Source organism: Heterodontus francisci, chromosome 29 (assembly GCF_036365525.1).
Source record: "Heterodontus francisci isolate sHetFra1 chromosome 29, sHetFra1.hap1, whole genome shotgun sequence".
Taxonomy (NCBI): Eukaryota; Metazoa; Chordata; class Chondrichthyes; order Heterodontiformes; family Heterodontidae; genus Heterodontus; species Heterodontus francisci.
Genome location: NC_090399.1, coordinates 22,071,769 through 22,139,588, shown reverse-complemented (window position 1 = coordinate 22,139,588; position 67,820 = coordinate 22,071,769). Strand labels below are relative to the sequence as shown.

The 67,820-nt window shown below is 44.4% G+C and overlaps 1 protein-coding gene across 4 annotated transcripts; it reads right to left on the bottom strand.

The window, feature by feature from the left end:
* Nucleotides 1-28,718: 28,718 nt before the first annotated feature.
* On the bottom strand, nucleotides 28,719-55,636 carry LOC137345978 (CD48 antigen-like). 4 transcript variants are annotated; one of them, XM_068009246.1, is made up of 10 exons: nucleotides 55,236-55,636; nucleotides 51,730-52,035; nucleotides 46,915-47,184; nucleotides 46,296-46,409; nucleotides 45,626-45,709; nucleotides 44,172-44,288; nucleotides 43,005-43,103; nucleotides 35,902-35,994; nucleotides 30,612-30,691; nucleotides 28,719-29,555 (listed from the first exon to the last, which is right to left on the bottom strand). In XM_068009246.1, the coding sequence occupies exons 1-10, from the start codon at nucleotides 55,291-55,293 to the stop codon at nucleotides 29,484-29,486; spliced, it is 1,293 nt and encodes a 430-aa protein (XP_067865347.1). In that variant the 5' UTR covers nucleotides 55,294-55,636; the 3' UTR covers nucleotides 28,719-29,483. The 4 variants fall into 4 exon arrangements, with proteins under 4 accessions (XP_067865347.1, XP_067865348.1, XP_067865349.1 ...); XM_068009247.1 differs by lacking the exon at nucleotides 45,626-45,709; XM_068009248.1 differs by lacking the exon at nucleotides 46,296-46,409.
* Between the last annotated feature and the right edge of the window lie 12,184 nt (nucleotides 55,637-67,820).

Genomic DNA, 67,820 nt, shown 5'->3' with positions numbered 1-67,820 from the left:
CAGCACCCTCACATCATTCATGTTTTCCCTGAGAGCAGCATTGAACCATCACGAGAAAGGGGCAGTTACATCATCCTGACTCCTACAGCTGAGGTGGGTACTAAGTGATTCATTGGCGGTGTTATCAGTACATGCCTATGCTGCAGAATATAAAGCATGCTCAACAGTAATTTCATTGGAGGGAGGGAAGCTCTGACACTGATGTTCTTTCCTTATTTCTTTTCATGTAAAACATGCCGTCGAGAAAACAATCCTTGAGACTTAAGGTCAGCATTCAAGCAATGACGGCAACTGGATCATGCTGCGGAGCTTGTCACGAAGTGGAAAGGAACATTGCATTTATGGATGAATTGGGAATGCACATTGGGATGCGCTTGGGGAACATTCACCAAGAATAGACTGAGCTCAGACTCTTGTGACTTTCCCTTCTTCACATGGACAATACAGTAGTGGAATAGAGAGCCACGCGGTCATTCACCACAAAGCTCTCCAGGAACAATCTCTTTAGCTGTGCATAGCAGAGACTCGGCCTGTCTGTCTCACGGGAATGCTGGACACAACACTCATGTATCCACGCACAGTAGTTCCTCGGATACTTAATGAACTTAATAAAACTTTTCAATAATTAAACCCAGAATTGTTGAGGTTTTGTTTCGGATGCTATTTCCCCGACTTTGCAACTGCTCTTCAGACATTCAACTGTGGTGGAGGTAGGGGGGTGGAGGTAGGGGGTAGAGGGAGGGGTGGAGGTAGGGGGGTAGAACGGGGGAGAGGGAGGGGTGGAGGTAGGGGGTTAGAGGTGGGGTAGAGGGAGGAGTGGAGGTCGGGGGGTAGAGGGAGGGGTGGAGGTCGGGGGGTGGAGGGGGGGGTGAAGGGGGGAGAGGGAGGGGTGGGTGAAGAGGGGGAGGGAGGGGTGGTGAAGAGGGAGAGCTGGGTGAAGAGGGGGAGGGAGGGGTGGGTGAAGAGGGAGAGGGGGGAGGGGTGGGTGAAGAGGGAGAGGGGGGGAGGGGTGGGGGAAGAGGAAGAGGGGGGGAGAGGTGGGGAGAGGGAGCATGCAAAAGGGCAGGGACCAGACAGTTGCAATGCCTGAAGTACTGTTGAGAAGTAGGGGAGAAAGCAACTGGATTGGGGATCCGCAGCTGGAGGGAACGGCTGGATGGAGAGGGCCAGAAGCGAGAGGCCGGAGAGAGCCGTGGGGAGCGAGCGGCCCAAAGACCTTGGTGTCACCGGGTGCGGGGACCGGCTGGTGAGTCTTTTGCTGCTGTGTTTATGGCGCATGCACAGAAAAACGCACTCCTCCGCTGCTCCCCCCCACCGCTGCTCCCCCCCCCTGCTGCTCCCCCTCCCCACTCTCCTCCCCCCCGCTGCTCCCCCTCCCCTCCCCTCCCCCTCTCCTTCCCCCCTCTCCTCCCCCCTCCTCCCCCCTCCTCCCCCCCTCCTCCCCCCTCTCCTCCCTCCTCTCCCCACTTCTCCTCCCCCTCCCCCCTCTCCCCCTTCTCCTCCCCCTCCCCCTCTCCCCCTTCTCCTCCCCTCTCCCCCCTCTCCCGCCTCTTCCCCCCCTCCCTCCTCTCCTCCCCTCTCTGCCCCTCCCCTCTCCTCCCCTCCCCCTCTCTCCCCCTCTCCTCCCCTCTCCTCCTCCCTCTCCTCTCCTCCACCCCTCTTTCCCCACTTCCCCCCTCTCCTCCCCTCGCCGCCCCTCCCCTCTCCTCCTCCCTCTCCTCTCCTCCCCCCCTCTTCCCCCCCTCTCCTCCCCTCTCCCCCCTCCCCTGTTTGACATTGAATCATAGAACGATACAACAAATGATGCACCAATAAATAGCTCTGCAAATCTCTCCTTTTCAAGCATATATCCAATTCCCTTTTGAAAGTTATTATTGAATCTTTTTCCAACACTCATTTAGGCAATGCATTTCAGATCAGAACAACTTGCCACATAAATTTTACTTTTCCTCAAGTTGCTTTTAGTTCTTCTACCAATTAATCTGCATTTGTTGTTTGGTTACCAACCATTCTGCCACTGGAAACAATTTCTCCTTATATATCAAAGCCCTATGAGATTTTGGATGGCTCTGTTGAATCTCCCTTTAACCTTTTTTGTAGTAATCCCAGTTTCTCCAATCTATTAACACTGAAATGAGTCCGGTTTAATTAAAGGAACCAGCAATATCAATATTGTCACCTTCAACCTTCTCTGCTGTAAGCCCAGTTTCTCTAGTCTCTCGACATAACTGATGTCTTTTATCCCAATTACCATTCCAGTAAATTTCCTCTGCACCCTCTCTAAGGCTTTGGCATCCTTACTAACATGCGGTGCCCAGAAATGGGCATTATTTAAATGATGATAGATTTCAGAGCTTGAGAGGCATAGGGATCTGGGTGTCCTCGTGCATAAATCACAAAAGGTTAGTATGCAGGTACAGCAAGTACTTAGGAAAGCTAATAGAATGTTACCATTTATTGCGAGGGGAATTGAAAATAAAAGTAGGGAGGTTATGCTTCAGCTACTCAGGGCATTGGTGAGACCACATCTGGAGTACTGTGTGCAGTACTCGTCTCCTTATTTAAGGAAGGATGTAAATGCGTTGGAAGCAGTTCAGAGAAGGTTTACTAGACTAATAATTGGAATGGGTGGGTTGTCTTATGAGGAAAGGTTGGAATAGGTTTGGCTTGTATCCGCTGGAGTTTAGAAGAGTAAGAGGTGACTTGATTGAAATATATAAGATCCTGACGGGTTTTAACAGGGTAGATGTGGAAAGGATGTTTCCTCTTGTGGGAGAATCTAGAACTAGGGGGTCACTGTTTAAAAATAAAGGGTCGCCCATTTATTACAAAGATGAGGAGCATTCTTTTCTCTCAGAGGGTCTTGAGTCTTTGGAACTCTCTTCCTCAAAAGGTGGTGGAAGCAGAGTCTTTGAATATTTTTAAGGCAGAAGTAGATAGATTCTTGATAAGCAAGGCAGTAAAAGGTTATTGGGGGTAGGCGGGAATGTGGAGTTGAGGTTACAATCAGAGACGCCATGATCTTATTGAATGGCGGAGCAGGCTCGAAGAGCCGAGTGGCCTACTCCAGCTCCTAATTCGTATGTATGTTGGTATGTTTGTAATATTCCACCTTGGGCCAAACCAGTGTTATGTAACTTCCTTGCTGTCGTACTCGATACCTCTATTAACAAAGCCAAAGATCCTATATGCCTCTTTAACAACCTTTTCAACTTGTTCTGCCACCTTCAAAGACTTGTGTACTTACACCCCGAGGTTTCTGTTCCTGCACCCTGTTCAAATTGTACCATTTAGTTTATGTTACCTTACATCATTCTTCCTACCAAAATGAAATACTTCACACTTCTTTGCATTAATTTTTATCGGCATGTGTCTACCCATTTCTCCAGCCTATGTCCTCCCGAGTTCTGCTATTATCCTCCTCACTCTTTACTACATTTCTGAACTTTGTATCATCTGCAAACTTTGAAATTATGCCCCATGTACACAAGTTCATGTCAATAATATATATCAAAATTAGCAGTGCTCCCAACATTGACAAGGTTTTCACCTGCTGGTGTGTAATTGTGATGAAAATATTATGCTAGTTACTTTTCCACAAGCATTAGTGAAATGTAGCCATTACTTAGTTCCTGCAGTAGAGCAGAATCTTCCCAGTTTTGTAATGAATCTAAGACCACTATGTCATGTTGAATATCTATAAGATATGGTGAATAGTTATTTATATTAGTTATACTGTATGATTTAAATAATGTTTTAACTTATATATTAAGTTTAATATTAAAACAATTATTATCTCTATCTGTAGCTGCTGAAACACTGGGAGTGAACCAGGACAGTCTGAATAGAACTGTTGCTCAGTCTGTGCTCCTACCCACCTCTTACACAGTCTCAGACTCAAGCGGTTACTTTCGGATCAAATGCATCAGAGCCGGGACTAGAATTGTGGAATATAGATGGGGAGAGACAACAACCTCGCTGAATGCAGTTAACACCAGTCCGTTCCTGAGCATGACAAATAGCAAGCTGTTCTTTTTCCAGGGAATTCTTTATTGCTACTGAAAGATTTGCAGCTTAATGACAGTGGGGTTTATGAATTATCCATTAGCCTCTCAATGGAAACACTAATGGCCAGGTTAGTGTTAACAGTCCTCCTAACAACGGACAGGGAATGGGTAGGTACTTCCCCATGGTGTGAATTAGTTATGTTCAATTGAGAAATGTTTCATTCACCATGTACTCACTGGACCAGTGCCAGTTGCAGAAGTCTACATTACATAGGGGATTTATTTTCTGAGCAGTGTGAGGCTTGTCCACTCCACCACAAAAATGCTTTGAGTTTTTCACTTATTTTCCAGAATGTTTCATATTTAATACTTGGCAGAAACATTTTTAGTATGAATCACTCCTTATACCCCACTGAGCTGGATGGAAAATTTTAAGGGCGGACCTTGTGGTAACTTCTTCAAAAAAATCATGTCGCTATTTCTGGTCAGATCACTGGATTGAAGTTGCAATACTAATATATTCCTCTGTCAATAACTTTAATCTAGTTATTGACTCACTCATTTTAACTGAGGGCAATGGGTGTAGGTACAAACTGATAAAAGGTAAGTTCAGGCCTGATGTCAGGAAGCGTTTCTTCAAACAGAGAGTGATTGAACTGTGTCTTGGCGTTGGGGTCATGGAGGAAAAACCTTGAGTCATTCGAGCGGCAGTTAGATCCTATAATGGGGATGGTGGCTTTCTATAGAAGGATCAGCTCGAAACAGCTACCTTACCTTGATTTATCTTTATGGTTCCATTAAAATACAGGAGAGCGGAATGTCTTGAAGGGCAAAAATTGCAGCTCAACATTCCTGGTGATCGGGTTTTCAGATGGGTTACAGAGGGGGATAAAAAAGGAGGGGAGCGTCCACAATATCGGTTAAAGAGATAATCACAGCTGTAAGAAGGGATTCTATGCTCAAAGGACCATCAAATGAGGTCAAATGGGTTGAACTGAGGAAAAATAAAAAAGGCACTCACACACTGTCGGGAATATACAATAGAACTCCCCAGTCAGAGGGAGACAGAAGAGCAAACATGTCGACAAATTGCTGAGAAGTGCAAAAAGAATACAGCAGTAAGTAGGAGATGACAACTAGCCTAATATTACTGGGAAAAATTCAGTGTAAATGGTATAGAGCAGGGGTGTCCGACCTTTTTGCATGGGAGCCACATTACAAGTTTTGTCTTACATAGGGGGCCGGTGAGACAATTTCAGAAAGATAAAGGCACTAAAAATTGATCTTACTATTAATCAAAACAACAACAGATGTGCATTTTTGCAAAGAAGCTTTAAATGCAAAGACTAATTTATTAACTTACTTTCTCGTCACTATGTTGGACACTGATTTAGTGAGATACCTGGCATTTTTTTTCTTGCTCAAGTAGTTAATGTTTGTCCACACACTTATTGTAGTGTTGTGGAGTATTCCGGATAGATGTCCATCTATCAGGCATGCTCTTGATCACTCTATCTCTGTCTCTTTTTCCCTCTCTGTCTTTCTCTTTCTCTCTCCCTGTTTTTCTCTCCTTCCCTTTGTTGTTCCCCCACCTCACTCTGTACCCCTCTCTCTCTGCCCCTCTCTCTGCTCTCTCTCTCTGCCCCGCTCCCTCTCTGCTCCCCCTCTCTCTGTCCCCCCTCTCTCTCTCTCTGCCCCTCACTCTCTGCCCCCTTTCTCTGTCTGCTCCCCCTCTTTACCCTCCCTTTCTACCCCCTTTCTATCTCTCTCTGTTACCCCCTCTCTTTCTTTGCTCCCTTGCTCTCTGCCCCCTCTCTGTTCCCCCTCACTCTCTCTCTGTTCCATCTCTTTTTCACGTTCTGTTCTTCCCTCTCTCTCTCTCTCTCCCGGGAACGCTCAGCAGGGCAGCTTTGTGGTTGGTCAGTTTATTAAAAATTGCACTCTTAGTTAGAAACTGACTGCACAATTTTTTTTTAAAAGCCGGTCTGAAAGAAGAAGCCAATGGAAAGTTTCACATCTCCAGTCACGGAACTCTGGAGAGGGGGAGGAACAGTCCGGTACAGTTTACATCCACAGGCCAGATGGAAAACTTTGGCGGGACAACCCTGGTATAGATGATGCCGAATTCTTAAAATAAATTCAGGGGAACTTTTTTACCAGTAGATCGCAAACCCAACAAGAACAGGGGCAGTTCTGGACTTAGTTTTCGGGAATAAGCTGGGCAGGCGTCAGGGGTTTCAGTGTGACAGCATTTTAGTGGTAGCGATCAGCTTTTCTTCTTCTTTGGCCTCCTTGTCTCGAGAGACAATGGGTAAGCGCCTGGAGGTGGTCAGTGGTTTGTGAAGCAGCGCCTGGAGTGGCTATAAAGGCCAATTCTAGAGTGACAGACTCTTCCACAGGTGCTGCAGATAAAATTGGTTGTCGGGGCTGTCTCGAACAGTTGGCTCTCTCCTTGCACTTCTGTCTTTTTTTCTGCCAACTGTTAAGTCTCTTCGACTCGCCACTCTTTAGCCCCGTCTTTATGGCTGTCCGCCAGCTCTGGCAATCACTGGCAACTGGCTCCCACGACTTGTGATCAATGTCACAGGACTTCATGTCGCGTTTGCAGACATCTTTAAAGCGGAGACATGGACGGCCGTTGGGTCTGATACCACTGACGAGCTCACTGTACCATGCGTCCTTGGGGATCCTGCGTTCTTCCATGCGGCTCACATGGCCAAGCCATCTCAAGTGCTGCTGGCTCAGTAGGGTGTATATGCTTGGGATGTTGGCCGCCTCGAGAACTTCTGTGTTGTAAATACGGTCCTGTCATCTGATGCCAAGGATTCTCCAGAGGCAGTGAGGATGGAATGAGTTGAGACGTCGCTCTTGGCTGACATACGTTGTCCAGACCTCGCTGCAGTAGAGCAAGGTACTGAGGACACAAGCTTGAAACACTCAGACTTTTGTGTTCCAAGTCAGTGCGCCATTTTGCCACACCATCTTGGCCAGTCTGGACATAGCAGCGGATGCCTTTCCTATGCGCTTGTTGATTTCTGCATCGAGAGACAGGTTCCTGGTGATAGTTGAGCCTAGGTAGGTGAACTCTTGAACCACTTCCAGAGCGTGGTCGCCAATTTTGATGGATGGAGCATTCCTGATTTCCTGTCCCATGATGTTCATTTTCTTGAGGCTGATGGTTAGGCCAAATTCGTTGCAGGCAACTGCAATCCTGCACACACTCTTCTATGGGGGGTGCTAATGCAGCATCATCAGCAAAGAGGAGTTTCCAGATCAGGACTTTCTGTACTTTGGTCTTCGCTCTAAGACGGCCAAGGATGAACAACCTGCCACCTGATCTTGTGTGGAGGAAAATTCTTTCTTCTGAAAACTTGAAAGCCTGTGAGCGCAGCAGGGAGAAGAAGATCCCCAACAGTGTAGGTGCAAGAACACAGCCCTGTTTCACGCCACTCAGGATAGGAAAGGGGTCTGATGAGGCACCATTATGCTGAATTGTGTCTTTCTTATTGTTATGGAATGAGGTGATGATACTTAGTAGCTTTGATCTTTGCTAATAGTCTGAAGAGACCACGTCTGCTGACGAGGTCAAAGGCTTTGGTGAGATCAATGAAAGCAATGTAGAGGGGCATCTGTTGTTCACGGCATTTCTGCTGTAGCTGGCGAAGGGAGAACAGCATGTCAATGGTGGATCTCTCGACTCGAAAGCCGTACTGTGCCTCAGGGTAGACACGCTCAGCCAGCTTCTGGAGTCTGTTTAAAACGAATCAAGCAAAGACTTTCCCCACTATACTGAGCAGGGAGATTCCACGGTAGTTGTTGCAGTCACCGCGGTCACCCTTGTTCTTCTTGAGGGTGATGATATTGGCATCGCGCATGTCCTGGGGTACTGCTCCCTCATCCCAGCACAGGCAAAGCAGGTCATGGAGTGCTGAGAGTATAGCAGGCTTGGCACTCTTGATTATTTCAGGAGTAATGTCGTCCTTACCAGGGGCTTTTGAACTGGCTAGAGAATCAATATCATCACTGAGTTCCGATTTTGTTGGCTTTTCATCCAGCTCATCCATGACTGGCAGAGACTGGGCTGCATTGAGGGCGGTCTCAGTGACAACATTCTCCTTGGAGTACAATTCTAGGTACAGTGCTCCACCCAGCGGTCCATTTGCTTGCGTTGGTCAGCGATTGTGTCCCCTGATTTAGATTTGAGGGGTGCAATCTTCCTGATGGTTGGCCCAAAAGCTCTCTTAATGCCATCATCTGATGTTCCCGGTGTCAGAGGCCAGCTGAATACGATTGCATAGGTGTTGCCAGCAGTCATTTGCACAGTGCCTAACTGTTCTTTTTGCAGTGCTCCTGGCTACTTTAAGTGTGAAGGATGTTAGCTCGCTGGGGGCTTTCTTGTAGTTCAACAGTGCAGTGTGCTTAATGGCTATGACAAAGTGAGATTGAAACCAGTCTGCACTCTGCTTCTCACATTTGCCAAAGGCGGTCATTGCTGACTCATAAATGGCATCTCTGATGTGGGCTCATTTGGTCTCTGCATCCCCTGTGTTTTGAAGGGCTTTTTCAAGTGAATTTTGAAACTTACGTAACAGCTATGGATAAGAAATCCGCAAGCAGGACCCTGAGCTTCCGGTTGCTTGCCATTTCAACACTCCACCCTGCACTCATGCTCACATCTCTGTCCTGGGATTGCTGCAGTGTTCCAGTGAACATCAACGCAATCTCGAGGAACAGCATCTCATCTACCGATTAGGCACGCTACAGCCTGCCGGAATGAACATTGAGTTCAATAATTTCAGAGCATGACAGCCCCCCCATTTTACTTTCATTTTTAGTTGTTTTTTCTTTTTTCTTCTTTTTTTCTTTTTTACATTTTTTACAACCTTTTTTTTTCATTTATTTCATTTCAACTTAGTTTGTTCAGTTTGCTTACCCACTGTTTTTTTTCATGTTTGCACTTGCTGCTGTTCAATATTCAGTGTATTAACAGCTAATCTGTACTAATGCTTTGTCTTTCAACACACCATTAACATATTGTTTGTCTTTGTTTCATGACTTTCTGGTCAGCTATGTGGCCTTGTCCAATCTGCACCTTCTCCTTTGTTATCTCTTGCCCCACCCCCACCTCACTTGCTTATAACCTGTGACATTTTTAATATTTGTCAGTTCCGAAGAAGGGTCACTGACTCAAAATGTTAACTCTGCTTCTCTTTCCACAGATGCTGCCAGACCTGCTGAGTGGTTCCAGCATTTCTTGTTTTTACTTAAAAAGTACTGTTTAGTTAGCAGGGATTCCTTTTAGTTCAGTTGTTATAATAAAAGTACTAAAACATGAAATCATGTTGTGTAATTCTTTTAATTGGTCTGGTGTTGATATCTCATATTTTAATGTTAATGGTCTCACTGAGGTCATAACAGTGAGGGAGGAATTACTAAGGTGTTTAGCATCCTTGAAAGTTGATACCCACCAGGGTGAAATATATCCCAGCCTGCGAAGAGAAGTACGGAAAGAAATAGCAGACCCTCATTTTCCAATACTCTCTGGCTACAGGCATGATGCATGAGGACTGGTAATGTTATCCCATTGTTTAAAAAGGAAGGGATAACCCAAGTCAGCCTAATCTTGGTGTGGGCAAATTATTGGAAAAAATTCTGAGAAACATAAATCATCACTTAAAAAGGCAAAGAATATTCAAGGACCTTTAGCATGAATGGGTTAAGGGAAGGTTGTATCTGATTAAGTCGATTGAATTTTTTGAGGAGGTAATGAGGAAGATCGATGAGGCTAGCATGTTTGACATTGCCTACGTGGATTTTAGCAAGGCTTTTGACAAGGCCCCACAAGGCAGACTAGTCAGAAAATTAAAAGTCCATGGGATCCAAGGGTAAGTGGTAAATTGGATCCAACATTGGCTCAGTGGCAGGAAGCAAAGGGTAATAGTTTATGGGTGTTTTTGTGACTGGAAGGCTACATCCAGTGGGTTTCCTCAGGGCTCAGTACTGGGTCCTTTGATGTTCATGGTATGTAACAAACAATCATTTAAACGTAAATGTAAGAAGCATGATTAAGAAGTTTGTGGATAATGCAAAAATTGGCCGTGTGGTTTATAGTGAAGAAGAAAGCTGTAGACTTCAAGACGATATCAATGGACTAGTCAGGTGGGCAGAAAAGGGACAAATAGAATTTAATCCAGAGATGTATGAGGTGACGCATTTGGGGAGGGCAAACAAGGCAAGGGAATATGCAATAAATGGTATGATTCAGAGAAATGTAGAGGAACAGAGGCACCTTGAAGTGCATGTCTAGAGCTCCCTGAAGGTAGCAGGACATAGATAAGGTGGGTAAGCAGATATATAGGATACTTTCCTTTGTTAGTCAAGGCATAGAGTATAAGAGCAGAAAAATATAGAACATACTGTCTGCAGTCTATTATAGTTACCACATTATAGGAAAGAAGTAATCACATTGGAAAGGATATAGATGAGATTTACGAGAATGTTGTCAGCACTGGAGAATTTTATCGATGAAGAAAGATTGGATAGGCTGGCATTGTTTTCTTTGGAACAGAGGAGGCTGAGAGGAAATTTATTTGAGGTGTATAAAATTATGTGGGGCATAGATAGAGTGGATAGGAAGGACCCATTTCCCTTAGCAGAAACATCAATAACAAGGGACCATATGTTTAAAGTAATTGGTGGAAGGATCAGAGGAAAGTTGAGGAGTAATCTTTTTCACCCAGAGGATGGTGGGGTTCTGGAACTCACTGCCTGCAAGGGTGGTAGAGGCAGAAACACTCATCACATTGGAAAAACACTTGGATATGCCCTTGGGGTGCCATAACCATCAGGGCTACAGACCAAGGACTGAAAAGTAGGATTAGGCTGGATAACTCTTTTGGCCAGCATGGACACGAGGGACTGAATGGTCTCCTCCTGTGCCGTAAATTTTTCTTTGTTTCTGTGACGTTTACACCAATAGTTTTCATTGTAAACCCTGACATAGAAATTGGAAAAAAGCTGATAGCTTTCTGCAGTTTAAATATTGTTCATGTATTACTAGTTGATCGTTGTAACCCATTTATTTTCTGCATCAGACATTGTTGTTATCAGCTTTTCTGCTTAGTTGCAGATGCAAACTGGCCAACAATGCAGCAAGCTGTCCTGTTGTGTGGTTAGCTTGTTTAAATAAAGAGATCCTCTAGAGATCAGTGGTGCACTATTTCTGACATCAGGTGGTGAGATCAGGCTCAATGCTGTATACACTACCCACAGATACAGATCTCGGCAAACAGATTCACAACTAAAAGCGGCACAATTAAAAAGGAATCTGGTGAGGCTGATCTTACTCAATAGTACCATGTATTGGACAGATGGCTCGATCCATGCTGCAAAGTGCTTTTGGTCAACCTAATCCAAGCCACCCCATACAATCATGGAGTTCACAATTCTATGCCTTCCATTACTTCATTGGGCAAACCTAAAAGATGTAATATCCAATTAAAATCCTTGCCACATTTATTCTTTCAAAGGACTTCACCCACCAAGTCATTGTAAAACACCCTAGCTATATAATGCTTAGTGACTTACTGAGCCACTGTGCATGCACTCCTTCAACTCAAAACCACTCTTTAGGTTGTCTATAAGATGAAACTTTAATCCCAGATAGGCCTGCATGAAGAAGCCTTGGTGAAAACACATCCCCGATGATATTTGCTGGGTCTGTGATACTACTTACTGGTCAAAAGGTAGGTCTGTGCAGTCTCCCTCTGATTATTACTTCACAGCTCCCCCCTCATCCTCAAGAAACCCAAGGTCAAGAGAAATTCCCATGGGAAAGCCCACCTTCCCACTGTGAGGTGTTTAAACTAACAGTAAAATCCTTTCAATGATGGGAACTGAAAAAAAAAGTCTCAAACTGAAGTTAATATCAGCACCAAAAAACATGCACTAAACTAACCGCCTCAATGCTCACCAAAGACCCAATAAAAGTAACACCAAAACTCCCAATGCAGTTAAATACAGCGATCAGAGAATCAGCAGGAGGCAAGCTGCCAAATAGAGAGATGTAACTGGGATTTCATGGAAATATATTTAGCGAGGAAAATGTAGAAAATGAGACTTGATCGGAAAATATCAAGCAGTGTGCTGTCAACTAACTTTTGGAGCAACAAAAACAAGAAATGCTGGAATCACTCAGCAGGTCTGGCAGCATCTGTGGAAAGAGAAGCAGAGTTAACGTTTCGGGTCAGTGACCCTTCTTCGGAACTGACAAATATTAGAAAAGTCACAGATTATAAACAAGTGAGGTGGGGGTGGGGCAAGAGATAACAAAGGAGAAGGTGCAGATTGGACCAGGCCACATAGCTGACCAAAAGCTCACGGAGAAAAGGCAAACAATATGTTAATGGTGTGTTGAAAGACAAAGCATTAGTACAGATTAGGTGTGAATACACTGAATATTGAACAGCAGCAAGTGCAAACCTGAAGAAAAACAACCTGAAAAAAAGTGGGTAAGCAGACTGAACAAACTAAGATGAAATGAAATAAATGCAAAAAAAGATTGTAAAAAATGTAAAAAGGAATGTAAAAAAAAGGAAGAAAAAATAACTAAAAATGAAAGTAAAATGGGGGGCTGTCATGCTCTGAAATTATTGAACTCAATGTTCAGTCCGGCAGGCTGCAGTGTGCCTAATCGGTAGATGAGATGCTGTTCCTCGAGCTTGCTTTGATGTTCACTGGAACACTGCAGCAATCCCAGGACAGAGATATGAGCATGAGAGCAGGGGGGAGTGTTGAAATGGCAAGCAACCGGAAGCTCAGGGTCCTGCTTGCGGACTGAGCGGAGATGTTCCGCAAAGCGGTCACCCAGTCTGCGCTTGGTCTCCCCAATGTAGAGGAGACCACACTGTGAGCAGCGAATACAGTATACTACATTGAAAGAAGTACAAGTAAATCGCTGCTTCACCTGAAAGGAGTGTTTGGGGCCTGGGATAGTGAGGAGAGAGGAGGTAAATGGGCAGGTATTACACCTCCTGCGATTGCAGGGGAAGGTGCCCTGGGATGGGGACGAGGTGGTGGGGGTAATGGAGGAGTGGACCAGGGTGTCGCGGAGGGAACGATCCCTTCGGAATGCTGACAGGGGAAGGGAGGGGAAGATGCGACTGGTAGTGGCATCACGCTGGAGGTGGCGAAAATGGCGGAGGATGATCCTTTGGATATGGAGGCTGGTGGGATGAAAAGTGAGGACAAGGGGAACCCTGTCACGGTTCTGGGAGGGAGGGGAAGGGGTGAGGGTAGAGGTGCGGGGAATGGGTCGGACACGGTTGAGGGCCCTGTCAACCACAGTGGGGGGAAATCCTCGGTTGAGGAAAAAGGAGGTCATATTAGAAGCACCGTCATGGAAGGTAGCATCATCAGAGCAGATGCGTCAGAGACGGAGAAACTGGGAGAATGGAATGGAGTCCTTACAGGAGGTAGGGTGTGAAGAAGTGTAGTCGAGGTAGCTGTGGGAGTCAGTGGGCTTATAATGGATATTGGTAGACAACTTATCCCCAGAGATGGAGACAGAGAAGTCGAGGAAGGGAAGGGAAGTGTCAGAGATGGACCATGTAAAGGTGAGAGAAGGGTGGAAATTGGAAGCAAAGTTGATAAAGTTTTCCAGTTCGGGGCGGGAGCAGGAAACGGCACCGATACAGTTATCAATGTACCAGAAAAAGAGTTGGGGGAGGGGGCCTGAGTAGGACTGGAACAAAGAATGCTCGACATATCCCACAAAAAGACAGGCATAACTAGGACCCATGCAGGTACCCATAGCGACACCTTTTACTTGAAGGAAGTGCATGGAGTTGAAGGAGAAGTTGTTCAATGTGAGAACAAGTTCAGCCAGGGGGAGAAGGGTGGTGAGGAGGGTGAGCAATGAGTCTCCCCAAATTTTTCCAACCCTCCCATTCTGGCAGAAAATTATTCCTTCCCCACCTCCCCCCGATGCCCCCTCACCACCCCCAACCCCTTCCTCTAGCAATTTGGGGAATGTACAACAAACAGCATCATCCTTTCCAGGGAATCACAACATCTCAAAACAAAGTGACTCCTTTCAACAAACTTTTAGGCATTTAATCCACAGCAAAGAGGTAAATAAATCCCACTTCACTTTAATGGATGGAAAATTGACTGGGTTCAGCAATTTCATGATATGCGCTCCTGGGAGTACAGAAGCTGATATTTTATAATTGTAAAATTTTGAAACCTGATGCCAAGCTGATGTGGCATCATTGCATCACAATTTTTAATGCATTGTGCTTTTTTAATCCTGTATCACATCCATCAAAATTCTTGTTTTATCCTTTCATAGGATGTGAGCATTGCTGTCAAGTCCAGCATTTGTTGCCCATCCCTAATTGCCCTTGAGAAGGTGATGGTGAGCTGCCTTCTTGAACCACTTCAGTGTATCTGATGTGGGTATACCAACAGTGCTGTTAGGAAGGGAGTTCCAGGATTTTGACTTGGCGACAATGAAGGAACGGCAAAATAGTTTCAAGTCAGGATGGTGTGTGGCTTGGAGGGGAACTTGCAGATGGTGGTGTTCCTACACATCTGCTGCCCTTGTCCTTCTATTTGGAAGAGGTCGCACATTTGCAAGGTGCTGTTTGAAGGAGGTGTGGGGAGTTGCTGCAGTGCATCTTGTATATGGTACACACTGCACCCACTGTGCGTCGGTGGTAGATGAGGTGCCAATCAAGCAAGCTGCTTTGACCTAGATGGTGTCGAGTTTCCTGAGCTTTGTTTGAGCTGTACTCATCCAGGCAAGTGGAGAGTATTCCATCACACTCCCAACTTGTAGTTAGGAACATAGGAGCAGGAGTAGTCCATTCAGCCCATCGAGCCTCCTCCGCCGTTCAACATACAGTCATGGCCGATCATCCACTTCAATACCTTTTTCTCACACTATTCCCATATCCCCTTAAGTTCTTGATATTTAGAAATCTGCCAATCTCTGCTTTAAACATACTTAATGACTGAGCTTCTACAGCCCTCTGGGTTGAGAATTCTGAAGATTCACAACCCTCTGAGTAGAGATATTTCTCCTCATCTTGGTCCTAAGTGGCTTCCCCCTTATTTTGAAATTGTGTTCCCTGGTTCTAGACCCCCCAACAAGGGGAAACATCTTACCAGCACCTACCCTGTCTACCCCTTTAAGTATTTTGTAGGTTTCAATGAGATCACCTCTCATTCTTCAAAACTCTAGAGAATACAGGCCCAGTTTCCCCACTCTCTCTTCATAGGTCAATCCTGCTATCCCAGGAACAAGATGGTAGACAGGCTTTGGTGAGTCAGGAGGTTGGTTACTCGCTACAGAATGCCCAGCCTCTGACCTGCTGTTGTCAGCACAGTATTTATGTGGCTAGTCCAGTTCAGTTTCTGGTCAATGGTAGCTCCCAGGATTTTGATGGTGAGGGATTCAGCAATGATAATGTCATTGAATGTCAAGGGGAGATGGTTAGATTCTCTCTTGTTGGAGACAGTCATTGCCTGGCACTTGTACAGCGTGAATGGTACTTGCCACTTTATCTGCCCAAGCTTGAATGTTGTGCAGGTCTTGCTGCACATGGACACGGACTGCTTCAGTGGCTGAGGAGTTGCCAATAGTACTGAACATCATACAATCATCAGCAAACTTCCCAATTTCTGACCTTATGGTGGAGGGAAGGTCATTGATGAAGCAGCTGAAGATGGTTGGCCTCAGACACTACCCTGAAGAACTCCTGCAGTCATGGCCCTGGGGCTGAGATGATTGGCTTCCAACAACCACATATAGGTATGACTCCAAGTAGAACATAAAATAAATGTCTTTGTTTCTGTACCATTTGAACCAATTAAGGAGGACATATGCAGAGATATGTTACTTTGCAGAACTAGCCCTTATCCCACACTTATACAGGGTACAGTGGCCCAGTGGTTATAGTGCTGAGTGAACAACCCAGGGATCTTGGTTTCAAATACCAACATGGTAAGTTATAAATTCTGGTAATTTGTGGACTGGAAGAAACAAAACAGATTCAGATGAAGCTGTGTAAAGATGACCATAAAAAACCTTCACTAATACACTTCTGGGATGGGAAATTATGAATCCCAACTCATTCTGACCTACATGTGGCTCTCGCCCCACTAGTGGCTGCTGGATTGTCTGAAGCCCAGGGCATCGCTGCAGGAGCTCCTGAAGGCTGTATCCTCGGCCCAAATATCTTCTGCTGTTTCAGCAATAACCCATCCCTTCATCATAAACTGTTTGCTGCTTGTAGTGTTCAGTTCCATTCGCAATATCTGCATTCAGCAGGATCAAGATAACAGACAGGCATGGGCTTGTTACTAAGGTGAATACTGAAATCAGGTGTCATAGGTTTATTAAGCATACAATACACACAGTAGTAGTCAAACATATACTTAAAAGGTCACACCAAGTAGAACCTGAAATAAATCAGTCTTTGTTTCTGGACCACTTGAACCAATTAAAAGGACATAGGCAGAAATATTTTCTTTTGCGGAATTAACCATTATTCACACTTAGAAAATGATTAAAGTCTACACATGAATTTAGAAGTACCTTCACCATACCGACTGCAGCAGTTCAAGAACTCGGTTCACTACTACCTGGTCAAGAGCAACTCGGAATATTGAATACTATTTTGGCTTTGCCAACAAACACCCTTAGCCTGAGAATGAATAAAAATAAGTGACTGACTTCACAATCACAAGGTAACCAGATGAACCAGAAATGTTGCCTTGCTGGCAAATATTCACATAAATACAGCAACTGTTTTAATAGGCAATATATAAAAAAAAATTGAAACAAAGTTGAAACATTAAAAAGTTACAATGGAATGTCAAGTCTTTCACTTGAATAAGATGTCATCATATTCAGTCAGCTTTCCCCAGCAAAGAAGGCAGTGTTCATTGAACAGATCAAGTTTGGTATGAAACAAAGCCATTTACAGCAGAATTTTCTCCGATCGACAGCCATTATTAGTGGATGGTTAATTGATTTGTATAACTTGTATTTATCTCACAGCTTTAATATACTTCAGAGCTATAAAGAAAAAAAAAAACAGACATTGAACCAAATGAAGAGATAACAGGAAGAGTGGCCAAAAGCTTGGTCAGATGTAGGTTGAAAAGAAAGTTAAGGAATCTCTTAAAGGAGGAGAAGGTGGAGAGGCAGAGGCATTTTAGGCAAGAAAAGGATGGATTTTCGCAAGGCTTTTGACAAATTCCCACATCGCAGGCTGGTTAGAAAATTAAAAGCTCATGAGATCCAAAGCAAAGTGGCAAGTTGGATCCAAAATTGGCTCAGAGACAGGAAGCAAAGGATTACGCTCTGAGTGTTTGCGTGGCTGGAAGGCTGTTTCCAATGAGACTCTGCAGGGCTCAGTACAGGGTCCCTTGCTGTTTGTGGTATATATGAATGACTTATTCTTATATGTAGGGGGCATGATTAAGAGGTTTGCAGATAAGAAATTGGCCGTGTGGTTGAAGGCAAAGAACAAAGCTGTAGATTGCAGGAAGATCCCAATGGATAGTCAGGTGGGCAGAAAAGTGGCAAATAGAATTCAATCCAGAGAAGTAAGAGGTACATTTGGGAGGACAAACAAGGCAAGGGAATACACACTAAAAAGGATACTGAGAAATGTAGAAGAGCAGAGGGAACTTGGAGTGTATGCCCGAGGGTAGCAGGACAAGTAGATTAGGTGGTTAACAAGGAATATGGGATATTTCCTTTATTGGCCAAGGCTTAGTGTAAAAGAGCAGGGAGATTATGCTAGAACTGTATAGAACACGAGTTAGACTGTTACAGGAGGGATGTAATTGTACTGCAGAAGGTACAGAGGAGATTTACAAGGATGTTGCCAGGAATGGGTCATTTTAGCCATGAGGAAAACTTGGATAGGCTGGGATTGTTTTCCTTAGATCAGAGGAGGGCGAGGGGAGGTTTAATTGAGGTGTATAAAATTATGAGGGGCCTAGATGGAGTGACTCGGAAAGTTCTATTACCATTAGCAGAGAGGTCAGTAACCAGAGGAAGAGGAGAGAGAACTAATTATAATGTCACATGGGAGCCAGGAAAGGAACGTGGATGGTGGGAAGTTCAGCTGGAATGCAATGCTAAGTGTCATGGCTAAGATGAGCTTAGAGAGAGTGTGCAGTAAAATGGCAAAGTGAAAGGCTAGAAGGACGGGGTGGAGGGGGGAGGGAGGGTTGTTGGCTTGGATGAGGAAGTGAAAGAAAAAGCTAAATTGACAAATGTGTGCACCTGAGCAGAGGCGACAAGAACTGAGGTGGCAGGTGCACAGAGTGGGAGAGAAGGCCCAAGACAGAGCATGGAGCCATGGAGATGGCAACAACAGGGACAGCAGGATCATAAATAGAGAAGGAGACAAGGCCCAGGACAGAGCACAGATCCAAGTAATAATAAAAGCCAACAATAAAAACAAATCAAGGACTAATCGCAAAGGACAGCAGGTAGGTGATTGGTGAGTATTACTGTTGTCTTTTTGTTTTCTGTTTGGACAGTGGGTTGAAAGTAAGAAATTTAGCTAGTAGTCTAGTAAGTAACAGCAAGGCTGGGCAACTCTGCCCCAATGAATGCACATCCTATGCCATGTGAGAACTCCAGGCAACTTATGTCTTGGACAATCACGTGCAGGAAGTGATGTCAGCTGCAGGAGCATGAATAGTAGCTGATATCACTTCAGTGGATCTACTCAGAGTTATACAGCTCAGAAACAGGCCCTTCGGCCCATCATGTCTGTGCCGGCCATCAAGCACCTAACTACTCTAATCCCATTTTCCAGCACTTGGCCTGTAGCCTTGTATACTATGGCGTTTCAAGTGCTCATCTAAATACTTCTTAAATGTTGAGGGTTCCTGCATCTACCACCTCTTCGGGCAGTGCATTCCAGATTCCAACCACCCACTGGGTGAAAAATCTTTTCCTCAAATCCCCTCTAAGTCTCCTGCCCCCTACCTTAAATCTATGCCCCCTGGTTAATGACCCCTCAACTAAGGGAAAAAGTTTCTTCCTATCTAATCTATCAATGCCCCTCATAATTTTGTATACCTCAATCATGTCCCCCCTCAGCCTTCTCTGCTCTGAGGAAAACAACCCTAGCCTTTTCAGTCTTTCTTCATAGCTGAAATGCTCCAGCCCAGGCAACATCCTGGTGAATCTCCTCTGCACTCTCTCCAGTGCAATCACATCCTTCCTATAGTGTGGTGCCCAGAACTGTACACAGTACTCCAGCTGTGGCCTAACTGGCATTTTATACAGCTCCATCATAACCTCCTTGCTATTATATTCTATGCCTCGGCTAATAAATGCAAGTATCCCATATGCTTTCCTAACCACCTTATCTACCTGTGCTGCTGCCTTCAGTGATCTATGGACAAGTACACCAAGGTCCCTCTGACCCTCTGTACTTCCTAGGGTCCTACCATCCATTGTATATTCCCTTGCCTTGTTAGTCCTCCCAAAATGCCTCACCTCACACTTCTCAGGATTAAATTCCATTTGCTACTGCTCCGCCCATATTACCAGCCCTTCTTTATCATCCTGTAATCTAAGGCTTTCCTCCTCACTATTTACGACACCATCAATTTCCGTGGCATTTGCGAACTTACTGATCATACCTCCTATATTCATGTCTAAATCATTAATGTACACTCCAAACAGCAAGGGTCCCAGCACCAACCCCTGTCGTACACCACTGGTCACAGGCTTCCACTCGCAGAAACAACCCTCGACCATCACCCTCTGCCTCCTGCCACTAAGCCAATTCTGGATCCAATTTGCCAACTTGCCCTGGATCCCATGGGCTCTTACCTTGTTAACCAATTGCCCATGTGGGACCCTATCAAAAGCCTTACTGAAGTCCATGTCGACTACATCAACTGCTTTACCCTCATCTACACATTTCATCACCACCTCAAAAAATTCAATCAAGTTAGTCAGACACTATCTCCCCTGACAAAGCCATGCTGACTATCCCTGATTAATCCCTGCCTCAGAGTTTTTTCCAATCGTTTCCCAACCACTGATGTTAGACTCACTGGCCTGTAATTACCTGGTTTATCCTTGCTACCCTTCTTGAATAATGGTATCACATTCACTGTCCTCCAGTCCTCTGGTACCTCTCCTGTGGCCAGAGAGGATTTGAAAATTTGTGTCAGAGCCCCTGCAATCACATAACAGCCTGGGATACATCTCATCTGAGCCTGGGGATTTATTCACTTTTAAGCTAGCTAAAACAGCTAATACCTCTTCCCAACAATACTAATATGTTCAAGTATATCACAATCCCCTCCCTGATCTCTACCTCTACTTCATTCTTCTCCATAGTGAACACAGATGAAAAGTAATCATTTAAAACCTCACCTATATCCTCTGGCTCCACACACAGATTGCCACTTTGATTACTAATGGGCCCTACATTTTCCCTGCTTATCTTCTTGCCCTTAATATACTTATAAAATGCCTTAGGATTTTACTTTATCTTATCACCAATGTTTTTTCATGTCCCCTCTTCGCTCTCCTAATTACTTTAAGTACCCCCTACACTTTCTATACTCCTCTAGGGCCTCTGCTGTTTTCAGTGCTCTGAATCTGCCATAAGCCTTTTTATCCCCCCTGATCCAATCCTCTATATCCCTTGACATCCAAGGTTACCTGGACTTGTTGGTCCTACCCTTCACCTTAATGGGTACAGGTTGACTCTGAACTCTCACTATTTCCTCTTTGAATGCCTCCCACCAATCTGATGTAGACTTTCCTCCAAGTAGCTGCTCCCAGTCCACTTTGGCCAGATCCTGTCTTATCATATTGAAATCAGCCTTCCCCCAATTCAGTACCTTTATTTCCGGTCCATCTTTGCCCTTTTCCAGAACTACCTTAAATCTTAGAGCTATGGTCACTACCCCCGAAATGCTCCCCCACTGACACCTACCACTTGTCTGGCTTCATTCCCTAGGAGTAGGTCCAGTACTGCCCCTTCCCTTGTAGGACTTTCTATGTACTGGCTCAAAAAGCTCTCCTGTATGCATTTTAAGAATTCCGCCCCCTTTAAGCCTTTTGCTATCCCAGTTGATATTCGGGAAGCTGAAATCCCCTACTATTATTTTTACACCTCCCTAAGATTTGCCTGCATATCTGCTCCTCTATCTCTCCCTGACTGTTTGGAGGCCTGTAGTACATTACCAGCCAAGTGATTGCCCGCTTTTTGTTTTTAAGTTCTACCCATATGGTCTCATTTGAGGAACCTTCTAAGATATGTGGTTAGCTCTGCAGCCTCACAGCTCCAGTGACCCAGGTTCGCTTCTGGGTACTGCCTGTGTGGAGTTTGCAAATTCTCCCTGTAACTGTGTGGGTTTCCGTCAGGTGCTCCGGTTTCCTCCCACAACCAAAGACTTGCAGGTTGATAGGTAAATTGGCCATTGTAAATTGTCCCTAGTGTAAGTAGGTGGTAGGAGAATGGTGGGGATGCGGTAGGGAATATGGGATTAATGTAGGATTAGTATGAATGGGTGGTTGTTGGTCGGCACAGACTCGGTGGGCCAAAGGGCCTGTTTCAGTGCTGTATCACTATGACTCTATATTATCCCTCCTTACTGTGCTAATTGACTCCTTGATCAACAGTGCAATACCATCTCCACTTTTATCTCCTCCCCTGTCATGCCTAAAGACTCCATACCCTGGAACATTGAGCTGCCAGTCCTGCCCCTCCCTCAACCATGTCTCTGTGATAGCAATAATATCATAATCCCATGTGCTGATCAATGCCCTCAATTCATCTGCCTTACATGGCTGTGCTCTGTGGATGGCATTTTTCCCGAGGTGGTCATCCTGTAGCTTAAGAGTGTGCAGGCAGGGAGCAATGGTTCCTCAGAGCAGTTACAGCCAGAGCCAAGGCTGCAGCAACATAAGAAACTCCCAGGAGGGGGGGGTGGGGGGGGGGGGGGGTTGCTAGCGGGAAGGTGGAAGGTCAGAAAAGCAACAGTGATAGGGGATTCTATAGTTAGGATAAGAAACAGGTGTTTCTGTGGCTGCAGATGTGACTCCAGGAGGGGATGTTGCCTCCCTGGTGCCAGAGTCATGGATGCCACTGAGCAGCTGCAAAACATTGAGGGTGGAGAATGAAAAGCCAGAGGTCATGGTCCACATCAGTACTAATGACACAGGTAGAAAGAAAGAGGAATGAGGTCCTTCAGGTAGAGTTTAGGAAAGTAGGAAAATAATTAAAAAGTAGGACCCCTGGATTATTCTTGGTGCTACAAGCTAGTTAGTACAGAAGTAGGACAGTGTAGCTTAGCTTAGTGCATGGTTGGAGAGATGGTGCAGGAGGTAGGGCTTTAGATTCCTGGAGCACTGGGACTGGTTCTGGAAGAGGTGGGACCTGTACAGGCTAGATGGGTTGCACCTCAGCAGGGCCGAGACCACTATCATGATGGGGAGGTTTGCTGGTGCTGTTGGGGAGAGTGTAAACTAGCTTGGCAAGAGAGGGGAGCCTGAGAGCAGATTCAGAAGAGGGAGAACCAAAGTTGGAAATGGAAAAAAGAAAATTAGTAAGTGAAGTGTGGAAGGCAGTGGAAACAAAAGGAGTTGTTCAGTAATTAATGGTAAGTACTTCAATGCAAGGAGACGAGTAAATAAGGCAGTTGAGCTGAGGGTGCAGATAGACACCTGGCAGCACAAAGAACTATTATCGAAACATGGTTTAAAGGGCAGAAATGGCAGCTTAACATTCCTGGTTCCAGGGTTTTCAGATAGGATTGGTGGTGGTGGAGGGGAGGGGGGAGGGTGAAGATAAGAGGAATCACAATATTGGTCAAAAGAAACGATCACAGCGTGAGGAGGGATGATATGCCAGAAGGATCATTAAGTGCAACCATATGGGTTGAACTGGAGGACAAAAAAAAGACAATCACACTACTGGGAGTACACTATAGATCCCCAAACAAAAAAACACAAACAAACAGTCAGAGGGAGAGAAGATAGGAGGCAAATTTCTGAGATGCATAAACAATAGGGCAGTATTATTAGGATTGTTGATATCCCCTATTAACCAGGATAAAATCAGTGTAAAATATATAGAGGAAACAGAATGCTTAAAATACATTCAGGTCAACTTTGTTAGCAGTATGTAGGAAGTCCCACAAGAGAAGGGGCAGCTCTGGACTTGGTTTTAGGGAATGAAGCTAGGCAGGTGGAAGGGGCAGTGAGAAAGAATTTTGGTGATAGTGATAATAATTCAGTTAGATTTAGAGTAGGTATGGCAAAGGATAAAGACAGGCAATGAGGAAAAAAGTTTAGTTGGGGAAAGGTCAATTTTACTCAGCTAAGCTGTGATTTGGCAAAAGTGAACTGGACACTATCTGAAAGTAAATCGTTATCAGATCAGTGGGAGACATTCAGTGGGAGAGAGAGGTTTATAACAAATATGTTTTCACAATGAAAAATTTTATGAGTCCCAAATCTAGAACTGCCCCCCACCACCCAGATGCCAATCAAGGTAGGATAATGCAAAAAAAAAAGTCAATACCAAGAGTTCAAAACTGCAAAAAGCCTGGAAGGGGACAGAAAGCACAGGAGGGGGAAATTAAAAAGAAAATTAGGAAAGCAAAGAGAAGGCATGAAAAAATGTGTACAAACAGACTTAAGTGGTGCGTAGCAGTGATAAACAAATGAAGAATTTTAAGGCGGGGGGGCGGGGGTGGGTGGAAAAGGGAAGCAGGACAAAGTGACCCACTTCAAGAGGAAGTTGGTGTGATTTGGTGGAAAAGGTCATGCCACCAATGCAGCACCTTTGCTGTTTGTAGTATATATAAATGATTTGGAGGAAAATGTAGCTGGTCTGATTAGTAAGTTTGCGGACGACACAAAAGGTTGGTGGCGTTGCGGATAGTGATGAGGATTGTCAGAGGATCCAGCAGGATATAGATCGGTTGGAGACTTGGCGGAGAAATGGCAGATGGAGTTTAATCCGAACAAATGTGAGGTAATGAATTTTGGAAGATCTAATGCAGGTGGGAAGCAGACAGTAAATGGCAGAACCCTTAGGAGTATTGACAGGTAGAGAGATCTGGGCGTACAGGTCCACAGGTCACTGAAAGTGGCAACGCAGGTGGATAAGGTAGTCAAGAAGGCATACTTGCCTTCATCGGTCGGGGCATAGAGTATAAAAATTGGCAAGTCATGCTGCAGCTGTACAGAACTTTAGTTAGGCCACACTTAAAATATTGTGTGCAATTCTGGTCGCCACACTACCAGAACCGGAGCCACGGATCAGTGGATGGGGTAGCTGTTGAACAGGCAGATACTGAGTGCAGAGAGTCTGTGAGGAAGGTTAGATAGTGGACAGGGCAAAGTTGCAACCAGTATGATGGGTTGAAGTGTGTCTATTTTAACGCAAGAAGTGTCAGGAATAAGGGTGATGAACTTAGAGCATGGATCAGTACTTGGAGCTACGATGTTGTGGCCATTACGGAGACGTGGATATCACAGGGGCAGGAATGGATGTTGGATGTTCCGGGGTTTAGATGTTTCAAACGGAATAGGGAGGGAGGTAAAAGAGGTGGGGGAGTGGCATTGTTAATCAGGGATAGTATCACAGCTGCAGAAAGGGAGGTCGTCGAGGAGGCTTTGTCTAATGAGTCATTATGGGTGGAAGTCAGAAACAGGAAAGGAGCAGTCACTTTATTGGGAGTTTTCTATAGACCCCCCCAATAGCAACAGAGACATGGAGGAACAGATTGGGAGGCAGATTTTGGAAAGGTGCAGAAGTAACAGGATTGTTGTCATGGGTGACTTCAACTTCCCTAATATTGATTGGAACCTCCTTAGTGCAAATAGTTTGGATGGAGCAGTTTTTGTCAGGTGTGTCCAGGAAGGTTTCCTGACTCAATACGTAGATAGGCCGACTAGAGGGGAGACTATGTTGGATTTGGTGCTTGGCAACGAACCAGGCCAGATGGCAGATCTCTCGGTGGGAGAGCATTTCGGTGATAGTGATCAAACTCCTTTACTATAGTCATGGAAAGGGACAGGAGCAGACGGGATGGGAAAATATTTAATTGGGGGAGGGGGAATTACAATGCTATTAGGCAGGAACTGGGAAGCATAAATTGGAACAGATGTTCTCAGCGAAATGCACGACAGAAATGTGGAGGTTGTTTAGGGAGCACTTGCTGCGACTGCTGGATAGGTTTGTCCCGATAAGTCAGGGAAGGGATGGTAGGGCGAAGGAACCTTGGATGACAAGAGATGTGGAACAGCTAGTCAAGAGGAAGAAGGAAGCTTACTCAAGGTTGAGGAAGCAAGGATCAGACAGGGCTCTAGAGGGTTACAAGGTAGCCAGGAAGGAACTGAAGAATGGACTTGGAGCTAGAAGGGGACATGAAAAAGTCTTGGCGGGTAGGATTAAGGAAAATCCCAAGGCGTTCTACACTTATGTGAGGAACAAGAGGATGGCCAGAGTGAGGGTAGGGCCGATCAGGGATAGTGGAGGGAACTTGTGCCTGGAGTCGGAGGAGGTAGGGGAGGTCCGAAATGAATACTTTGCTTCAGTATTCACGAGTGAGGGGGACCTGGTCGTTTGTGAGGACAGCGTGGAACAGGCTGAGGTTAAGAGGGAGGATGTGTTGGAAATTTTGAATGATACGAGGACAGATAAGTCCCCGGGGACAGACGGGATATACCCAAGGATATTACGGGAAGCGAGGGAAGAGATTGCTGCGTCTTTGGCGATGATCTTTGCGTCTTCACTGTCCACTGGAGTAGTTCCGGATGATTGGAGGGTGGCAAATGTTGTTCCCTTGTTCAAGAAAGGGAATAGGGATAACCCTGGGAATTATAGACCAGTCAGTCTTGCGTCGGTAGTGGGCAAATAATTGGAGAGGATTCTGAGAGCCAGGATTTATGATTATTTGGAAAAGCATGGTTTGATTAGAGACAGTCAGCATGGATTTGAGAGGGGCAGGTCATGCCTCACAAGCCTTATTGAATTCTTTGAAGATGTGACAAAACACATTGATGAAGGAAGAACAGTGGATGTGGTGTATATGGATTTTAGCAAGGCATTTGATAAGGTTCCCCATGGTAGGCTCATTCAGAAAGTAAGGAGGCATGGGATTCAGGGAAAGTTGGCTGTCTGGATATAAAATTGGCTGGCCCATAGAAGTCAGAGGATGGTAGTAGATGGAAAGTATTCAGTATGGAGCTCGGTGACCAGTGGTGTTCCACAAGGATCTGTTCTGGGACCTCTGCTCTTTGTGATTTTTATAAATGACTTGGATGAGGAAGTGGAAGGCTGGGTTAGCAAGTTTGCCGATGACACGAAGGTTGCTGGAGTTGTGGATAGTGTGGAAAGCTGTTGTAGGTTGCAACGGGACATTGACAGGATGCAGAGCTGGGCTGAGAAGTGGCAGATGGAGTTCAACCTGGAAAAGTGTGAAGTGATTCATTTTGGAAGGTCGAATTTGAATGCGGAATACAGGCTTAAAGACAGGATTCTTGGTAGTGTGGAGGAACAGAGGGATCTTGGGGTCCACGTCCATAGATCGCTCAAAGTTGCCACCCAAGTTGATAAGGTTGTTAAGAAGGCGTATGGTGTGTTGGCTTTCATTAACAGGGGGTATTGAATTTAAGAGCCACGAGGTTATGCTGCAGCTCTATAAGGCCCTGGTTCGACCACACTTGGAATATTGTGTTCAGTTCTGGTCGCCTCATTATAGGAAGGATGTGGAAGCTTTAGAGAGGGTGCAGAGGAGATTTACCAGGATGCTGCCTGGACTGGAGGGCATGTCCCACGAAGAAAGGTTGAGGGAGTTAGGGCTTTTCTCATTGGAGCGAAGAAGGATGAGAGGTGACTTGATAGAGGGGTACAAGATGATGAGAGGCATAGATAGAGTGGATAGTCAGAGACTTTTTCCCAGGGAGAGCTCGAAGGGTACATGAAAAGGGCTATCACCAGGGGGCATAATTTTAAGGTGATTGGAGGAAGGTTTAGGTGAGATGTCAGAGGTAGGTTCTTTACACAGAGAGTGGTGGGTGCGTGGAATGCGCTGCCAGCGGTGGTAGTAGAAGCAGATACATTAGGGGCATTCAAGCAACTCTTGGATAGGTACATGGATGATAGTAGAATGAAGGGTAGGTAGTTAGTTTGATGTTAGAGCAGGTTAAAGGTTCGGCACAACATCGTGGGCCGAAGGGCCTGTACTGTGCTGTACTGTTCTATGTTCTAGAAGGACGTGGAGGCTTTGGAGAGGGTACAGAGGAGGTTTACCATAATGTTGCCTCGTCTGGAGGGCATTAGCTATGAGGAGAGGTTGGATAAACTTGGATTGTTTTCACAGGAACGACGGAGGTGGAGGGGCGACATGATAGAGGTTTACAAAGTTATGAGTGGCATGGACAGAGTGGATAGTCAGAAGCTTTTTCCCAGGGTGGAAGAGTCAGTTACTACGGGACATAGGTTTAAGGTGCGAGGGGCAAAGTTTAGAGGGGATGTGCGAGGCAAGTTCTTTACAGACGGTGGTGAGTGCCTGGAACTTGCTGCCGGGGGAGGTGGTGGAAGCAGGTATGATAATGACGTTTAAGAGGCATCTTGATAAATATATGAATAGGATGGGAATAGAGGGATACGGTCCCCAGAAGTGCAGAAGGTTTTAGTTTAGGCAGGCATCAAGATCGACGCAGGCGTGGAGGGCCGAATGGCCTGTTCCTGTGCTGTACTGTTCTTTGTTCTTAAGATCTAGCCAACTGGTAGAATGTACAGACAGGTGGAAAAAGCAAGTTGTTGCCGACCATTACCTGGTTAACAAATCAATATAGTCATCTGCAATAAGCTTGTGGATGACAAATGCCTGATTTGTGATTGAACTGATATTCTGGAAGGAAATGCAGAGGATTGGTGATGGTTCATCCTCCTGCAGAATTTGGGAGGGGAGGAGGGCAGAGGTGGTATGGGTAGCAGCACTGAAAGGAGGGTGGCATGCATGCCAACAGGAGGCTAGGGCAGTTGAGCCTGTTGTTCAAAAAGCACACAGACAAGTACCAGAATGGGCACAATCCTGGATACTAGCAGTGAAAGGCAGAGGAACAGCAATGTGTTGGGTAGGGAGAGAGGGGAAAGCATACCCAGGAGTAAGATATAAAAAATGATGTGAATGGATGCAAAACCTTATGCAATACAACTGCTATTTTCTGTGCATGAGGCTCCACAGATGGCACAAGTCACAAAATCCTGCCTCATGAGTGGAACAGCATGTGGCACTAACAATTGCCTCTTAACCACTGTTTCCTATTCCAAAAGGCAGTAAACAGACACCCGAGGCTCTTATATTCAGCATAATACTATTAGAGTTAAGGTGTAAATTTTTGCTTCTACACTCGTTGAGAACACACAACGGAAACTGCACATCCACATCCTGTTACCTTTCATCCTTTAAAACTAAACGGGCTAAAGATAATAAGCTGGGTGCTCACAGTTCCCAGGCTTTCAAACTCTGAATTTAAGATAGTGTTACGGATAGGTGCAAAAGGTATCTAGGGGTCTGATACGATCTTCACCTGGTCTTATTGGAAGATAGTTTAATTTTAAACAGTGTTTTGAGCTCCCCCTTTGTGAATCCTTGTTCACAACTTTACAATTATAAAGGCAAAGAAATGAGCAGAAACAGGCTGTGGTTTAAAGAAGATAAAATTCATTAAACCTTAAAACCTAAACTCTAACGTGGTTAACATCTACGGATATGACCCGCTCACCCTGGCATGTACACGCGATACACACATGCAAATAGGGACCAAAAAGAAAAGATAAATAGAACAGTTTGAGGCAATATCTTGTTACTGTTTTTCGAACTCGCTGTAGTCCTTGATAAGATATGGTCTTGTGTTTCGTTGGGGGGTCCAGTATTTGTCTTAAACCTTGCTCACGTAGGAGACTGTTCTGCGTATATGTGTCTTCACAAGATTCAGTTTCATGGGAAAGAGATGGAAACAGGCAGACAGGAGAGATGTTTTCAGTCAATAAGCACACAGCGTTCTCTTCAAATAACTGTGTTGGGAGTTTAAATCCAAAAAAAAACTCCAACTTGCCCAGCAGGTTAGTCATGTGACTAGCTCCTTATATGGAATAGTCTCTCCTGTGAGGTTTGTGGATTGTACCTTAGTCTCTGGATTGCTAGCTCCCCCCACCTTCAACGTCTGGTAATCACAAGTTCATTCTTGTTGAATGAGCCAGAGCAAGGCCATTTCTCCCTTGTTCCAACACTGTCAGTTACCATGGAAACGTCTTTCCGGTCAGGGGCTTGCAATTTTAAGTTTTAATGTTCATGTGGAGAAATGTGCATCTCAATCTTGGCGGGTGGGGGGTTTGCCTGACAACAGTTCTTCATTTGTAGCAGGGCTCTTCGATTGAAGCCAGTTCTTCACTAAGCTCCTGGATTTAAGTTAGTTACTAATGATGAAGAACTGTGTTTTTTTAAGAATGGTTCCTTCAGCTCCTACAGAAAAAAGACAAAAGAAGTGAATCAACATGTCTGAAAACAGAAGACAATATTTTTATTAAACATACAAAAATGATCAGTAACATGAATTTGATTTGTCTTTTTTAAATTATGCTTTCAATAGAGATTTTCCTTTTAGGCACAGAGTATTAGTTGTCAAGTTTTTTTTTGTAAAACAAGTTATTGCCGTGTCTAGGTTTAATAAACAGGTTTACAGTGGACCACACACCACTACATATAGAGAGAGATACAGCACTGAAACAGGCCCTTCGGCCCACCGAGTCTGCGCTGACCAACAACCACCCATTTATACTAATCCTACATGAATCCCGTATTCCCTACCACATCCCCACTATTCTCCTACCATCTACCAACACCAGGGACAATTTACAAAGCCCTATTTACCCATCAACCTGCAAGTCTTTGGCTGTGGGAGGAAACTGCAGCACCTGTTGAAAACCCACGCGGTCACAGGGAGAACTTGCAATCTCCGCACAGGCAATACCCAGAACCGAACCCGGGTCGCTGGAGCTGTGAGGCTGCAGTGCTAACCACTGCACCACCCCTATATGTGGTGTTTTATACAGCAATTCAGACCACTATACACATCATTCCTTATTTTCTAAAAATTTAGATTCTTTCCAATAGTTCATTTATTGCAATTTTCAAACAATACATTTCCAAACTGTCTGGCAATAAGCTAATATTAATTTAGTCTTGCAGATTTTGTCTACAAGACGAGATTTGATTTTGTTTCATTTCCCTTTTAAACGTTCAGCAGAATATAGCTGACAAGAAATAAGCCCGTTTATGTATCACTAGGATCAAACATCTCTGCTTGCTGTTAGCACCATGGTATTCATGCACTTCGCTCAGTAAATACTGGAACCTCTCATTCCCCACAAAAATTACTCTCGAACAGCTAAATGAAACGGAATCTTCCGTTTCTGACTACAATAATATATGCAAATGGCAGGAATATTCAGTTACAGAAAGGTTCACAACAACAGCTGTATTTTTAGCCTGTCACCTGTATTTGATCCCAACACTTACAGGACAATGATGTTCATCAGGATCTTTTACACTGGGATATGCAGACAGAGTGCTGGCTCTCCATTTTTTCCTTATTGTACCTGTTGATCTGAACGTACCACGAGTTAAACTGATGCAAAAAGGAACCAAGAAAAATGGATGATTAGAATATCAGTCTGTAAGCTCTTTCTCCTTCAAATGTTACCGTGCAGCATACCAAAGTTTAACAGCTCATATGAAACTCCCTTGTCCACTGACCTGCTTATTTTAATGTCTCTGAAAGCAATTTCCACAGAGATGTTAGACTTAAGGGTTTGAAATGACACTTCGGACATTGTCCTTCAGTCTCAGGTCAACTGACTATTTTATAATTGACAAACAGGAACGGGCCAGTCAAAAGAAGGGAGTTTGGTAAGAAAAATCCAAGGTGGCTGACTGATCATCTAAGATGATAAATAAGTTGCAACAAAAATGTTTCTACCAAATTATGTAACACTCAGAAGGTAGGCTATGGGAGCAGCTAAACAAAATGTAATCTAAAATCACTGATTCACTCTATTCAGCTCCCTTCATAACTAATAATAAAAGCAGCCTATGCCAGTTTATTGCAAGGCCTGAACAACTTCCAGGCTGGGCTGATGAGTGGCAGGTTTACCTCTGCCATGTAATTGCTGAATAAGTACCTTTGTTACCATGAGACTGGGAGTATTCCACTGAAATCATGGCTGACCTCTGAAGAAGGGTCACTGACCCGAAACGTTAACTCTGCTTCTCTTTCCACAGATGCTGCCAGACCTGTTGAGTAGTTCCAGCATTTCTTGTTTTTATCTGATATTTTACCCTGTGCTGACTTGAGGTCATCCAAAACTCTACTGCTTGTGTCCTAATTCACACCAAGTTCCATTCACCTACCATCCCTGTGCTTACAGGCCTACATTGGTTCTCAGTCCAGCAAAGCCTTAACGTAAAACTTTCATCCTGGTTTTCAAATCCCTCCATGGCCTTGCCCCACTCTACCCGTGCAATCTCCTCCAGCCACACAACCGCCTTTCACCCGAGATATCTGCGCTCCTCTAATCCTGGCTTTTCTCTTGACCATCCCGGATTTTAATTGCTCCACCATTGGTGCCCATGTCTTCAGCTGCCAAGGCCCTAAGCTCTACAAATCCTTCCCTAAACTTCTCTCCCTCTCTTTCATCCTTTAAGACAGTCCTTAAATACCACCTCTTTGACCAAGCTTTTGGTCATCTGTCCCGGTATCTCCTTTTCTAGCTTCAAATCAAAGTTTGCTTTATAAAGCTCCTGTGAAGTGCCTTGGGGCATTTTATTACATTAAAGGCACTGTATAAAAAGTTTTGTTGCTGTCGAATAATGAACATACTCGAACATGAAGTGGTGAAATTTCTCTGACCTTCCAGCAGCACCATCACCACCGAGTCCCCCAACATCACCATCTTGGAAGTCACCACTGCTCAACTGGATGAACCATATCAGCACCATGGTTACTCCAGCAGGACACAGGATGGATGCTCTGTGACGAGAGACCCACTGTCTGGCCCCTCAACCCCTCTTCACCATTTACAAGACTCAAATCAGGAGTTTGATGGAATACTCAGTTGCCTGAAATGGATGAAACCACAACACTACAGTTCAACATCATCCACAAAAGGAGCAGTTCCTCAGATATGTTCTTGTCACTGGATTTGGGATCCAGTTTCTCCATCACCAGCACGCTGCAATTGCGCAATGAGTGGTCTACAGTGTACAACAGCAACTCACTCCCCTGAAAAGGACAAGAGTAGCAATACAATTGGAGGGCCGTTGCTTCCAACTTCCTCTCCAGGTGATTCTTTCATTGTTACAGCTCTATGTCCTGGACGTATTTTCTTCATTTGTTGTTTTATTGTGGGACGTGGGCGTTGTTGACTCGGCCAGCACTTTTTGCCCATCCCCAATTGCCCTTAAATGGAGTGGCTTGCCAGGCCATTTCAGAGGGTTAAGAGTCAACCACATTGCTGTGGGTCTGGACTCATGTAGACCAGACCAGGTAAGCATGGCAGATTTCCTTCCAACATTAGTGAACCAGATGGATTTTTACAACAATGGCGTCATGGTCACCATTAGATGAGCTTTTAATTCCAGATTCATTAATTGAATTCAAATTTCACCATCTGACATGCTGGGATTCGAACCCATGTCCCCAGTGCATTAGCCTGGGCTCTAGATTACTAGTCTAGTGACATTACCGCTACGCCACAGCCTCCCCTTGCTTAACATCACCACAAAGATGGCAGAGGGTTAAGAAAGAGGCCCATTACCTTCTCAGAGCAACTCGGAATGGACAATAAATATAACCATGCCAACACCCACATCCTGATAACAAAACAAGTTACTCGATGATTACTCTATAATAGTGAGTATTATAGTGGCTCAAGAGATGATGGCAAAGAAAAGTGCAATACTTACCATAGGGAGTATAATTTACCACATCACCTTCATTCCAAATAATTTTAGAATGTTGCTAAATGGAGTTAACCCAAATTTAATATACATAATCGATGAATAACCATTTAGATCCCTCTTCCAGTTATAGCTTCTCCCATTTCTTTCTCCTCAATGACCAAGTAATATTAGTGGTCTACATCACTGGTACCCATGTAGGGTATGAGGTAACTGACATTACCACTGACACCGGTTCCTCTTATCCAAGTAATGATGGTTGAAAATTCTTTAGGAGGACCATTCGTTCACAGCACAGGAGAAGGCTGGTGTTTGCAGCAATTCAAAATTAATACCACTGCCCTGCATTTCCCTCTGATTCGAATATTCCTCTATTCTGCCTTTAAAAGATGCAATGGTCCCTGCCTCAGCCATTCCTTGTTGCAAAGCATTCCATGCTTGAACCCTCAGTAAAGACATCTTTCATCTCACCGATTCCCAACATTCCCTATTCACTATCAAAACCCATTTTAAAAACCTTTTAAAATGTCCTTTTAGACTTTGTTATTCCAACACAAAATAACTCCAATATTCCAAATCTTTCCTTTTAATTGTGGTTTTTAATTCCTGCCATCTTTTTGGGCAGCACAGTGGCGCAGTGGTTAGCACCGCAGCCTCACAGCTCCAGGGATCCGGGTTCGATTCTGGGTACTGCCTGTGCAGAATTTGCAAGTTCTCTGTGACCGCGTGGGTTCCCTCCGGGTGCTCCGGTTTCCTCCCACAGCCAAAGACTTGCAGGTTGATGGGGCAATTTACAATGTCCAATTAACTTTAGTGTAGGTAGGTTATGGGATTACTGTAGGGTTAATATAAATGGGTGGTTGTTGGTCGGCACAGACTCGGTGGGCCGAAGGGCCTGTTTCAGTGCTGTATTTCTAAATAAAATAAATTTTAAAAAAAAAATCTAGATTGCCTGCTTTCTATAGCTTTAATGTCCTTTCTACAATAGTGCACCTAAAACTATATACAGTGCTCTCAATGTGGCCTAACCATTGTCCTGTACTAATTTAATATTTTTTCTTGTACTCTATGTACCTATTAATAAAATGCCAGAATACCATCAGTGTATTAGCGGACTTGAAGTGATTTTAGAAATAAACATATCCAACACTTTAAAAATAAGAGATTCAAACCATAGTCAAAGCAGCTGAAACCTCATCTACCAGAGTCTATGCAATCATACTAAATCCCCCTGACATGTAGTACCTTCAGGCTTGGGATGCCAATGACATGGATCAGGTTGGAACCAATTTAGAAATTGCAAGTTTAGGAGACATCTTCAGCCAGAAATGTCGAGAAGATGTCCCTTCACTGCCTCTTCCCGAGGTCCCGGCATCACAGATGGCAGTTTTCAGCCAATTCAGTTCTCTCCACGTGAGTGCACTGAGCACGACAAAGGCTATGGGGCTTCGGCAACATCCTAGCTACAGTGCTGAAGACCCATGTTCCAGAACTAGCTATGTCTCTAGCTAAGCTATTCCAATACTGGCATCTACCCAATAGCGTGGAGTCTTTCCCAGGTATGTCCTGTCCACAAACAAAAAAGGACAATCTAACCTGTCCAATTACCATCCTATCAGACTACTCTCAAGACACAAGTGATGGAAGAAGTCACATTTCATTCATAGTTGTCGTGGTAAACTCCTGGTATAAGAGTACTCCCCCAGGCCTCTTAAGCAAGCCTTTAATGACATCAGGGGATATGGGGATAGCGCAGGAAAGTGGCGCTGAGGTAGATGATCAGCCATGATCTAACTGAACGGTGGGGAGCAGGCTTGACGGGTTGAATGGTCTACTCCTGCTCCTATGTTTCTTACCCCCTACCTATCAGCATTCTGTTTGCCCCTTCACCACACAGACTTCAGCTGTCACCACCACCTTCTCAAGGGCAACTGGGGATGGACTATAAACGCTGGCCTTGCCAGTGACGCTCACAACCCAAGAAAGAGCAGACAAAAAAAAAAAAAACTGCCAGGCGTAGTTCTATTGCCAAGGTTTTCCTAGATAAATACAAAAGAAGCAAGGAGAACATCTGAAGAGTTTTGAAGCAACTCTTAGAAAAGTGTATTTACCCTGGTAACAGGGAGCTTGAATTATTTTCTGTTATGAGGAGCATTATGAAATAGGTTAAAATTCTCTAGGCCACATATCTTTTGCAATATAAACCATCCCATTAGTTTATAATTGGCTTCATTGCATGAGTCTGTTCATCATTTGGTCTTTCAGAAGTTTGTGGTGGCATATGTGAAATTAAGCATTCAGTTCACATATGAATGGATTTTATTGTTATGACTCACAGGTCACACTATGAAACTATATACAGTATTGTGCAGTAAAGGTAAACTCCTCTATTTACAAAAGGAGCCTGGTGACACTGGACCAAAGAGAATATCTAGTGCAGACCTTAAACTAACACTCCCCCAGCTGACAAATACCCAAAGTATAATCAGAGCTCCAATGTGTCAAACTGCCAGTCCTGAAAATGGAGTCCTTTCACACATTTAACAAAAATCCCGACAATAAATGCAAGAATGAAGAATTTTGGCCAGGATTTCCCACTTCAGCATTCCTGGGACAAACCAAACAATATCAGAAAATTCCACACTTCCAGGTTGTAATTGATCTTACCCAGTAAAAATTAGTGATTGCATAGTCATGGGCTGGAGGTACAGAATTTCCCAATCTACACTCCCAGTGGTCACCAGGAGTGAGTGAAGTGGAAAATCTCAGTCAGTCACAGCTCCTTCCCACAGCACTTTGTATCCATTACAACGGTTTTGAAACAACCTGGAACTGCATCATCAATACTTACATACGATGAAAACTGCAAAGAAAACGAATGGCGGAACCACCACAGCAGGAATTATACTTGATTGTAGATTGACTGTTGGTTCACATCCTTTATCTGCAATCGATATCAGCAAAAAGTCATAGTGTTGGTCATTACAGCACAGAAGACGGCCATTCAGCCTACTGAATCCATGCCAGCTCTCTGTAGAGCCGCCCAATCAGTCCCATTCCCTCACTGTATCCCCGTAGCCCAGTAAGTCTATTTCCTTCAACTGCCCATCCAATTTCCTTTTGAAATTATTCGTCATCATTGCTTCCACCACCCTTGCAGGCAGCGAGTGCCAACTGCATATCAGCACATTAGTTGAACGACTCATGATAATATATTCAAAATGAGTACAATAAATATGATGCAATGTATATTCTTTGACTTGTATACAAGACACAGGTCATTAGAAAAATTAACTGTACCCTTATTCAGGGCCTCTTGGTCATATCACCATCACTAGAAATCCTTGGCTTCCAACCTTTACAGCTTATATCACCTCCAGTACATTTGGCATGATGTGCATCTCCTTTATTATAAAAGGTGACTGGCCAGGACATTGGGCTTTAGCACTTTGGGCTCCGGGCACAGCTGGGAGCATGCATCATAAAATTGTGTATTTCCTGTCCCAGATTTCCAATCATTGAAAACTATGGACATTTGGTACAGAAATTCCCAAGGTTTGTTTCCAGGGTGGTGAGGAGCAGCGAAGCTGAAACCTCAGTAGACATTTCATGTCCATCACACTTCAAAAGAAAAAAGCATCCAAATTTTAATTGCTCCACCATTGGCGGCCGTGCTTTCAGCTGCCTGGGATCCAAACTCTGGAATTTCCTCCCTAAATCTTTGTCTCTCGACCTCTCTTTCCTCCTTTAAAAGGTGCTCCTTAAAACCTACCACTTCCACCAAGCTTTGGGTCATCTGTGTAATATAGCTTATATGACTTGTCATATTTTGTCTTGTACTGCCCCTGTGAAGTGCCTTGGGACGTTTCATTACATGAAAGGCACTATATAATTACAAGTGTTGTATGGAGATGCTCATCAGGGAATGAAAATGCCAGAGTTAGACTGTCTCTATCGTGGCTAGTGTATGAACTCACCAAGCATTTATTCAATGGCAATTCAAATTTTGTTATCTAAAAACTTCAACTCAGCAATGGAACAATACATGCTGTCCTTGCAAAACTGACATCAGCAACATTTCCTGGAACTCTTACAAACCAGACACCAGTGATCAGAAAAGCTAAGATGCTCAAGCTACATTATTGTAGGAATTTACAGGAAAGTTTATAATTATTATCCTATGCATGAACAGAATACAAAGACTAAGAGGGTAATATATGTTTTGAGGCACAGGGCAAGACTAGAATATTTAATGAGTACTGTGCATCAGTATTTACTAGGGAAGAGGAATCAGACAAAATGATAGAAATGGAGACAATACAGGCAATGGATAGGGTAAAAATTGAGGGGGAGGTACCGGAAAGGCTGGCTCTGCTTAGGGTCACTTCATCTAGATGGCTTATATCCCAGTTTGCTAAAGGAAGTGGGGGTGGAGTTAATGGAAGGGCTTGCCATAATCTTCCTTAGATAGGGAGGAGGTGCCAGAGGATGAGAGAGAGTGGCAAATGTGACAACATTATTCAAGAAGGGGTGTAAGGACAGTCCTGGCAATGACAGGCCAGTTAGTTTATCAGTAGTGGGTAAGGTTCTCAAAAACAATAATCAGGAAAACAACAGGCACTTAGAGGTTTGCATTAGTTAAACATGGATTTGTAAAAGGCAGGTTATGTTTGAAATCTAACTGGATTTCTTGATGAAGGGAATGCAATGGATGTTGTCTCTACGGATTATAAGAAAGCATTCAACATAAAGTACCACATAAAAGTCTGGTTAACAAAACTGAGGCTCATGGAATAGGAGAGTCAATGTCCAATTGGATTAAAAAATTGGCTGTCGGACAGTAAACAGCAAGTTGTAATAAATGCTTGTTTTCAGACTGGAGGATGGTAGACAGCGGTATTCCCCAAGGGTTAGTGCTTGGACCACTGCTTTTTTTTGCTATACATAAATGACATGGATCTTAGAATACAGAGTAGAACTTCAAAATTAGATGCTACCAAACTTTGAGGAGTTGCAAACAGTGAGGATAATACAAACACCTGCAACAGGACATATAGGCTAGCAGACTGAAATCAATCAAGACAAGTGTGAGGTGATGCACTTCGGCAAAAGGAAATCGGGTGAGGCAATATAGACTAAATGGCTCAAATCTAGAGTGTGCAGGAACAGAGGGATCTGGGGGTGTACATGCATCGGTCTTTGAAGGCAGCAGGACGTATTGAGAGAATGGTTAGTAAAGCATATGGGATCTTGGGCTTCATAAATAGAGGCATAGAGTACAAAAGCAGGGAAGTTATGTTGAACTTTTGTAAAGCTCTGGTTAGGCCCCATGTAAAGTAGTTATGCCCAGTTCTAGAGTCATACAGCACTGAAACAGGCCCTTTGGCCCACCCAGTCTGTGCCGACCAACAACCACCCATTTATACTAATCCTACATTAATCCCATATTCCCACTATTCTCCTACCACTTAGCTACACTAGGGGCAATTTACAATGGCCAATTTACCTATCAACCTGCAAGTCTTTGGCTGTGGGACGAAACCCGGTGGAAACCCACAGAGTCACAGGGAGAACTTGCAAACTCCACACAGGCAGTACCCAGAACCGAACCAGGTCGCTGGAGCTGTGAGGCTGCAGTGCTAACCACTGCGCCACCCAATTCTGGTCATCACACTTTCGTAAAGATGTGAGGGTCCTCGAAAGGGTGCAGAGGAGATTTACCAGAATGGTTCTGGGAATGGGGAATTTTAGTTACAAATTTAGCACAAGTTGTAAAAGCTGGGGTTGTTCTCCCTGGAGCAAAGGAGATTGTGGGGAGATTGGATAGAGGTGTACAAGATTATGACAGGTTTTGTTAAGTTACACAAGGAAATCTGGTTTCCATTAACTGATGGTACAAGGACGAGGGAGAATAAATTGAAAGGTTTGGGTAAGAGATCCAGGGGAATGTGAGGAAGAATTGTTTTTATGCAGCAAATGGTTACGACTTGGAACTCACTGCCCGCAAGGGTGCTTGAAGCAAAGATGAAGGAAATTGGATGGCCACTTGATGGAAATAAACGTGTAAGGCTTTGGGGATCGAGTGGGGAGGTGGGATTAATTGGAATGCTTTGCAGAGAGCCGGCATGGACTTGATGGGCTGAATGGCCTCCTTCTATGCCATAAGTGACTATGACTCTGTTGTCCAAACTCATAGCACCAAAACATGCACTATTAATCTGGTGCCAAGATAGAAAGTGGGTTCATTTTGATGGGAATAAATTTACTTAAAACCTAGATTTGATCCTAGCCTAGGAAAACAAATATGCACAAGCTCCAAGTGTTTTAGAACAAATTCTTTCCTTTTTTGGTTGAAACAGTGAGCTACATTTGAATATCTTCCCTCCTCAATGTCCTCCCCACCATGCATCAGCCACGACCCAAAAGGGTGAAGTGCCAACTTGATCCCAGGCGTCCACCAACTGAACTGACCATCAAGGGTGGCCCAGAGTCAACAAAGCTTCATCTCTTCCCTCTCTTCCTGTGGTAGAGACCAGCTCTAAAATTGAGGCTTCCATACTCTACAGTCTTGCCGCTCTCAATTTTCCAGTATTCGCTGAACCCAGATGATCAAAATGGTCTGAAACGGCGGAACAGGAACCTCAAGTCCCAGATCCCCTCTGCTTTGCATTTGGCAAGTCAGTAACACTGATAGCTTTTGTCTTGAAAAGAAAATGCTGATGAGTGACTAAATAAAGGTCTTAATTTTTGACAAGTTTTGATAGAGTAGACAAAGAAATAGTTTCCACTTGTGGTAAAGGGTAAACTAGAGGCCATCAGTATAAGCTAGTCACCATGAAATCAAATAAAGAATTCAGAAAAAAAAACCTCCTTTGCCCAAAGAGTGGAAAGAATGTAGAACTCACCACCACATGCAGTAGATGAGGCAAATAGGATAGGAGGAAGCTAGTTAAGCAGAAGGAGGAGACCGGAATAGAGGGTTATGCCAGCAAGAGTTAGATGAGGAAGAATGGGGAGGAGGTTCGAGTGGAGCTTAAATGCTAACATAGACTTGTTTGGTCAAACAGCTCGTTAGATGAACAAAGAACAGTACAGCACAGGAACAGGCCATTCGGCACTCCAAGCCTGCGCCGATCTTGATGCCTGCCTAAACTAACACCTTCTGCACTTGCAGTGCCCATATCCCTCTATTCCCTTCCTATTCATAAATTTGTCAAGATGTCTCTTAAACGTCACTATCGTATCTGCTTCCACCACCTCCTCTGGCAGCATGTTCCAGGCACCCACCACCCTCTGTGTAAAAAAACTCTTGCCTCGCACATCCCCTCTAAACTTTGCCCCTCGCACCTTAAACCTATGTCCCCTAGTAACTGACTCTTCCACCCTGGGAAAAAGCTTCTAATTATCCACTCTGTCCATGCCGCTCATAACTTTGTAAACCTCTATCATGTCGCCCCTCCACCTCCATCGTTAGTGAAAACAATTCGAGTTTTTCCAACCTCTCCTCATAGCTAATGCCCTCCAGACCAGGCAACATCCTGGTAAACCTCCTCTGTACCCTCTCCAAAGCCTCCACGTCCTTCTGGTAGTGTGGCAACCAGAATTGCACACAATATTCTAAGTGTGGCCTAACTAAAGTTCCATTGGCTATTCTCCAGTCCTCTGGGACCTCACCTGTAGCCAATGAGCATGCAAAGATTTCTGTCAAGGCCCCAGCAATTTCGTCCCTTGCCTCCCTCAGTATTCTAGCGTAGATCCCATCAGGCCCTGGGGACTTATCTACCTTAATGCTTTGCAAGACACCCAACACCTCCTCCTTTTTGATAATGAGATGACTGAGACTATCTGCACTCCCTTCCCTAGGCTCATCATCCACCAAGTCCTTCTCTTTGGTGAATACTGATGCAAAGTACTCATTTAGCACCTCGCCCATTTCCTCTGGCTCCACACATAGATTCCCATCTCGTCCTTGAGTGGGCCAACCCTTTCCCTGGTTACCCTCTTGCTCTTTATATACGTATAAAAAGCCTTGGGGTTTTCTTTAATCCTGTTTGCCAATGACTTTTCATGACCCCTTTTAGCCCTCCTGACTCCTTGCTTAAGTTCCTTCCTACTGTCTTTATATTCAAGTGCTTCATCTGTTCCTAGCCTTCCAGCCCTTACAAATGCTTCCTTTTTCTTTTTGACTCGGCTCACAATATCTCGTGTTATCCAAGCTTCCCGAAACTTGCCAAACTTGTCTTTCTTCCTCACAGGAACATGCTGGTCCTGGATTCTAATCAGCTGACGTTTGAAAGACTCCCACATGTCAGATGTTGATTTACCCTCAAACAGCCACCCCCAATCTAAATTCTGCAGTTCCTGCCTAATATTGTTATAATTAGCCTTCCCCCAATTTAGCACCTTCACCCGAGGACTACTCTTATCCTTATCCACAAGTACCTTAAAACTTATGGAATTATGGTCACTGCTCCCGAAATGCTCCCCCACTGAAACTTAGACCACCTGGCCGGGCTCATTCCCCAATACCAGGTCCAGAATGGCCCCATCCCTTGTTGGACTATCTACATTCTGTTTCAAGAAGCCCTCCTGGATGCTCCTCACAAATTCTGCCCCATCCAAGCCCCTAGCACTAAGTGAGTCCCAGTCAATAAACGGGAAGTTAAAATCACCCACCACCACAACCCTGTTACCTTTACATCTTTCCAAAATCTGTCTACATATCTGCTCCTCTACCTCCCGCTGGCTTTTGGGAGGCCTGTAGTAAACCCCCAACATCATGACTGCACCCTTCCTATTCCTGAGCTCCACCCATATTGCCTCGCTGCATGACCCCTCTGAGGTGTCCTCCCGCATTACAGCTGTGATATTCTCCTTAACCAGTAATGCAACTCCCCCACCCCTTTTACATCCCCCTCTATCCCGCCTGAAGCATTTAGCTGCCAATCCTGCCCTTCCCTCAACCAAGTCTCTGTAATAGCAACAACATCATATTTCCAAGTACTAATCCAAGCTCCAAGTTCATCTGCCTTCCTTGTTATACTTCTCGCATTGAAACAAATGCACTTCAGACCACCAGTCCCGCTGTGCTCAGCAACATCTCCCTGCCTGCTGTTTCTCTTAGTCTACTGGCCTTATTTACTATGTCCTCCTCATTTATTTCACTAGCTGTCCTACTGCTCTGGTTCCCACCCCCCGCCACACTAGTTTAAACCCTCCCGAGTGACGCTAGCAAACCTCGCAGCCAGGATATTAGTGTCCTTCCAGTTTAGATGTAACCCGTCCTTCTTGTACAGGTCCGATCTGTCCCTGAAGAGAGCCCAATGGTCCAGATATCTGAAACCTTCCCTTCTACACCAGCTGCTCAGCCACGTGTTTAGCTGCATTATCTTCCTATTTCAAGCCTCACTGGCACGTGGCACAGGGAGTAATCCCGAGATTACAACCCTGGAGGATGGGGAGGAGGTTCGAGTGGACCTTAAATGCTGGCATAGACTGGTTTGGTCAAACAGCTTATTTCTGTAGTGCATATTCTGTGTAATCTTGTGTCATCACTTTAAAGCTGCCACTTGCGTAAAAAGACAGTTTAGGAGAGTTTTCTTCATATGGGGTTTTTGAACTATAGAATGCTTTGCCACAGGGAGTGTTCAAAATGGGAACCATTCACTTTATCCAAGAGAAAATTGGATAAATATTTGAGGCAAAAGGCGACACAGGGTTATGAGAGGAGAGCAGAGGCATTAGATTTGGATCAGTCTAGCAAAAGAGGTGGCACAGACACAATGGGCCAAATGGCCTCCTCCTACACTGTAAACTTCAATAATTTGAACGTTCCCAACGAAAACGTTGGAACACAAATGACTGTGTAATTAGCTCTCCTAATCACACTATTCCTGAAAGGATGTAACTTTCAGAATTGATTTATTAGCTACAATTTTATCATTGAACACTCACCAGCTTGCTTCTTTATTTCCACAATCAGGACGCCCGACACATATATCACAATGATTTCACCCAATGCAGATGCTGCAGCCATTAGCTTTGGATGGCAAACTGGCAACAAATAAAACAGAATCAAAAAGTGCACACAGGTCACAAACACACACAAATCCTGACCTATCTACCTCCTGCTGTGCCTTTGGGGAATGCAACAGGTCAAGAAAAGATTTGTGGATCACCCGAGTGTGCATATATAGGAAAATCAGGCTGGCAGCAGTACATTCCCCCTAACAGTCTGCCAGATATTCTATCCAATTACAATCAAATAGAAAGTAAAGTGGCCTTGCTTATGAATGTGTGCTCCTCTCTGCCTGAATTCACCTGTATTTGCTGTGCTCAGGTGATCCAATAGTCCCAGCAGCAGGAACATATGGGGGAGGGGGTTATGGGACTTCATTGGTATATTGAGGACGGGCAGTAGTGATGTCTGCCTAGCAATGAAATTTGAGCAGCAGCAGTCTAATTCTCCAGATAACCACAGGCTGATCTGACTAATGACTCAAAGCAGGAGTATCAGATCCATTTGCAACAGTGAGACTGATTGGACATTCTAGCACATGGTATGGGCCACATTTAGCAGAAGTTATTCGGAAAAATTGGGGTAGAACTTGGGCGCACGAGAAACTAATTTCTGGGCATCTTGCCCTGCACCCAATGTGCTTCTGGTGGCACGGCCACCATTGTATTGGTCCTCTCTGGTCCTGCAATCAACATTTGATCAACTCAAGACAAAGAACGGATCCAGCACCTCTTTTAGGATCCTTCTGTAAAATATGCAAAATGCAAGGTGAGTATGTGACCTGCAACCTCCGCTGAGCTTTTAAGAGAAATAAAAGTAGCCCCTAAAGAAACCGTAGGGGCAGCATGCCTATCCTTACTGCTGGGCCCTACTGCATTTTTCTCTGCCCACTCCCTAAGATTTACTGGAAACGCAGCAGGTTCAAATTTGAACTATTATATCAAACACATTGCCTTGCCACCCTCTCAACTCCCTCCCTCCCTCCCAGCGCACCCCCCTCAGACTCCTAATTTCACCACCCCACTTACAGCCCCTTCCCCACAACATTGATCATGAGTGTCTTGATAGTGTGATATAAAAATGTAACCCGGATCTGAACTTACATTTGGTCGTATTATTTAACCTTTTGTTGTCACAGAATTTTATTGTGCAAGTCGATAATATGGGTAATGTTAGCAGGGGACACAAAAACACCAAGTACACCATGATTTCAGCAGCTCCTATGAAAAGAACAAAATGAGACTAAAATTACACACATTCATAGAATAGAGAATCAATGCCAGTGCTATTTAATTCTCCACTGTGTCTCTCAAAGCAAGACCACAAGAATACATTTGTGGTGGCTTGCATGACACATCAAAGGTAATGCTGTAGATAAAAGGTCTTTCAAAAATTCAAATATTCTATCAGGTAGATGATTAAGGTCAGAGCATGTTGATTCAGAAAACAGGGGGAAGAGTACATAGCAAGCCACTTCATTTTGGTAGGAAGAATAAGGAGACCACATACTGCTTGGGAAATAAATGGGGTAGTGGAGCAAAATGATTGGGGTTACAGACACACAAAGTTGTGATGCAGGTTAATAAGGCCATTAAATAAAGTGCACTGTGCTCCATTTCTGGAGGAATAGTATTGAAAAGCTGTAAAGTTATGTATCAAACATCAGTTAGACCACACAAAGTACTGTTCATCTCTCCATATTATAAAAACGATAGAAGCATTGGTGAAGATACTAATGAGATTCACAAGAATTATACCAAAACTGAGAAAGCCTGCAAATCTTTGACAGGGCAGCAAAGATGTTTCCACTTGTGCAGGAGACTAAAACTAGGGATTGTAAATATAAGATAATCACGAATAAATCCAATAGGAATTCAGGGGAAACCTCTTGACCCTAAAATAGTGGTTATGAACGGAGTTTGCAAACTCTGGAGATCATGAGGGTCTGAAGACATGGGGATACCATGGCAGTGCCACATTTAGCAGGTGCAATGTCCTGGAGACCCCGGCTGCTCAGCTTGTGTGCACCCTGCAGAGAAATGAGTTTGAATATGAATTGTAGAAGGATTACAAGAAGCTGCTGACCATATTTGATGAAGGGCCAGCAAGAAGCACAGCCAGACTGGCAGAATGTGCAGAGCTGTGAGCTTAGCTGTTCAGAAGGGCAGAAAATGAGCCAAAGAGGGTTGATGCAGATGGACCGGTCAAATGCACACGTTTGGCAAGGATTGCTAGTGTCAGAAGACAAAAGGATGAATGGACGGACATTATTCATTATAGCTAATTCCAACTTATTTGGAAGTATGATGAAGTTATGACAGTCAATGGGAGCAGCTCTGAGGAAATTCCCAACCTTAGTGAACTAGTTGGGTTGTTACAATAAACTGTACATTTTCTGATGCCAGCTCTCGAATTGGCAACTTATTGAATTTAAATTCACAGTTTGACAAAGTAAGATTAGAACTCACGCAAGTTCTTTGCCTAGTAACACTAAATTCCAGATTAACGCATGTCAGAAGTACTGTTTTGTAGGAATACAATTACCAACATACAGTACCTTCAATCTGTATCCAACATACAAATGCAGCAATAAGGAGGATAAGATGCAAGACTTGTAATACATTTTCAGTTAACTGAAGATCTAGAACAATAAACAAATTCATATCAACATTAATTGAGCAAATACAAGGCCAGACCTGCTGAGTATTTCTAGCATTTTCTGCTCCATTTTGCTTCCTTTTCTGCGTTTCAATTTTTCTCTTGTTTTTGCTGTCAGACAGTAGCACACCTGTTCTAGGCACACCTTTTGTTTCTTTTCTTGCCCAATCATCACTCCCTTTGACCCTGCATAACTAACTCTTCTGTCATTTAATCTTTCCTGTCTTCCACCCTATCACCGAACTTTGCTTTTGTTCTTCCCCAACATCCATCCCCCTCAAAACCTATTACATTTCTAACTTTTCCCAGTTCTGATGCAAAGTCATCAACCTGAAACATTAACTCTGTTTCTCTCCATAGATGCTGCCCGACCTGCTGAGTACTGCCAGCATTTTCTATCCTTACTTGAGCAAATTATATTCACGCATTCAAATTTATCACTCCGCACAAAGCACCAGAATTGAAAATGCTAACAGGCATCACATTGAAATGTTTCACAGAGTCTGTATTATATTGTAACATTTTAAAACTTTCAAAGCTAAATTGTGCAAGAAACAAATTTCTCTTACTTATTGTTTTGGCCTCAGGCAAGAATGAAATTATTGTACAGATCAAGGCAGCAGCAGCAGTAATCAGTGCAGCAATGGATAATCCCATTGCGCAACGATGCAGCCATGGAAGACCTGAAATAGAAAACTGGTTTCATATTTATACTATTTTCAAACCAAATTGCAGATTGGAAACAGGATCTTCATTCCTTTAAAAGTTTGGTTATCAAAGGTCTTGTTTATAGAACACTTCCCACCAGGCACCCGATGCTACTTTCAAGCACCCCCACCAGTACTCTCCATTCTGCCCCAACTATATACCTCGACTCCATGATTAGAAAAGTGTATCATACTGCACCAGTGTTCCATTTCCCACATTGGGCAACCCGTCTGCATTCTGAACAAGTCTGTGAACTTAATGCGTGATTTTCCACTTCGGCACTCCCAGTAAAAGCCAGGAGTGTAAATTAGAAAACTTCACACTACCAGTCTGTGATTTTCCATCCTTCTCCTTTCCTCTGCCATGAAAATATTCAATGTTATTCCCACATTAACATATTTAATGAGGCTGAGTGCAAGGCCCTTCAGTGGAATATCATTTTTATCTAATAAATGGAATTGACTGACTGGATTAACTCACCGTAAATAGAAAGAGAATATGAACTGTTCTTCTTGCTAACAGCGTTCTCCACGGTACAAGTGTAGATCCCACAGTCTGATTTTCTGGCTTTAGAAATGATCAATTTGTTGTCCTTTTGTACTAACTGATAATGTTGGCCATTTGTTATCACTTCGTCACCTTTTCTCCACAGAACGGAATGCACTTTCCCCGCAGACACTTGACAAGTCAGTTCAATAGTGGTCTCCACACAAGTAGAATTACTGAAGATCAAAGGGTCTGACAGTGGTTCTGTGGGAGATAATGAATGAATAGATAAACAGGTCTGAGCATGAGGAGATCAATGTTTCACATTCTGTTAATATAATTAACAAACAAGAGCCCTGTCCTTCATAGGCACCTCAGAATACTTCAACCCGGAGCTGAACTTCCAACACCATAATCCAGACACAAAAGGATGTCAACCTCCAACATCGCCCAGCTTCATCCCTTCTTCAGCCCAGCTGTTGCTGAAATTCTCATCCATCACCCTTCTCACCCCCAGACTCCACTATTCTAATGCTCTCTTTGCTGGCTTCCCATCCAATATACTTCAATTCATCTTGTCCCTCTTACCCATCACCCCAGTCCTGCATTGGCTCCAGTCCCTCAATCCCTTAAATATAAAATTCTCATCCTCATGTTTAAATTCCATCATGTCTTGACTCACTCTCTCTCTAAATACGAAATAACGTTTTCTATTTCTCGAACTCTTCAAACCACCCCTCGCCACTCCAACCCATCCCATCAAAATCTCCATTCCTCCCACTCTGTCCTCTTATGCATTTCATCATTGGTGGCCATGCTTTTAGCCACCACGCTCTGGAATTCCCTCCCTTAACCCTCCTGCAGCTCCACCACCCGGTCCTCCCTCAAGATCCTCATTAAAATCCACCTCTTTGACTAAGTTTATGGTGATTCCCAACACGCATGGCTCATTGACAGGAAACAAAGGGTTAAGGATAACGGATATTGCCTGAATTACAGAATAGGCGAAAGTGATGTACCTTAGGACTGGGTTCTCTATACATCACAGATGACATCTACCAATATTACAAAAAGTAGGGTGATTAGCAAAAAGCAAAGTGGACCATTAAATACTACAGACGGAGGCAATTAAATATGAAAAAGTGCAAGGTAAAATCAATTTTGGGAAGAAAAACAAGTAAAATGCTCAATGCAAGAAAACAAAGGAGTCAGTAGACAGAGAGAAAACTTGGGCTAATACACAAGTCCCTGGAAATGCAAGTCTTCTCCGTTGGCCTCCTTGACTCGAGAGACAATGGGTAAGCGCCTAGAGGTGGTCAGTGGTTTGTGAAGCGGCACCTGGAGTGGCTATAAAGGCCAATTCTAGAGTGACAGACTGTTCCACAGGCGCTGCAGATAAAATTGGTTGTCGGGGCTGTTACACAGTTGGCTCCCTCCTGCACTTCTGTCTTTTTTCCTGCCAGCTGCTAAGTCTCTTCAACTCGCCACTCTTTACCCTGCCTTTATGGCTGTCTGCCAGCTCTGGTGATCACTGGCAACTGACTCCCACAACTTGTGGTCAATGTCACAGGACTTCATGTCGCGTTTGCAGGTAGGTAAAGCCATTAAAAAAAATGTCAATAGTATTTTGGGTCACATAAATAAAGGCGCAGAATAAAAAAAAGCAGGAACAGCAAAGAGGTCCCGATTAGCTTGTACAAGGCAATGAGTAGACTATAGAGTAACCTGTGCAGTATTGGACACCCCATTACAGAAAGGACATTTAAACCATGGAGAGTGGACAATCTAGATACAGAATCAATAATGTGTATGGTAATGTCGTGATTATGTTACTGAACTAGAAACTCAGAGGCCACGAGTTTAAATCCCACCATGACATATGCTCACTAATAGTCTTCACAGAAAGAAACAATATATCTGTACCCATTGTCGTTGACCAAACTGTCCTCTGAAGTGGCTGAACAAGTCACTCACTCAGTCAGGTCAACTAGGGATGAGTAATACATACTGGCTTTGACAGCAACATCACATCATAGCAATGAATAAAGCAAGAATAAAGCAGGACAGATATGGGAGGCTGGGATTTTCCCCACAAAAAAGGCAGAGATTTTGCCAAGAGTTTTGTTGAACAAAAATGACGATGGACCATTTCCTTTGGTTAGGGAGGTTAGTGATAGGCCACTGACATCAATTTTAAGTTATTAGGAATAGGAGTAGGCCATGCAGCCTGTCAAGCCTGCTCCACCATTCAATTAGATCAGGGCCGATCATAAACCTCAAGGCGCTTTCCTACATTATCTCAATGTCCCTTGATGTCATTAGTCTCCTGAAATCTATCAATTTCTATCTTGAACATGCTCAATGATGGAGCTCCTGCCCTCTGGGGTACAGAATTCCAAAGATTCACCGCCCTCTGATTAAAGAAATTCCTCCTCATCTCAGTATTAAAAGGCCTACCCCTTATACTGAGACTATGTCCCCTGGTTCTAGACACACCAGACAGAGAAACATCCTATCCACATCCAGCCTGTGACATCCTGTAAGAATTTTGTAGGTTTCAATGAGGTCACCTCTCATTCTTTGAAACTCTAGACAATACAGGCCCAGTTTCCTCAATCTCTCCTCATAAGACAATCCCGCCCAGGAATTAGTCTGGTGAACTTCCGTTGCACTCCCTCTATGGCAAGTATATCGTTCCTTAGAGGAGGAGGCCAAGACTGTACACAGTACTCTAGGTGCAGTCTCACCAAGGCTCTATACAATTCCCCTTGCAACGAAAGCAATTTGCCTTAATTGCTTGCTGCACCTGTATGCTAGCTTTTAGTGACTCATGAACAAGGACACCAATACTTCCCAACCTCTCATCATTTAAGAAATACTGTTTTTTCTACCAAACTGGGTATCTTCACATTTTTCCCCACATATTCCATCTGCCACGTTCGTGCCCATTCACTTAGCCTGTCCAAATCCCCCTGAAGCCTCCTTGCATCTTCCTCAACTTACATTCCCACCTAGTTTTGTCATCAGCAAATTTGGAAAGATTATAATTGGTCCCCACATCAAAATTATTTATATAGATTGTGAACAGCTGTGGCCCAAGCACTGATCCTTGTGGTACCCCACTACTAACAGCCTACCATCCTGAGAATGACCCGTTTATTCCTACTCTCTGCTTTCTGTCTGTTAACCAATTCTCAATCCATACTAGTATATTACTCCCAATCCCTTGTGTTCTAATTCTGTTTACTAACCTCCTGTGTGGGACTTTACTAAAGCCTTCTGAAAATCCAAATACACCACATCCACTCATTCTCCTTTATCTATGCTACAAGTAACATCCTCAAAAAAACTCCAACAGGTTTGTCAAACACAATTTCCCTTTCAAAAATCCAAGTTGACTCTGCCCAATTTTACTATTATTTTCTAAGTGTCCCATTATTACATCCTTTATAATAGATTCTAACATTTTCCCGACTACAGATGTCAAAGTATCAAGTCTGTAGTTCTCCATTCTCCCTCCCTTCTTAAATAGTGGTGTTACATTTGCTACTTCCAATTCTGCAGGAACCTCTCCAGAATCTACAGAATTTTGAAAGATAACTGCCGATGCAATATTAAAAGGGACTGAGCATATTACATTGTCAGAGTTGACTCAGTGTCTTATATCTACTTGCGGGATAGTATAACCTGGGGTGTAACAGCAGCATCTTCTTCAACCTGAACTGGATTTTTATTTGTCTTCTGTACATGACTTCACCTGCATCTCCAATCTTTGGAAAGATTAACATGAAGCTATTTTCTTTTCTGGACAAGAAGTGAACTCAAGGGCACCAGCTGGAATCAAAACCCAATTATTCCACTGACCAACGCTTTGCTTTGTAATAAATTCATCACATTAGTCCACTGGCGTTTTCAGAATGATCTGATTTTTCTCTACAACTACTGGATGTAAGAAACTGAACCCCTGCATTCTGGCTTTCAGCCCAGGGCAGAATGTCCTCTCCCTGCAATTCCACATTTTCTTCTGTCAACCTGATGCCAGTGACATCTTACTAACACTCCCTCCCCGTGTGGGCAGAATCCATCAGCCTAATTTGGCTATGATCTCTATTCAGTTCCAATGAAAATCATTGTCACAGCAGCAACTAAGTACGAACCATCACTTGAATCTTTCACTTTTCAGCTTTCCCAGAGACACTGTCTGAATTCCAACTACATCTCGCAGCCTCGCTATCATCTAAAATTCCAAGACTTGACATTCAACTTCAATCCTGATGTTGTCTGCTTGTCCACTCCACCACTCTTCCCCAATTAAAAAATTCCAGTGATCTAGTTTGGGACAGAATTCACCAATACAGTAATGGATGATGGATCACAATTCCTGAGGCATTTCTCTGCAGGATGACAGACAGAACTCAACAATAGAGGCTGAATGAACCCCATTTCTGTTCTACTGGATCAGCGGTTCAATTTAATCTTGAATTAAGACAAATTCTGCACTGAAATCAGTGAAGCGCTTTATAGTGGAAATCTACCATCGAAGGCAGTGGTTGCTGGGTCAACTGAAATTTTCAAGACTGAGGATCAATTGATTTCTCTGTTGGGTAATGGATGTGGGGGATAAGGAACAAAGGCAGGTAAATGGAGGTGAGGTACAGATCAACCATGATTCAATGGAATGGCAGAATAGGTTTGAGGGGCTGAATGGCCTGCTTCCATCCCCAATCTGTGGCAGTTCTTCAGTAGTGAATAGTTCAGGAGCTGAAATGTGCATCACTTCCAACATCACCAAGTATTCTGACCACTTACCAGTGAGTTTCAAATCTTTACTCCTTTTCCAATCTTCATCTACAGTGATGGTATAAACCCCTTGGTCACTGGCTTTTAAACTGTTTAACATCAGAGACCCACCGGATACATTAAAATATAATCGAGATTTGAACTGTTCACTCGGTTCCGCTTTTGGGTGATTTGGTACATAATCCAAAATAGTAACAGGCTTTCCACTGCTGCCAGTGAACATCCATATAACGTCACTGTTACTGAGATCAGCTCCATATTCAGGATCCAGTAAAACTGATGAACCAACGACACCAAACACTTCTTTCATTCCACCTGATTGACATAGAAAAGCAAATTTAATAATTTCAACTGTGGTGGTGAGTCAAACACTGAAATTCAGCAGCAAATGTGAAGAAACATTTTACACGTTATGCCAGCAGATTCTTTTGGGCCTCCTTATCTCGAGAGACAATGGATACGCGCCTGGAGGTGGTCAGTGGTTTGTGAAGCAGCGCCTGGAGTGGCTATAAAGGCCAATTCTGGAGTGACAGGCTCTTCCACAGGTGCTGCAGAGAAATTTGTTTGTTGGGGCTGTTGCACAGTTGGCTCTCCCCTTGCGCCTCTGTCTTTTTTCCTGCCAACTACTAAGTCTCTTCGACTCGCCACAATTTAGCCCTGTCTTTATGGCTGCCCGCCAGCTCTGGCGAATGCTGGCAACTGACTCCCACGACTTGTGATCAATGTCACACGATTTCATGTCGCGTTTGCAGACGTCTTTATAACGGAGACATGGACGGCCGGTGGGTCTGATACCAGTGGCGAGCTCGCTGTACAATGTGTCTTTGGGGATCCTGCCATCTTCCATGCGGCTCACATGGCCAAGCCATCTCAAGCGCCGCTGACTCAGTAGTGTGTATAAGCTGGGGATGTTGGCCGCTTTAAGGACTTCTGTGTTGGAGATATAGTCCTGCCACCTGATGCCAAGTATTCTCCGAAGGCAGCGAAGATGGAATGAATTGAGACGTCGCTCTTGGCTGGCATACGTTGTCCAGGCCTCGCTGCCGTAGAGCAAGGTACTGAGGACACAGGCCTGATACACTCGGACTTTTGTGTTCCGTGTCAGTGCGCCATTTTCCCACACTCTCTTGGCCAGTCTGAACATAGCAGTGGAAGCCTTACCCATGCGCTTGTTGATTTCTGCATCTAGAGACAGGTTACTGGTGATAGTTGAGCCTAGGTAGGTGAACTCTTGAACCACTTCCAGAGCGTGGTCGCCAATATTGATGGATGGAGCATTTCTGACATCCTGCCCCATGATGTTCGTTTTCTTGAGGCTGATGGTTAGGCCAAATTCATTGCAGGCAGACGCAAACCTGTCGATGAGACTCTGCAGGCATTCTTCAGTGTGAGATGTTAAAGCAGCATCGTCAGCAAAGAGGAGTTCTCTGATGAGGACTTTCCGTACTTTGGACTTCGCTCTTAGACGGGCAAGGTTGAACAACCTGCCCCCTGATCTTGTGTGGAGGAAAATTCCTTCTTCAGAGGATTTGAACGCATGTGAAAGCAGCAGGGAGAAGAAAATCCCAAAAAGTGTGGGTGCGAGAACACAGCCCTGTTTCACACCACTCAGGATAGGAAAGGGCTCTGATGAGGAGCCACCATGTTGAATTGTGCCTTTCATATTGTCATGGAATGAGGTGATGATACTTAGTAGCTTTGGTGGACATCCGATCTTTTCTAGTAGTCTGAAGAGACCACGTCTGCTGACGAGGTCAAAGGCTTTGGTGAGATCAATGAAAGCAATGTAGAGGGGCATCTGTTGTTCACGGCATTTCTCCTGTATCTGACGAAGGGAGAACAGCATGTCAATAGTCGATCTCTCTGCACGAAAGCCACACTGTGCCTCAGGGTAGACGCGCTCGGCCAGCTTCTGGAGCCTGTTCAGAGCGACTCGAGCAAAGACTTTCCCCACTATGCTGAGCAGGGAGATTCCACGGTAGTTGTTGCAGTCACCGCGGTCACCTTTGTTTTTATAGAGGGTGATGATGTTGGCATCGCGCATGTCCTGGGGTACTGCTCCCTCGTCCCAGCACAGGCATAGCAGTTCATGTAGTGCTGAGAGTATAGCAGGCTTGGCACTCTTGATTATTTCAGGGGTAATGCTGTCCTTCCCAGGGGCTTTTCCGCTGGCTAGGGAATCAATGGCATCACTGAGTTCCGATTTGGTTGGCTGTATGTCCAGCTCATCCATGACTGGTAGAGGCTGGGCTGCATTGAGGGCAGTCTCAGTGACAGCATTCTCCCTGGAGTACAGTTCTAGGTAGTGCTCAACCCAGCGGTCCATCTGTTTGCGTTGGTCAGTGATTATGTCCCCCGATTTAGATTTGAGGGGGGTGATCTTCTTGATGGTTGGCCCAAGAGCTCTCTTCATGCCATCATACATTCCTCTGATGTTTCCGGTGTCTGAGGCCAGCTGAATATGACTGCATAGGTGTTGCCAGTAGTCGTTTGCGCAACGCCTAGCTGTTCTTTGTGCAGTACTTCTGGCTGCTTTAAGTGCTGCGGATGTTAAATCGCTGGGGGCTTTCTTGTAGTTCAAAAGTGCAATGCGCTTAGCGGCTATGACAGGTTCCAGCTCTTCATTATGAGATTGAAACCAGTCTGCATTTCTCTTCGCACTTTTGCCGTAGGTGGTCAAAGCTGACTCATAGATGGCGTCTCTGATGTGGGCCCACTTGGTCTCAGCATCCCCTGTGGGAGTGTTTTGAAGGGCTGTTACAAGTGAATTTAGAAATTTTTGTAACAGCTGTGGGTGAGAAATTCTGCTCGTGTTGATGCGCAGATACACAGAACGAAACAATATTCTCATTTCTACAGCACCTTTCAGGAAGGGCAGTGCAGTGGGGTGGGGAAGGAGGCAGGGAAAGGGAGGTAGAAAGACCCCAGTGAGTGGTGGGAAAGAAAACCTCCAGCCAAAAGCAGACACTGAACTTGAGGGAGACTGAAACATTATAAAGTGAATGCCACAACATTTGCAGAGATGACGTAACAAAACCTCCAGGAATCTCTCCAACAGCAATTACTAAACCTGAACATGTCACAGCAGAGATTTCACCGCTGAGTTGCTCCGATGTCCTTCTGACACCGTGAAGGTCAGACGCCACAAAGACTCAATGTGGAAGGCCCTCCTGCCATAGTATACTGAGGGGCTAGAAACCAGTGTAAAACCTCTCAGGCTGTAGGCACCAGAGAATATTTGAGAGGAGATGTAAATGTACATTATAAATAAAACCAGCAATGGCAAGTATAGTGAGGCACCTCCTGTACTGTATTGAAAGAAACTGATCTGTACTACACTTTATGTAATGTCCAAGTTGAACTGTTATGCAGTTTTAAAAAAAATGTTACAAATAAAGTATATTTCCGGGGGGGGAACTTTCTAACCCCTTTTCCAGGGTGGGGGGGGGGGGGGGTCTGCGGGAACTGCACTATCTGCTACCCATTTTAACCCCCTTCCCCAGTGAGATCCTCACCTTCTGCATTGATCAGCTGGAGGAGGAGGAGCAACGGAAGATGGACCTGGAGCTCCATCCGCAATCCAAACTAAATCGTTAACAAACAAAAAAAATCAATGGGCGCTAATCAAACTCTTCCAATCCGGATTTGGATGCAGAATTCGCTCCTGCTCCGACTCGCCAACACTTCGGTCTTCCTGAACACGTGGGAACAAATCCCCGATCAAGCAGATTTCCAGGAAGTAAGTTTCATCGAATTCTTGAACGCCGTGTAAAATTGCACCCGGTCCCGTGGACTCCCGTGGCGAGTGAGTTTAAAACGACCCCATTTATCTCGCCTGCCCCATTCTGGTGCAAAAAGCAAACTGGCAGCTCTCAATGTAAAAATGGCCCTTGGGATTCGTCCTATTAAGCCTATCGGGAAACGCCAGCCCACATGAGCTTGTGGTTCCTGTGGGTGGAATTATATATCTGAAAGAGCCCACACGTCAGTTGTTGGGTTGGTCTGGAATGGAGAGCTGTCAGAGTCAAAGAAAAGTGAGAGACTGCTTACCCAGCAGACAGGGGGCTTTTGTAGGTCCTGTTGATGGTGAGTCTGCTTCAGCACAGTAAGGCTGTCTGAAATTGGTACCACACAGTACTTTATGGAGAGGGGCATGGCATGACAGACTGACCAGTCCTCACTGTTATACTGCAAAAAGCCAGTTGGTAAAGGATAATGCTGGAGCCAATCTTCACTCAATCTTAAACATACTGACAAAGTTAAACATATACCTCTTAACTCAAATCCTATGTAGTTTCAGTAAGTGTCTCTCTATGTGCTCAGTAAGACTCCAATTAATGCCCTTCACCTGCATATAATTAAGTACAATTGATATACAATTAATACTCACAACCTACTTAATTTGGCTGCATGCCTATTTGGTCAGCCCAAAACCAGGGTTTTAGTGACTGAGCCTCAATATGGAGGTCTGAATAACAGCAATTTGTATTGACATAGCACCTTTAAATGTAATAAAAAATCTCAAGGTACTTCACAGTCATATTATCAAAAAGGAGATAGTGGAGCCGATGACCAAAAGCTTGGTGTAAGAGGTAGGTTTTAAGGAGGATAGAGAGTTAGACAGGTGGAGAGGTTTAGGGAGAAAATTCCAGAACTTAGTGCAGTCACCAATGGTAGAGCAATTAAAATCGGGGATGCTCAAGAGGTCAGAATTGAAGGTGTGCAAGTATCTGAGGGTTCTGGGGCTGGATAAGATTACAGAGACAGGGAAGGGTGAGATCATGGAGGGATTTGAAAACAAGGATGAGGTTTTTTAAATGGAGGCACTGCTTAACTGGGAGCCAATAGAGGTCAGTGAACACAGGGGTGATAAGTGAACAGGATGGTGTGGGAGGTTATTGACCTGAAACATTAACTTTGTTTCTCTCTCCACAGATGCTGTCTGGCTTGCTAAGTATTTCCAGAATTTTCTCTTTTTATTTCAGCGAGAAAACAACTTTCTGCTTTAGATTTTGATTTTAAAATTCACATCCTTGTTTTCAAATCCCTGCATGACCACACCCCTCCCTATCTCTGTAATATTCTCCAGCCCGACAACCCTCTGAGATCTCTGCATTCCTCTAATTCTGGTCTCTCGAACATTACCCATTTTAATTGCTCTATAGTTGGCAATCAGGCGTTCAGCCTTCGAGGCCCTAAACTCTGACATACCCTCACTAAACCTCTCTCCTCCATTAAGGCACTCCTGAGAAACCTCTCTCTTTCACCAAGCATTTGGTCATCTACCCTAATATGTCCTTATGTAGCTTGGTTTCATATATTGTTTAATGATGTTTCTGTGAAGCACCTTGTGATGTTTTCTATGAAAAAGACACTATATAAATGCAAGTTGTTGTTGTTACTGATGATGATGCTTGGTGTGGGGACAATGTTGGAATTTGTGCTCAGCCAGATTGTTTGAGACACTTTAAACAAATGAAAGCAGCTGGTGTACTTTTTAGTGTCAACAGGTAAGTGAGACTGGTGCTACAGACCAGTAATGTACCCAAGCTGCTCTCCCATCTCGCCCTACTTCCTCAATCCTTCTCTTTCTACTTCTGTCAACACCCTCTTTCTCAACCCTTCCTCGTTCTCAATTCCTTTTCTCTCTCAAGCCTCCTGTCTCATTCATCCCTTTCTCTTAACCCCACTTCACTTTTAACTGCCCTTCTCTTTTGCTGTACTGTACTCTCTTCTACTCCTTGCCTTCTCTCTGCACCTTCTTTCTTTCTAAGTATCTCACTCTCTCTCTATCCTCTCATCCCATCCTAAAGACTTTGTTTGCTTTTAGAACTCCCACCTATTTCGGCAGCAAGCCTATAGAATCCAACCTAAGGCTTCTTTGGCAGGACTTCTCAAACCTACAATCACCACCACTAAGGGACAAGGACAGCAGGTGCATGGGGACATCATCACCTCCAAGTTACACGTCATCCTGACTTGGACATATATTGCCATTTCTTCATCTATGTTGAGTCAAAACCCTGGATCTTCCGACATACAGCATTGTGGGAGCACCTTCACCACATAAACAAAAGAAGAAGGTTCTCCAGCACCTTCTCAGCATTGATTACTAAATTATTGTTTTACCAGTGACATCTACATCCAGAAAATCAATGAAATATGACCCTGTTCCACATTTTCATCTTGTTATAACCATGTCCACTGACCTTACAAAAAGTAAGGTGACTAGCAAACAGCAAGGTGGACCATTAAATACTAAAGGAGGACAGACTGATGCAATTAAATGTGAAAAAGTGCAAGGTAAATCAATTTTGGGAGGAAAAAACAAGCAAAATGCTCAATGCAAGAAAATAAAGGCATCAGTAGAGAGAGAGAAAACTTGGGCTAATACATAAGTCCCTGGAAATGCAAGTGCATGCAACTAAAGCCATTAAAAAAAGTCAATAATATTTTAAGTCACGTAACTAATGCCACAGAATAAAAAGAGCAGGAACAGCGAAGAGGTCCCGATAAGCTTGTACAAGGCAATGATTAGACTCTCGAGTAACCTGTGCAGTATTGGACACCCCATTACAGAAAGGACATTAAAACTATGGAGAGTGGACAAGCTAGATGCAGAATCAATAATTGTGTATGGTGACGTAGTGATTGTTACTGAACTAGAAAACAGAGACCACGAGATCAAATCCCACCATGACATATGCTCACTAATAGCCTTCACTGAAGGAAACAATTTATCCAAACCCATCGTCATTGACTAAACTGTCCTCTGAATTGGCCGAGCAAGTCACTCACTCAGTCAGATCAACGGGGGATGAGCAATACATTGATACATCTGCAAAACATAAGCAATACTGAACTTATTTCTTCCTATCTTGACTCTTTCTTTTCTCCACTGGTCCAGTCTCTTCCCACCTACATCCGTGACTCTTCTGGCACCCTACGTCATTTTGACAATTTCCAGTTTCCTGGTCCCAACCACCTCCTCTTCACTATGGATGTCCAATCTCTCTACACCTCCATCCCCACCAGGATGGTCTGAGGGCTCTACACTTCTTCCTGGAACAGAGGCCCAACCAGTCCCCATCCACCACCACCCTCCTCCACCTGGCTGAACTTGTTCTCACATTGAACAACTTCTCCTCCAACTCCACGCACTTCCTTCAAGTAAAAGGTGTCGCTATGGGTACCCGCATGGTTCCTAGGTATGCCTGTCTTTTTGTGGGATATGTCGAGCATTCTTTGTTCCAGCCCTACTCAGGCCCCCTCCCCCAACTCCTTTTCCGGTACTTTGCTGACTGTATCGGTGCCGTTTCCTGCTCCCGCCCCAAACTGGAAAACTTTATCAACTTTGTTTCCAATTTCCACCCATCTCTCACCTTTACATGGTCCATCTCTGACACTTCCCTTCCCTTCCTCGACTTCTCTGTCTCCATTTCTGGGGATAGGTTGTCTACTAATATCCATTACAAGCCCACCGACTCTCAGCTACCTCAACTACACGTCTTCACACCCGACCTCCTGTAAGGACTCCATTCCATTCTCCCAGTTTCTCCATCTTCGACGCATCTGCTCTGATGATGCTACCTTCCATGACGGTGCTTCTGGCATGACCTCCTTTTTCCTCACCACCTCGTCCCCATCCCATGGCACCTTCCCCTGCAATCACAGGAGGTGTAATACCTGCCCATTTACCTCCTCTCTCCTCACTATCCCAGGCCCCAAACACTCCTTTCAGGTGAAGCAGCGATTTACTTGTACTTCTTTCAATGTAGTATACTGTATTTGCTGCTCACAATGTGGTCTCCTCTACATTGGGGAGACCAAGCACAGACTGGGTGACCGTTTTGCGGAACACCTCCGCTCGGTCCGCAAGCAGGACCCTGAGCTTCCGGTTGCTTGCCATTTCAACACTCCTCCCTGCTCTCATGCTCACATCTCTGTCCTGGGATTGCTGCAGTGTTCCAGTGAACATCAACGCAAGCTCGAGGAACAGCATCTCATTTACCGATTAGGCACACTACAGCCTGCCGGACTGAACATTGAGTTCAATAATTTCAGAGCATGACAGCCCCCCATTTTACTTTCATTTTTAGTTGTTTTTTTTTCTTCTTTTTTTTCTTTTTTACAACCTTTTTTTTGCATTTATTTCATTTCATGTTAGTTTGTTAAGTTTGCTTACCCACTGTTTTTTTTTCATGTTTGCACTTGTTGCTGTTCAATATGCAGTCCGTTAACACCTTTTCTGTACTAATGCTTTGCCTTTCAACACACCATTAACATATTGTTTGCCTTTGCTGCATGACCTTTTGGTCAGCTATGTGACCTTGTCCAATCGACACTTTCTCCTTTGTTATCTCTTGCCCCACCCCCACCTCACTCGCTGTGACATTTTTAATATTTGTCAGTTCCGAAGAAGAGTCACTGACCCGAAACGTTAACTCTGCTTCTCTTTCCACAGATGCTGCCAGACCTGCTGAGTGGTTCCAGCATTTCATGTTCTTATTTCAGATGAGCAATACATACTGGCTTTGCCAGCAACATCACATCATAGCGATGAATAAAGCAATAAGAATGTATAGTAGGACAGATATGAGAGTCTGGGATCTGCCCCACAAAAAAGGCAGAGATTTTGCTAAGAGTTTTGTTGAACAAAAATGACAATGGACCATTTCCTTTGGTTAGGGAGGTTAGTGATAGGTGATTGTCATCAATTTGAAGTTATTAGGAACATAGGAGCAGGAGTAGGCCATTCAGCCCATCGAACCTGCTCCACCATTCAATTAGATCATGGCTGATCATAAACCTCAAGACACATTTCCTGCATTATCTCCATGTCCCTTGATGTCATTAGTTTTAGCAAGGCGTTTAATAAGGTTCCCCATGGTAGGCTCATTCAGAAAGTAAGGAGGCATGGGATTCAGGGAAAGTTGGCTGTCTGGATACAGAATTGGCTGGCCCATAGAAGTCAGAGGGTGGTAGTGGATGGAAAGTATTCAGCATGGAGCTCGGTGACCAGTGGTGTTCCACAAGGATCTGTTCTGGGACCTCTGCTCTTTGTGATTTTTATAAATGACTTGGATGAGGAAGTGGAAGGCTGGGTTAGCAAGTTTGCCGATGACACGAAGGTTGCTGGAGTTGTGGATAGTGTGGAAGGCTGTTGTAGGTTGCAACGGGACATTAACAGGATGCAGAGCTGGGCTGAGAAGTGGCAGATGGAGTTCAACCTGGAAAAGTGTGAAGTGATTCATTTTGGAAGGTCGAATTTGAATGCGGAATACAGGCTTAAAGACAGGATTCTTGGTAGTGTGGAGGAACAGAGGGATCTTGGGGTCCATGTCCATAGATCGCTCAAAGTTGCCACCCAAGTTGATAGGGTTGTTAAGAAGGCGTATGGTGTGTTGGCTTTCATTAACAGGGGGATTGAGTTTAAGAGCCGCGAGGTTATGCTGCAGCTGTATAAGGCCCTGGTTCGACCACACTTGGAATATTGTGTTCAGTTCTGGTCACCTCATTATAGGAAGGATGTGGAAGCTTTAGAGAGGGTGCAGAGGAGTTTTACCAGGATGCTGCCTGGACTGGAGGGCATGTCCTATGAAGAAAGATTGAGGGAGCTGGGGCTTTTCTCATTGGAGCGAAGAAGGATGAGAGGTGACTTGATAGAGGGGTACAAGATGATGAGAGGCATAGATAGAGTGGATAGTCAGAGACTTTTTCCCAGGATGGAAAGGGCCATCACCAGGGGGCATAATTTTAAGGAGGAAGGTTTCGGGGAGATGTCAGAGGTAGGTTCTTTACACAGAGAGTGGTGGGTGCGTGGACTGCGCTACCAGCGGTGGTCGTAGAAGCAGATACATTAGGGGCATTTAAGCGACTCTTGGATAGGTACATGGATGATAGTAGAATGAAGGGTAGGTAGTTAGTTTGATCTTAGAGTAGGTTAAAGGTTCAGCACAACATCGTGGGCCGAAGGGGCTGTACTGTGCTGTACTGTTCTATGTTCTATGTTCTCCTGAAATCTATCAATTTCTATCTTGAACATGCTCAATGATTGAGCTTCCACAGCCCTCTGGGGTACAGAATTCCAAAGATTCACCACCCTCTGATTAAAGAAATTCCTCCTCACCTCAGTATTAAATAGCCTACCTTTTATACTGAAACTATGTCCCCTGGTTCTATACTCACCAGACAGGGAAACATCCTATCCACATCCAGCCTGTCACACCCCGTAAGAATTTTGTCGGTTTCAGTGAAATCACCTCTCATTCTTTGAAACTCTAGACAATACAGGCCCAGTTTCCTCAATCTCTCCTCATAAGACAATCCCGCCCAGGAATTAGTCTTTTGAACTTCTGTTGCACTCCCTCTATGGCAAGTATATCGTTCCTTAGAGGAGGAGACCAAAACTGTACACAATACTCCAGGTACGGTCTCACCAATTCTCTATACAATTGCAGCAAGACTTCTTTACTTCTGTAATAAAAGCAAAATACTGCGGATGCTGGAAATCTGAAACAAAAACAAGAAATGCTGGAATCACTCAGCAGGTCTGGCAACATCTGTGGAAAGAGAAGCAGAGTTAACGTTTCGGGTCAGTGTTCCGAAGAAGGGTCACTGACCCGAAACGTTAACTCTGCTTCTCTTTCCACAGATGCTGCCAGACCTGCTGAGTGATTCCAGCATTTCTTGTTCTTTACTTCTGTATTCAATTCTCCTTGCAATGAAGGCCAACATACCATTTGCCTTCTTAATTGCTTGCGGCACCTGTATGCTAGCTTTTAGTGACTCATGAACAAGGACACCCAGGTCCCTTTGGACACCAACACTTCCCAACCTCTCATCATTGAAGAAATACTCTGTCTTTCTGGTTTTTCTACCAAACTGGATAACGTCACATTTTTCCACAGATTCCACCTGCCATGTTCTTACCCACTCAATTAGCCTGTCCAAATCCCCTTGAAGCCTCCTTGCATCTTCCTGACAACTTACATTTCCACCTAGTTTTGTGTTACCAGAATTTGGAAATATTACATTTGGTCCCCACATTCAAATCATTTATATGGATTGTAAACACCTGTGGCCCAGCACTGATCCTTGCGGTACCCCACTAGTAACAGCCTGTCCATCCTGAGAATGACCCGTTTATTCTTACTCTCTGCTTTCTGTCTGTTAACCAATTCTTAATCCATACCAGTATATTACCCCCAATTCCATGCACTCTAATTTTGTTTACAAATCTCCCGTGTGGGATCTTATCAAAAGCCTTCTGAAATTCCTAATACACTACATCCCACAGGTTCTCCATTATCTATGCTACAAGTAACTTCCTCAAAAAACTCCAACAGGTTCGTCAAACATGATTTCCCTTTCATAAATCCATGTTGACTCTGCCCAATCATATCATTATTTTCTAAGTGTCCAGTTATTACATCCTTTATAATAGATTCTTGCATTTTCCCTACTACAGACTTCAAACCAACAAGTCTGTAGTTCCCATTTTCTTTCTCGCTCCTTTCTTAAATCGTGGGGTTTCATTTGCTATTTTCCAGTCTGCAGGAACCTTTCCAGAATCTATAGAATTTTGAAAGATAACCAATGCATCTACTATCTCTACAGCCACCTCCTTCAACACTCTGGGATGGAGCTCATCTGGTCCAGGGGATTTATCAACCTTCAATCCAGTTAATCTTTTGAGTACTATTTCTCTATTAATACTAATGTATTTCAGTTCTTTATTTTTACAAGTCCCTTGGTTCCCTGGCACTTCTGAGAGATTTGCTGCATCTTCCTCTGTGAAGACAGACACGATCCCTAGTGTTCTTCGACATACTGCTCCAGAAACCAATCTCTTACACACTCCAGGAATTCATCCACCACAGCGTTAGTGCTGATATGAATTACCCAGTCTATATGTAAATTTAATTCACCCCCCATTATTACTGTACATCTCTAATTTCTTGATTTATACTGTGCACAACATTGCCACTACAGTTGGTGGCCTATAAACAACCCCCACCAATGTTTGCTGCCCCTTGCTGTTTCTTAGCTCCATCCAAATTGATTCTACATCTTGATCCTTCGATCTAAGATACTCTCTCACTAATGTACTGATCTCACCTCTTATTAAGAGCACTATGCCACCTCCTTTCCCTTTTTGCTGGTCCTTCCTAAATTACGAAAAGCCTTGAATATTCAGTTCCTGCTCTTGGTCGCCCTGTAACCAACTCTCTGTAATGGCAATTAAATCATACCCATTTACTTCTATTTGTGCTTTCACATTATTTACCTTGTAGAAAATGCTGCATACATTCAGATAGAATGCCTTTAACCTTGTCTTTTTAACATTATTCTGCATTGTGATCCTATTTGATGCTTGCCTTCGCTTCATCTGTCTTCTAATTTCGCTTATCACTTTTCTACTTCCTGTTACCAGTTTTGCTTCCCTCCAATCTTCCCTTCCTGCCACACTCAGATTATCAGTTCCCTTATTGCTACCTTACTCCCTTGCCTTCTCCTCCCTCTCTAAATTATCACATCTTCCCTCTCTTGATCCCTCACCCCCACTATTTAGTTTAAAACACTCTCTACCACCCTAGATATATGATTCACCAGAACACTGGTCCCAGCACGGTTCAGGTGAAGACTGTCCCAACGATACAGCTCCCATTTTCCCCAGTACTGGTGCCAGTGGCCCACGAATGGAAACCCATTTCTCCCGCACCTATCTTTCAGCCACACATTTAACTCTCTAATCTTAACTGCTCCAATTTGCTTGTGGTTCAGGTAATAACCCAGAGATTATTACCTTTGAGGTTCCTCCTTTCAATTTAGCCCCGAGCTGCTCAGATTCTTATGCAGAAGTTCTTTCCAAGTCCTAACTATGTCATTGAACCCGCATGGACCGTGACCACTGGAACCTCCTCCTCCCATTGCAAGTTCCTCTCCAGCCCTGAGCAGATGTCCCGAAGCCCAGCACCGGCAGGCAACACACTTTCTGGACTCTCACTCTTGGCCGCAGAGAACTGTGTCTATCCCCCTGACTATATTATCTCCTACTATCACTACATTCCTATTTACTCCTGCCACGTGAATAGCTTCCTGTACCACAGTGCCACGGTCAGTTTTCTCATCCACCTTGCAGCCCTCGCTCTTATCCATACAAGCTGAAAAAACCTCAAATCTGTTGGACAATTGCAAGGGCTGAGACTCCTCTACTACTTCCTCTGTATCCCCTTACCTGCCTCACTCACAGTCACACCCTCCTGTCCCTGACCACTGACCAAATCAGAAGACGCTATCCTATGGGGTGTGACTGCCTTCTGGAACAGAGTGTCCAGGTAACCTTCCCCCTCTCTGAGGTATCACATTGTCTGTATCTTGGCCTACAGCTCATCTACTCTGATCCGAGGTTCCTCGAGCTGCAGACATTTACTACAGATGTGATTGCTGTGGATCACACTGGTGTCCACCAGCTCCCACATGCTACGGCTGCAACACATTACCTGCCCTGCCATCTTTATTGTGTTTTAATTTACTATTTGATCAATTATTTCATTAATTAACTTATTTTAATTATTTTAAAATAATTTTTAAATTAATGCCGCTCATGTCACTAATTTAAATCTTAGTAATATTAATAAATCCTGCCACTTATGAAATAGTTACTTGAAGGTTATTTTTAAAAGAAAATTTTAAATGTTTCTAATCTTCCAGCTATTTACACAGAAACCCTAATAATAGTCACTTACCAAGCAATCAACTTATGACCTTCCTGTGAGGTCATTGTTAGATTTTTTTTCTCTCACTCTTTCCTCAAACACAGCGCGTGCTGACTTCCAGCCGCAGCCACAGCCACCGCCGCCTGCATCTCTGCTCTCCCAGGTTAATGTAGGCCCCGAGCCTCAATTTATACTCTCCCTCTCCAGTGTGCTTCCTCGTAGGTCCACTGCCTCTGCACTCTCCCAGGTTAGTGCAGGCCCCGAGCCTCAATTTATACTCTCCCTCTCCAGTGTGTTTCCTCGTAGGTCCACTGCCTCTGCACTCTCCCAGGTTAGTGCAGGCCCCGAGCCTCAATTTATACTCTCCCTCTCCAGTGTGTTTCCTCGTAGGTCCGCTGCCTCTCCGCTCTCCCAGGTTAGTGCAGGCCCCAAGCCTCAGTCTCAGTTAATACTCTCCCTTTTCGGTATGTTTCCTCACAGTCTGCTGCCTCTCCACTCTCCCAGGTTAATGTAGGCCCCAAGCCTCAGTCTCAGTTTATACTCTCCCTCTCCAGTGCATTTACGCAGGTCCACTGGCTCTACGCTCTGCCAGGTTAGTGCAGGCCCCAAGCCTCAATTTATACTCTCCCTCTCTGGTGCGTTTCCTCACTGGTCCGCTGCCGCTCCTGACTCCCAGGTTAGTGTAGGCCCCGAGCTTCAGAGTCAATTTATACTCTCCCTCTCCGGTGCGTTTTCTCACAGGTCCACTATGTCTCCGCTCTTCCATATAAGCATAGGCCCCAAGCCTCAGTCTGAATTTATTCTCTCTGCTCTCTGGTGTGTTTTGTGCAGGACCATTGCCTCCCCACTCTCTCAGGTAAGTGTAGGCTCTGAGCTTCGGTCTTGATTTATAATCTCCCTCTCTGGTCTATTTCCTCGCATGTCTGCTGCCTCTCCTGTCTCCCAGGTAAATGTACACCTGCAGCCTTTATCTCCATTTATAATCTCCCTCTCTGGTGCATTTCCTCACAGGTCCGCTGTCTCTCCATTCTCCCAGGTAAGTGTAGGCCCTGAGCCTCGATCTCAATTTATACTCTCCCTCTTGGTTCATTTTCTCGCAGGTCTGCTTCCTCTCCGCTCTCTCAGGTAAGTGCAGGCCCCAAGCCTCAGTCTCAATTTATACTCTCCCTCTCTGGTGCATTTCCTCACAGGTCTGCTGCCTCTCCCACGTTAGTGCAGGCCCCAAGCCTCAGTCTCAATTTATACTCTCCCTCTCCAGTGTGTTTCCTCGCAGGCCCACTGCCTCTCTGCTCTGCCAGGTTCGTGCAGGCCCCAAACTTCAGTTTCAGTTTATACTCTCCCTCTCTGATGCATTTACCTAGGTCCGCTGGCTCTTCGCTCTGCTAAGTTAGTGCAGGCCCCAAGCCGCAATTCATACTCTCCTTCTCCAGGGTGTTTCCTCGCAGTTCTGCTGCCTCTCCACTCTCCCAGGTTTGTGCAGACCCAAGCCCCGATTTATACTCTCCCTCTCTGGTGTGTTTCCTCACAGGCTCTCTGCTCTCCTACGTAAGTGCAGGCCCTGAGCTGCAATCTCAATTTATACTCGCCCATTCTGGTGCATTTTCTCGCATGTCCGCTGCCTCCCTGCTCTCCCAGCTAAGCGTAGGCCCAGAGCCTCGGTCTCCATTTATAATCTCCCTCTCTGGTGCATTTCCTCACAGGTCCACTGTCTCTTTGTTCTCCCAGGTAAGCGTAAGCCCTGAGCCTTGATCTCAATTTATACTCTCCCTCTTTTGTGCGTTTCCTTGCAGGTCCGCTGCCTCTCTGCTCTTCCATGTAAGTGCAGGCCCCGAGCCTCAGTCTTGATTTATAATCTTCCTCTCCGGTTCATTTCCTCACAGGACCACTTCCTTTCCGCTGTTCCAGATAAGTGTAGGCTGCGAGCCTCAGTCTCAATTTATACTCTCCCTCTCCAGTGCGACCAACTGGACAACAGCATCCTGAATTAGGCTGGTTGCTTTTGTGGTTATATATGAAAATAGCATTAAAATCTGCAGCTGGCTGTTATAATGGGAGAGCTCGGGTAAGAGAGGGATGAGTTGTAATGGACCCCATCTCTTTGTTTTGTAGCTTTGGCCTTTCTCTTTTTTTTAACATTGATTTTCAATAAATAAAAATACTGTGAACTAAGAATGTATTTTCCCTGTGCTCACCAGCATCTGGGTTATCCACAATAAGGAGACAATGTGCTTTTCACGGTTTGCTATATATAAAGACTGTATTTCTATTGCTAAATGCTTTTCTCACATTTCAGCATAGATTTTGTGCCCTATTAAAATGTTTTATTTTTATATTTTCACTTTTGAGAGAGAAAATGCTCACAAATAAAGACCCAAACTT

What these genes read in the sequence shown, in the direction of transcription:
- LOC137345978 (XM_068009246.1), bottom strand. Translation starts at nt 55,293, where the DNA reads ATGGAGCTCCAGGTCCATCTTCCGTTGCTCCTCCTCCTCCAGCTGATC. An exon ending in ATATTCTCTTTCTATTTACG is followed by an intron (nt 46,410 to 46,914) that starts GTGAGTTAATCC and finishes TTTCTATTTCAG; the next exon opens with GTCTTCCATGGCTGCATCGT. An exon ending in GCCTGAGGCCAAAACAATAA is followed by an intron (nt 45,710 to 46,295) that starts GTAAGAGAAATT and finishes TTATTGTTCTAG; the next exon opens with ATCTTCAGTTAACTGAAAAT.